Source organism: Aphidius gifuensis, linkage group LG1 (assembly GCF_014905175.1).
Source record: "Aphidius gifuensis isolate YNYX2018 linkage group LG1, ASM1490517v1, whole genome shotgun sequence".
NCBI classification, from domain to species: domain Eukaryota; kingdom Metazoa; phylum Arthropoda; class Insecta; order Hymenoptera; family Braconidae; genus Aphidius; species Aphidius gifuensis.
The window spans coordinates 18,031,367-18,103,455 of NC_057788.1; the positions used below are offsets into that span (position 1 = coordinate 18,031,367).

The 72,089-nt window shown below is 29.5% G+C and overlaps 3 protein-coding genes across 3 annotated transcripts; 2 read left to right on the forward strand and 1 right to left on the reverse strand.

The window, feature by feature from the left end:
- The first annotated feature begins 11,366 nt into the window (after positions 1 to 11,366).
- LOC122850357 (homeotic protein labial-like) lies at positions 11,367 to 47,267 on the forward strand. Its single transcript, XM_044149519.1, has 2 exons — positions 11,367 to 12,658; positions 45,536 to 47,267. The coding sequence occupies exons 1-2, from the start codon at positions 11,950 to 11,952 to the stop codon at positions 46,009 to 46,011; spliced, it is 1,185 nt and encodes a 394-aa protein (XP_044005454.1). The 5' UTR covers positions 11,367 to 11,949; the 3' UTR covers positions 46,012 to 47,267.
- LOC122850366 lies at positions 47,012 to 49,461 on the forward strand. Its single transcript, XM_044149527.1, has 3 exons — positions 47,012 to 47,267; positions 47,393 to 47,704; positions 48,174 to 49,461. The coding sequence occupies exons 1-3, from the start codon at positions 47,262 to 47,264 to the stop codon at positions 48,378 to 48,380; spliced, it is 525 nt and encodes a 174-aa protein (XP_044005462.1). The 5' UTR covers positions 47,012 to 47,261; the 3' UTR covers positions 48,381 to 49,461.
- An 11,292-nt stretch (positions 49,462 to 60,753) lies between these two features.
- Positions 60,754 to 61,821, reverse strand: LOC122860107 (death-associated inhibitor of apoptosis 1-like). The gene is made up of 2 exons (XM_044163764.1): positions 60,987 to 61,821; positions 60,754 to 60,872 (listed from the first exon to the last, which is right to left on the reverse strand). Exons 1-2 carry the CDS (start codon positions 61,819 to 61,821, stop codon positions 60,754 to 60,756), a joined length of 954 nt encoding a protein of 317 aa, XP_044019699.1.
- Positions 61,822 to 72,089: the final 10,268 nt, after the last annotated feature.

A 72,089-nucleotide genomic window follows, 5' to 3' on the forward strand; every position in this document is an offset into this window, starting at 1 on the left:
ACCATGTACCTGTCATTTCACTGTAACGATATCCTTCTCGCAAACATGTTCTATTGGCTATTGCACTCAACCTTCCTTGGATATTTTTTTATAGTCGTAGCTATAACTATCTATTCTTAACTCTACATACGATATTAAAAATGATCTGTCCAATAACTATTTTAAAATATATATAGTATTTAATATCTGCTAAGTAATATTTTCTAAACTCAACTAAATTAAACATCGAATAAAGAATATAACATATACATGTATAGTTATTTTATGAAATCTACGCTGAGAAAAATAGTTGCTGAAATATAGCAAATTTTTATTGAAAAATTTCAGGCTTGAAGTTAAAAAAAAAATATAAGATTATGTGAAAATTTTTTTGTTGTATAATTTGTGACTGATTTGATTTTTTTTAAAAGAAAAGTGAATTAATTTAAGCGAAATTTGGCTAAACGGAAAGCAAACTTATCGTTCAAATCAAGACTTATGTTGATCAAGTTGAATAGATTTAATTTAAAACCTAAGTCGTTTGATTAAAGGAAAAAAAAATAACAATAAACAGTAGGACAATATAATATGCGTTAGTTTATGCATGTATAATGTATATACTGTATATATTTATATATTTCTGGACATTTGTACTGGATCCACTGATGAAGTTTTCTCAGTGTAATAATTGAGCTTCACTTTCAACCAGGTTTTAAATACACATATTTTATTCGGGTGACACTTTATCAAAATGTTAGAAGTTTAAATTTTGATATACACATTACTTCAAATCATATATGCGAACAGTAAGCAAAGGTCTCTACTGTAAAACATTCAAAGTAATGAAGTTGACGGAGATAGACATACCAGAACGATCTGAGGTAAAATGTTAAAAACTGCACCGATAGTTATCGAAGTGAAGAGAAAAGTTCTATTAACTTTCAGTGTTATTGCTGACTATATTATATCAAGGATTGAAATAATTATTAACTAAAATAAAAAAGCTAAAAAAACTTAATATCGTTCAATGAGACCTGGGATCATAAACTTTACCATCATAATTACCATTTTAAGTGTATAGTGTATCTGTAACATACATGCCCGGAGAGAAACAAATAAAGCTGTAACGGAAAAAATAAAACTTGATAACAACCGATGAGACTTGTAGTCCCGCTAAAAATTCAGATTGAGGCTTATTTATGATTGTAATAATAATAATAATAATAATAATAATAATAATAATAATTCGTGCAAGGGAAAAAATATAGATGTCACACGGGAAAAAATCTGATTGATCATTTTCGAATAAATTTTCTTCAATTCAAGTTATTTCAAGAAAATAGAAATAGCTATCACAAAATATTCTTTGCATTTAGCTATTGTATGCACACGTATACACATCACATCCGGCAATGTTGTATTAGTTGATACCATAAGGGGCGGAGAAGTATGAAGGTAGGGGTTGCTCCGACAGTTGTCTCATCCATCATTTTGTACCCCGAGTCCCTCGATTGGTGCTTCAACTGATGCAAAGCACGAAAGAGCTGCCAGGGTAATCGAAAACCTCGTACAAACAACCAAAAAAGTATTTAAGACATAAAGCTTATATATTGTTCATGTTTTAAATCTAAATATGAACAAAATATTGTCTTGTTGGTTCAATAGTATTTTATCATGTTGGATGAAATTCATATATTCGCACAGAAAGACAAACGCTTATACTGAGGATTTACTGTGGATTTTCATTACAAATATATCCGTATCCTAGGTAGGAAGTGACGACGGGCACAAGCCTGGGACAAGCATGATTACCCGGCTCGCAGGCCTGTGTCTAGCCTGGGAATACAAACTAGCCTGGAATGTTCATGATGTATTTGCTGGTTTCGGACTAGTGTATCAGGCTTGATAAAGGCTTGTGTCTCAGGCTTAGGAATTTAATTAATTTAAATGACGGTCATTTTTTTTTTTGTGTCACGTCACAAAAAAAAATACCGTTTGTGACCGTCTTTTAAATCTTCAAAATAGTTGTAAAAAAGACTGAACAAAATATTTCGTCATTTTTTCGTCACATTTTCTCCGTCACAGTTGATATTTTTTTTTTAAATCTTCAGAATAGTTGTAAAAAAGACTGCCACAAAATATTTTGTCATTTTTTCGTCGCAAAATTTTCTTTTAAAAAAGCTAGATAAGAAAATTTCTTAGAGAAATGCATATTATTAAAAAATAGAAATTATTTTTTTTCTATCAAATCAAGTCAAAAATTAAATATATCAACTTATATTTTTTGTCAAATGTTTAACATTTAATATTGTTTTAATTTTTTTCATATTAAATGTAAGTTCATAAAATTGATATTTAATTCTTAAATGTTATTTAATAATTTAGTTGTTATAAATTTAATATTTTATGTTAAATGTTCAACACTAAATATTGTTTTTTTTAAATTATATTAATTATAAACTTATTCAATTGATATTTCATTTATTGTTTAATTGAATAAATTTATATTTGATATGAAAAAAAAAAAACAGTAATAAATGTTGAACTGAAGAAGATTGACTGAAGAATTTTTTGATGAGTTCGAATATAACGTAAACGTTCACTTTCAATTTTTGCATACATAATAACGACAAACTGATTTAACAATTGTTTATAACATAAAAAAAATTTTTTTGGATTATTACGTATCATGAGTCTTTGGTTATAAAAATCCATTACCTTTTTATTTGTAGTTAATCCAGTTTTTGTGTTTATTTGATTTAATTCAAAATGATTTCCATCCTCACCCTGCTAAAACACAAAATATTAAATTTAACAATTAAATCTCAATTTGATAAATTAGTTGATTAAATAATTTTTTATTATTTTTTGATAAAAAAAAAATTGTTAGATGGCATTCTAAGTAAAAATAATTAAAAGTAGTTTATATTTGTTTAAATCGAATTCGTTTGTTTACTTAAGAAAAACTGAAAACACATTTTTTTAGAACAGACATAACTTTTTTGAAAATTAACTAAGAGATTTTTTTTTGGTCTTAATGGATTCCCCGTCAAAATTAGCGATTGTTTATATAAAAAATATCGGAGTGAGTCGTTTATAAAATAAAAAGAACCACAAATAAATCTTTCAATGAGTTTCTTTGGCTTAACAACTTGTAGAAAATTTTCTAAAAAATTTTTTGATTATAATATGAGATTTTTTAGTTAACTATTTAAACAATTAATGAAGATTTAAACAATCAATACGGAAAAAGTCTTGAAAAAGAAGACTCACAGTTTCGAAATAAAACCAATCCTGATGGTTGCCAAAATCACTACTTTTTCAGCACTGTTTAAAAGTCCTGAAAAAGTATGAAAAATAAAACTATTGGATATTACTTGGAAAAAGTGCGGAATTTCAAGACTTTTTCGATACATTTCGATGTTCACACCGTATCCAGTCAAAACTTAAAATTTTTATCCCGGGATTAAAATTGGTGTGAAGATTGTCAATTCTACGGTGAAAAATTAATCAGTAAATATATATTTGTTTTTCCTATTTCCATAGTAGGAACTGATTCACTTTTGATATTGAACCAAATGTTCATTCTAATATTTTACTGCGAAAACGATATATACATTGTATGAGGAACATTAAGACGATAGAAACTATGATCATCGAATTTGTTTGAGTTAAATTAAATTCGAATTATTTAGGGCAAAAACCTCGTCGTTATTTACTAATTAATCAAAATTTGAAGCTCTTGCAGCAGTTCACGTTTGTTTAGGTATTGAATAAACATTTTGTTAACACTCAATTATTTCAGAAGCACGTATATACAAGCCCTGTCGCTTTGTTAAATAAGTTTTTTAATGAACATCGTAAGTAAATTTTCTACTCTCTGTAGAAGTGTTCGTTTTGGTATACATCAAGAACAATTTAAGGAGGTTATGCAGAAATCACTCTTTTTTTTTTAAATATAATGAGAATGTTCTGAAATTTTGTACACAATCTTTTCATTCTGAATACAACGGTATAATTATTTTCTTATGTTGATCGGTTAAAGTTTTTGTAATTAATTATTGAAAATAATATTTTAACATTGGCTCTTATGGAGATTTCAACCATTTTTTTCGGATAGAAAAAATGATGAAAAAGTCTTGAAAAAAATCACACATATACTAGAAACCGAGTTTTATTAATTGCGCGAAAAATTTTCATATGTTGATCGGTCAATTAATGAGAAATTAGTTATAAACTTTACAAAAATTAGATGTGGCAACGTATGGCATGTTCAAACACACACACATACCCGCAATCCCATATATTGTATACGGGGCACCGGCGCTTTTCACTTTATTTTTTTACAGTGTAGCCAGATTTCAGTTTTGTCTGTGACGTCAGAAGCGCCCCGCAACACCCGCAATGAATTTGTGCATAACCTCCTTAAGTGAAAACAATTAATAAATTGATACAATTATAATCAATTATATAGATTTTCAGATTTATATATGTTGTAATGATTAAAATTGGCTCAATGGTGGCAAATAAATTTTGACGAAAAAAAAAAAAACTATGAAATAAAAAAAAAAATAATCACATATTTAAATTTTTTTCTCAGAAACTATTCAAGGCCAAAGAAAAAGTTAAATATCCCATAATGAAGCTTCGTGAGGCCTTTCATTTAAGCCTAGTTTGATGCCTCCATCTTTATTATCCCGAAAGTTATAACGGATTTTAACAAATTTAAAAAAAGATCTGGTAACGTGTGTTATGGCTGGTGGCCCGCGTTACCCATTGAAAATTGAAAATTTTCAATACTCCGGCTAGAGCCATTGCGTGGCCGTGTTACGCGATTTTGTAAATAAAATTTTTTTCAATAAATTTATTAAAATGCTTACGTTCTATAATGGCTATTGCTGCTAGACATTAAATACTAAAAAATAAAGAAAATAGACAAATAACTTCCAAAATTATAAATTCATTTAAAACTTTTTTATTTAGTTTTCCAATCGTTAAAAAATATTTTATTAGTTTTAAAATGTTTGTTAATATATGTACAATAATACCATAAGAAAAAAAATAATAAATAAACTCTTGATAGAATTGTCGTAGGGTTTTCGTATATAGCTCAAAGAATGCGTCTTTTGAATACCATATATTTTTATACAAAATTTTTTTTTTTTGAATTATAGTTTTCGAGAAAAAAAAAAAAAAAAAACTGTTTTTTTCGATTTTTAGTTTTTTTTTTTTCACTAAAAAGTATAAATAATTAAAAAGTAATTTTGTAGGTAGGTAAAAGGTATTGGAAAGACGCTTCCTGGAAGCCTAACATGACCTTGCTACGATTATGCTATCCAGAGATATCATGTAATATCGTGTGAAAATCGAATAGCGAAAAAACTATAAATTCGATAACTCTCGATAGGATTATCGGAAAGACTTCATTTTAGGCTTAAAAAAAAGCGTCTTCAAAAACTCTAGAGCCGCGTTTAAGAACCACTCTCCTAGGCATTATTGTTTTTCGCGAAAATAATAAAAAATAAAACGTGAAATTTTTTTTTTTTTTTTTTTCTCAAAAACTATTTTGCCTGGAGGGATAGTTTTTCGATGCGGCTCTAGAGTTTTTGAAAACGCTTTTTTTGAGTCTAAGATGAAGTCTCTACGATGATCCTATCGAGAGTTATCGAATTTATAATTTTTGCAATATGACGTTTTTACACGATATCGTCTCAATAACATAATCCTAGGGAGGTTATGTTAGGCCTAAAAGAAGCGTATTTCCAATACCTTTCACCTACCTACAAAATTACTTTTTAATTATTTATACTTTTTAGTGAAAAAAAAAAAAAACTAAAAATCGAAAAAAACAGTTTTTTTTTTTTTTCTCGAAAACTATAACTAAAAAAGAAAAAATTTTGTAAAAAAATATATGGTATTCGAAAGACGCATTTTTTAAGCTATATACGAAAACTCTACGACAATTCTATCAAGAGTTATCGAGGTTCCTGTTTTTAAGAATTCCCTAAAATTGCCTTAAAACCGTCATTATTGCATCCATTCCTGCCCAAAAATATCTTTTATGAACTTATTCTTATACAGCTGAATCTCTGGAAGAAAAAACATCACATGATTGATAGTCTAACTTCATTAGTTTTCACTCTATAATTTTTTGAATGATGAAAAAAATCATCTAGTTTTAAGTTTTCTTAAGTTTTCTTAAAAAAAAAAAAATAATGAAGAAATGTTTTCTATCACGTGCGATAGTGTTCTCAGAGACGCATCCTTTGAGCCCTAAACGAACTCTCTAGGACAATTATTTTATAAGTTATAACGGTTTTTTTTTTTTTTGCCGATGATTTCAATACTGCGGCTGAGCCTTATGGCTCCTAGCCTCCGTAAAAATTAGATATTAAATAACTTGACCAAAAATTAGAATAAAGACTTCGTATTAGGCTCATATTTTGCGTCTCAAAAAACTTTATCGCCCACATTGTGAGTTTTTTCCTACATCTTCAATAGTTTTTGAAGAAAACAAAAAAACTTTAAAACAAATAAAAAAAATCAAATATTTAATTTCTTTTCTCAAAAACCATTTAAGGCCAAAAAATAACCCACATTTTCTACAACAGAGCTTTTTAAGAACTTTTAATTGAGCCTAATACAATGTTTCTATTTTCAGTATCCTGAGAGTTATATTATTTTTAATCAATTTTTCAACAATTCAGAAAAATTAGGCAATGAATAACTCAACGTAAAATTGAAATAGAGAATTCGATTTCACGACAAAAAAAATTTCGAAAAAAAAAATTGACAGAAAAAGTCACGACAAAACAAATTTTGACAAAAAAAATCACGATGAAAAAAATCACGATAAAAAAAATCACAACAAAAAGTAAAAAAAAAAAAATTTAGACAAAAAATATCTAGTGACTGAGTCAAAGATTTGAATCGTTGAATAAGATTGATACTAATTGTTTGTCTACAATTACAGCTGAGTAAAAAATCTAGCTAAGAAAAATAATGCAGATATTGATTGTTTGGCTACAATCACAGCTAAGTACAAAATCTAGCTTTATAAAAAATCTAGCTAAGTGCAACATCTAGCTAAGTAAAATGATGTAGATATTGATTGTTTGGCTATTATTAAGGTTAAGTAAAATATCTACTAGCTGAGTAAAAAATCTAACGGCTACACTGAGAAAAAAAATTGCTGTTATTGAAAAAAAATTTTCTTCATATTAGCAAATTTTTTCTTGGAACTTTTTTGTCTTAAGTTGAAAAAAAAAATAATTAATTTGAGAAAAAATGTCTTGTTTTGAGAAAATTTTTTTTTTCAATTCGAGACAAATTATTTTTTTTTTTAAAAATATAGAATTAATTTAAGAAAACTTGTGATAAACTTAAGGAAATTTTGTCTTTTGATTTGAGGAAAAATTTGCAAAAAAAAAATGACATATACCTCAATTTGAAAGACAAGTCATTCGATTTAAGGCAACAAGCGTTCAAGTTGAGAGAAAATTTGCTAAAATAAAATCAAAATTTGCTCTATTTATATCATTATTCACTCAACTTAAATGAGAAAAAAAAACAATAAACATGAAAATTTTTCTTTGAATAATGTTATTATTAATAAACCGTAAAATTTTTTAAAAAATCATAATTTCGTTATATCTGAGAAATTAAGAGACCCATGGCCCTAGCCGGAGTATTGAAAATTTTTAATTTCCAACAGGTAACGCGGGCCACACGGCCTCATAAACATCGCCGAATATAATTCAAACTTTATATAATATCAATAATTTATTCGAATAATTGATTACACCATAAATACTTATCACATCACCAGGACTTGAACACGGCCCGAGTGGATATTGAATCCAGCTTGGCCAGTTCCTGATCCGAATCGGATCCAGTATGGCTAAGGTAATCCGGATCCGGGTTTCCTGACCCTTTTCGGATCCGTTATGGCTAAGGCTAACCGGATCCGGCTTTCCTTACTCTTTCTTGATCCGAATCGGATCCAGATTGCCGGACTTTAATCGGACTTTATTTTTTTTTTCAAAGTTATCTCCGGGTTCAGTCAGGTTTGGCTAAGGCAAACCGGATCCGACTTTCCTTATAAGGCTAACCGGATCCGGCTTTCCTTACTCTTTCTTGATCCGAATCGGATCCAGATTGCCGGACTTTAATCGGACTTTATTTTTTTTTTCAAAGTTATCTCCGGGTTCAGTCAGGTTTGGCTAAGGCTAACCGGATCCGACTTTCCTTTATACTTAGCAGCTAAATGAAAATTTTTTGATGATACGATAAAATTTATTGCAGCACAACAAATTTTGGTAAACGATACAACAATTTTTTTTGTAGCACAACAAAAAGTGACAGGATAGGATTTCGCCTCTAGATCGCCTTAAGACTTTTTCTGCACCTCAAATTTTTATCCTGGCCCGAGATGAAATAATTGAGCATTTGAGAAATATTTTTAATTTTTTAGAGTGTTTGAAATTTGAATTATTTCCGGTGATATTTATGAGTATTTTGTAAATACTTTTCGATATTCTTTTGGTATTTTGAAAGGTATATATGAAGAGCTTGAAGATTGATTCTAAAACACGATTTTATCTAATTGGTATTTTTACTACTTGAGTATTATAAAAGTATTCTGGTTCTTTAATTTTATGACTTTTTATCAGAACCATTCATAGAAATCTATTTTTATTATTGAATTTATATTAATAATATTGCACACATAAAATACGTACATGTGTTAAAAATCTCGTTAAAAATAAAAAATTTTATTGATTCATATCTACACTCATATATATTTATGATAATATTGTATATAATACACCCATAAAATGTTGTCATTATGAACTTATTAATGAAAGTCGATTACTAAAAATAAAGCCTTCTTTGTAAAACAGCAATAAAATATAATAAAAATTGAGTCACGAAATGGTCTAGTCGATTTAGCACCCTGATGGAAATTGAAACATAAAAAAGATATCACTATATATAGGTTAAGTATAACAAGTATTTTCTCGAACATAATTTTTTGGAGAGATCACCGAATCATTAATGCTTTTTAATTGAACAACCAAAATTGATATTCAAAAAGTACTTCTAATAGCTCTTAGAATCACGATTCGATTTTGAAGTATCAAACACCTCAAATTTCATCAAAATACCTTGATTTTTCCACCTCGGGGGGTTCGAACAGTCTCAAACTTTTCAAATAATTATTACAGATGATTGAGACGGATTTGGAGGCTTCATTCTTTTAATGCTTGTTCTTTGATATGGAAAGGGTATAGAGGACACCACGCTGGGCTTTGACGTAGGATGAAGTATACCTGCATTGTCATTATTCTGGTCAACGCCACGTCTGAACCCTTTATTCTTGCGTCTTGATTCATGGGAGGTCAGTGTTCGTACACATTTTTTAAATACTTGCATATTCATTATTTGATATCAATACATATATTATTTACTTATGAGATATATACATTCGCATACTTAATTTGTAAGCAGACAAAATATTTCAAATTGAAATTCATATTTTATGAACGATTAGCGTAAATTTCATGAAAATACAGAATCAACCTCAAAAGGTAACGATATCTCATATAATTTTATGATGATGATAGACAATAATTGCGATATGATACGATACGATAATTGCGATAATCCAAATTTTTATTGTGACGAGAATTCGGTGCAATACAATAAGCTCACGATAATTACGGTGATATCGTCAAAAAAAATTTTTTTTTTTTGATCCAACTAAAAGAAAGAATAAAAATTCAATATTAAGGAAGTTTTCATTACATTTATATTTGAGTCAAGAATTAACAAAGTTAAACTAATAATTTAATTTCATATTTTTCATATTATTCAACAAATAATATAAATTTTTGATACAAATCTGAAAACTGAAATGAATTAGCGTGCTAGTTGTACGTTTTTTATTTATTCTGGAAGAGTTGATCATCGATGATCTATACGTTTTTAGTGTATAACTAGAGTTTGGACATAGAAAAAAATATTTCAGATTCAAAAGGCAAAATTATTAAGATTTGCTGGTTATTTACCGATAGAAATAATAACAATAATAATAATAATAAGTAACAAAATATTGAATTTAGACAAGCCTACACTAGTGTAATTAAAAATGTCAGTCTGAAATTTACTGTACATGTACAGGAAGCACTTGTATAAGCACATGTACTCTAACTCGTTTTCTTGTATATGGTACAAGAAAATCATTTCTACTACTGTAGAGTAATTTTCGAGTAAGATGCTAGGATTTTATTGCACGATACAGGAAAATCATTTCTACTATTAACTACTGTAGTATAATTTTCGAGTAAAAAGCTATAAATTCGATCATGCATGGGACTGGGTTTCGTGGTTTTCCAAAAAAATTTGTAGAGGGTTTAATTTTTATTGATCAAATTATTTTCAAATTTTACATAACCATTTTTGTGACTTACTAAATTAATGGAATTGACTCTAAGGGACTCGAACCTACATGCCTAAAACTGATTATATATAACTGAAAAAAATGTCTTTTAATGACATGGTAACTTTTTTTTTATATTTTATATTTCGTTTTATGCATATAAATATATATATATATCTGTCATGACCAAAATATCAATTTATTTACTTATTGTTATGATCTTGTATTTTTATGATATATCTTATCACTTATCAATAAAGATGGTATGATGGATATGAGAATTTATCGATAACGGCAAAATATCTCATCTATAGCAGAAACAATTGCTATACAAGATGCCAGTCATTCTTGTTAATTAGTTTGTTAATTCGATCACATATAATATTCTACCTATATATAAGGGCACCCTGAAAAGGTATGCCACATCCTAGGTACTCCGTACTTGATTGCAACACGAAGTCGACACAATGTTGATACAAGTAGTTATAATTTCTTCACAATTTGATCACAATGATTTCTTCTAAAATGATTGAAGCTTTCATTTTTAATTGCTGGTTTTATTTACATGAATATTGTTAATTGAGAAATTCGAACAAGCTGCAAGTGGGACTGCCCGACAGGTTCGAAATACAGTTTATTTGAAGATAAAAAAAATTTATGAAAAAAGTAGAAAATGAAAAGAAAAGAAAAGTCAAATAACAAAAAAAAAGTCGAAAACCGATCCATCAATTTTGGTAGATGCTTTGTAGGTGATCACTGAATAAGGATTGGTCATGTGCATCTGCTTTTGAGTAATTCAGGATAAATCTATTGGTCAAGACATAGGACTACGCCTGCAGGCGTGGTCCTGCGCGCGCTTACGAGTGGGGAAAAAAGATATACAGGGTAATAGACAAAGACAACTGATGTTGCCTGACACGAGAAAGGTTTCACCTGCGTTGATACCACAGTACGTTTTAGAATACCAAAACGGAACGTTCTATATCAATAATGATTGAATAAGCTGTCATGAAAGTTCAAGGAGACGTGCTAATTTTCGTAACGTGTTAAATTAGACCATTTGTTACCAATTTTTTGGATAAAGTGTGCTGTTATTTTTTAAAAATCTATCTAGTTTTTGAGATGGAGAATTCTTTTTATTATCGCAAGTTAATTCAAATTATTTAAACGTAAATTAGTTATTGGGATAATAGTGTAACAAACTGATCTGTATTTTCAAAAGCAAATATTTTTAATACTTTATTTTTTGAATTCTTAAGACACTTGTATATTGAAATAATTTGGAATTACTTTTATGGTGTTTTTATTTAAACTTTGAGTAAGCAAAATGTAGTCATTTAATAAATAATCAAAGAAACAAAATGAAATTGAATTTGCATGACATTTGCATATAGAACTTGCGTATAGAACTTGGTGTGCAAAAGTTAATCAATTGAGTGTTTTAAAATGTATATACACAATTTGTGTCAACAAAAAGATAATTTACAAAAAAAAAGCTTTGATGTATTTCAATTATTATTATTATAAGAATGTTGACTATGGACATAGGCATGCATGGTCGTTACAACAAGTCGGATTCTTATTATAATTATCAATCACCAAGTCACGCATCATCATCATTGCCAGTACAATCTTCCGATCTACAAAATCCATACTATCTTCAAACAGGAGTTGTAGTTCATACAGAACCAACGGCGAATGATTTATACTCGTCCGGAGCTGATTTAAATGGGCCAAATAATACCAATTATTATTCGACAACGGGAACTCTACATGACGACGGTACTATTATATCAATTGAAAATGGACTCAGTTACACGAATCTTGACTATACAAATTATGATAATGCAAGCTGTAATGATACAAATCAGTACACAGGTCAATATAACTATAGAAGTACTCAGTCACATATAAATATTGATCAAAGAACACCAGAACAACTTCATGATCCCGTGCTTTGTGATAACTATCAGATAGGACAAAATGATTACATTCATCAGATGCCATTGCAAGATGACATGAGATATAATCAAGTACGTACTAGTCGAAAACATGATCATCATTTGCGTTATAAAGACGATATTGATAGTAACTCATGTCATGATCGCATACCACAAACAAGTTTAATACCTCATGTAATTAATCAAAAACAAAATCAAGCTGTGGTACATGTGCAGCAAAGTCATGTACCTACCTACAAATGGATGCAAGTTAAGAGAAATGTACCTAAGCCTGCTGGTAAGTTATAATTCATAAATCATTCATATAATATATATAACTATACATATATAATGTTCATATGTTATACGTATACGTACGTATAACGTACGTTCTGGTCGGTTTCGATAAACTTCAAGAAAAATTCAAGTAAATAGTGCAGACAATGTAAAAAGCCGGTAGTGAACCTAAATTTACAACATGAACCCGAGATAAAAAAATCTCAGTCATCCAGAGTCATTCAAATCTTTAAATGCGCTTTATTAGTCTTCTGAAGTCCTCCAAATAAAATCACTATTTTTTCGACAATTTTCAACGCTTCCGTAGTTTTTCCAAAGGGTTGATTTGGAAGACTTCGGAAGCCCGCAGTCTGAAAAAACATTTATTTTAACAAAAATTAAAGAACTTGGAAAAATTTCAAACTGCCCGATATAAAGTTATTAAGTTTTCTATATCAATTTATAATTTATATCTATAAACTACAAAAACAAGTATATCTCACGAATATCATTCCTACACACACAATTGTGGCTATGTTTACTGAAAGTTTTCCCGTAACCTGTATTAATGTCCCCGCGAATTTCCTCGTATACGGTGCCAATAGCGTTACCGTTCATTTCATTACATAATTTTTTGAATTCATTAAAAAAAATTAAGTTCTTTTAATTTTAACAGACTTAGTATAACATTCTACTTTAAATATAACTAGACCAATTATAGCGCACTATTATAAATATAATGTTTTGTCAATGATGTAAGAAGGTTGTAGTAAGAAATTTTTTGATCTTGATCACTATACGTAAAAATTCACGATATCTCCCAATTTATAATTTACTTTTTGAGTATATAGTAGAAAAAAAAAAGAATACCAAATAAACTAATTATTAGTCTAGATCAATTCCTCGTCCATTTGAAACTAATTTTAATTTAATATATCCCGAGATGAAATTTTTCGCCTCTGAACTCTATCTAAGTCTCTGGCCAGTATTTAAATCCTCTCTTTCACTCTCTAGCAATATCTGAAGGATCTCTCACTATCTCTACGACAATTGTGAGAGACGAATCATCTCTGAACAAGAGATAAATACTTTAAAAAAAAGCGGCATCTCTGTTCCAGAGACGAATCATCTCTGAGCGAGAAATCCTAACTTTAAAAAAAAGAGCGTCTCTATCCCAGAGACGAATCGTCTCTGAACGAGAGATAGGTACTTTGAAAAAAAGCAGCATCTCTATTTCAGAGACGAATCATCTCTGAACGAGAGATCAAAATTCAAATAAACAAATTCACTCTATATTTACAATATATCTGCTGTGGTTGAGTGGGTAGTGTCTCAGGTTGTAATCAGTCGGTCCCGGGTTCGAGTCCAGGTCGGGTCAAAAATTTTCGCTTAAATATTATCGGTAGTAACATCACAACGTTAATATTAATTAAATTTACAGTACGCGTATAAAATTCCCTATATCGTCAGAGTTCGTTCTTAAAAAAATTTCAGTTGTAAATAATTTTTTTTTTTTTTTGCAGTTTTTTACGGGTTTCATAAAGATAAATAATTGCCATTGATTAGTAATAATAATTGATTTAATTAGTTATAATACGAAAATTTATAAATCAATACTATCAATACCAGCTAGATATAGCTTGTAGAGTCTCTGTACACTCTCTGACAGGGATACACATTAGAGAGTCTCTCTACACTCTCTGACCGAGAGATGAAATCTTTACTCTCTGAATTCTCTCTATGGAGGCACTCACAGAGACTATTTTCAGAGAGAAATAGATTTCTCTCTCGTTCAGAGGCTTGAAAATTTTATCTCAGGATAGAAAGTATTGGCAACTATTGGCAAATGTTGCTAAGGAAAGGATGTGACCAAATAAATTAATCAGTAATCTCAATAAATTCCTAAGCAATATTTTTTTGGTCACATTCTTTCCTTAGCAACATTTGCCATAATTATTTGACACAGTAATTCTAATTTAATATAAAAAATATTGCTGTAAAATTAATCTAGATTATAAATTAATTTTTCTGGTTACCTCCTTCCTTTAGCAACATTTGCCAATAGCTATTTAACTAATTAAATATGGCAAACGTTGATAGCCAAATAAATTGATTTGTTATCTAAATTATTTTTTCAGCAATGTTTTCCATAATCATATCAAATTTTTATGGCGCATATTTCTGAAGAATTAATGAAAATTGTTAATTTATTTATTACATACATACTTCTTACTATTTACTACACCTTCTTACATCATTGACAAAACATCACATATATATAAGCAAAAAATAAAATAACAACGGGTACACATAGCAACGGATAAACAAAATAAAAAATGAATTATTTAAACAAAAACAAATGAATTATTATAAACAGCCAATCAAATAGCTCGAAGAGAGGCTTCATTCTCCTTTTTATATAAGAAAAAAAAATATTCAAATATTTACAATATGGAATTGGTTTCAATAACAGAAATTGGAAGCTAAAAAAGTTCCCTCGTAGATTATTTTTTTTTTTTTGCTATATTTTTCGGCTCAAAATGAAAAAAAAAATAAAAACGATAAAGACTTTAGAAGTTTACGGTCTTATATAAAATTGGAAACTTCCTATGGAAGACCTTAGGCTGCAGACTCTTTCTATAGGAGTTTTAAGACTTCGTCATTTTTAAGACTGAGATATTTTTTCTCAAGTAGGTATACAGGATGTCTCGTAAGTCGCGCATGGTAGATAGACCACAAGATTGTATACATAAAATTTCAGATAGTAAATAGTCCGTAGGCTGATGGAAAAAAACCGTCACAGAACCGCATCGTACAAATACTTGTCAAATGATAGTTTTTGATACCCAGAACACGTTACACCTATTGATAATTAAAACAACTCAGAATTGATTGCTGTTTGTTTAATACTTTCAATTTTGTTATATTAAGTTAATTTTAAACTCTAAGCAAAATAATTGTAGCCCGGCCGAGATATTAATTTTTGAAAATTGAAAAAAACACGAAATATGAGGCACGCTAAAAATAATAATAATAATTCGTGTTTTTTTTCAATTTTCAGAAATTAATATCTCGGCCGGGCTACAATTAATTTGCTTGAGAATTTAAAATTAACTTAGTATATTAAAATTAGATGTATTAAACAAAAAAAAAATCAATTCTGAGTTGTTTTAATTATGGATTTTTTAGCTGTCCCGTGAAGGAGAAAACAACATGGCCAAGCATTGGGCCAAGCCTGGCAAAATGTTGCCAAGTCTTGGCTACCACTCTTGGTCAGTGCTTGCACCAGGCTTGGGGATTGACACCAATTTAAGCTTGGCTACCAATACTCGGCCAAGCATTGGCTGCCAATACTCGGCCAAGACTTCCAAAAGTTGAATAATTTTATAAAAAAAAAAAAAATTTTTAAGGTTGATTCCCAGTCGCATCACCGAACCAATATTTATGCCACGAAGGGCCCGTATATCAATAACGCTATTTTTTATTCCCGTGTCCTAAAATTTTTTGTGGCGCCACTGATGAAAAAACTAAGTTCTTTGGTAGTATGTGTGTGCGTGGCTACACACTAGCAAGCGAAGATTACATCGTACACTGAAACCATGCTTGTGTTCATGTCTGTGAGCTGCGCTTCTCGCGAAATTCTTGAATTTTAAAGTTATTTATTTTTAAAACGCAACAAACGAAATACTAAAAATTTATATCAAAAATTTGTCTTTTCTAGCACTACAAACTGATAGAAATTTAACGTTTTCTGTTGCGTTTTGAAAAAGTTATTAATAAAAATATGATGTACCGCCTATACCTTGCGTGTTAAAGTTGTCAACTTCGACAGTGAATATGTCAAAAAAACCACACAAAAAAAAATTGAAAAAAATTGACAATGTAGATAATTATTTCATTTAAACATAAGATAAAAAAAAAAAAAATCTGTTGCGATTCCATATTTCCAGAATCAACCTTAATTGTTTAAACAATTTAATTTTTTTATTTATATAATTAATAATTTATTTGACTGAAAAAACTACACCATAAATATTTGACATCACCAGGACTTAAACACGGTACCTTCGAATTGAAACTCCAGAGCCTTACTCACTTAACCATAGCAGCAATAATTAGAGATGAGGAAAATTTGTTCTACTTGAATTTACATTATAATCATGGCAATCCAAGAATCAACCGACACTCGGCCGATGTATAAATTTTATTTGTTTCATTAACCCCCGAATATATTTGAATAATTTATAAAAAAAAAATTTTTTTTCTTGAAATTTTCGTTATGTAAGAAAAAAATGAGTATAGCTGTTATACAGTATATAATTGAATAAAAATTTTTCAATATTAAATACATAACAGCGGCTCTTAATATATATTCACATATGTCGAAAGAATAAAAAATAATCAATTTTTGTGACCCAAAGAACAATGACACTCGGCCGACAAATGGCAAGTCAAGTTCACCAATCTTTAATGTGCCAACTCTTGGCTTAATTGTATATTCCCAGTCTTGGCCGCCCAATAATTAAGCAAGACTTGGCCGATGAATGGTCGATCAATGGCTGGCCAGCCCTTAATGAGCTAAGCCTTGGCTTAATCATCTGTTTCGAGTCTTGGCCACCCAATAATTTACCAAGACTTGGCCGATAAATGGCTTGATAAGAGCTGGCCACCTCTTCTTCAACCAATGGTCGGCCAAGCATTGGAATACAACCTTGGTAAGCAAATAACCAGCCATGAGTCAGCCAAGCCTTGGCCCATGGATGGCGCACGATTGGCTGCCAAGCATTGGCTGCCATTATTGGGACAAGACTTGGCCGTGTTGTGAGTCTTGGCAATTCAGCAATTCTTACCCGGGGTTTTACCTGTGGAGGGGTGACAAAAAAACTGCAGTTGAGCATGCTCGAAAATATGTGTATGTGTAACGTGTTCTGTATATCAAAAACTATCATTCAACAGGTATTTGTACGATGCGGTTCGTTGACGGTTTTTTTCTATCAGCCTACCGCCTAAAATGTTTTTAAATTTTGGGTCTACGACACTTTGTGCCTGAGTTATTAACGTTTTAAGTTAACCAATCAGAATTGAGCGTCGTGAATTATTGTTATTATGGCGTCTGAATCCACGTGCGTATTTATGCGCGATGGATTAAATTATTTGGTTTTTTTAATTAATTCAAAATTCGAACGTGAGATGTAGCCAAACCATAAATTCGCTGAATGAATGCGCAGCTGCGAACTTACACATACCACTCACACTAATCATGACAAAATAATCATTTTTAATTTAAACTTACATTTATATTTTTTAGCACATCAAGTGATTTATTTATTGATCACATTGATAGATAAATCACATAATGTGATCAAAAAAAATAAAAATGTGTTTTTGAATTGAAATTTCAATGCAGAGATTTTTTATTCTAATCTTTGGTAATGAAAATGAAAATAAATCAAAGCATCGTAACTTGAATTAATTTAGCCTTAATTATTTCGGCTGATACCGTTTCCCGGCCCGAGTACCCCACGGTGCCCCCCGTGGCGGCTTATTGCGGATTATGGCGATTATGACCATCCGTATTTTTGTTTTTTTTTTTAAATCGTTCCGTCTAGTTTTGCCAAGTTCGAAAGAAGGGACTAAGTAAAAAATCTAGCTAAGGAAAATAATGTAGATATTGATTGTTTGGCTACAATTACAGCTAAGTAAAAAATCTAGCTAAGTAAAAAATTTTGCTGGTAAAATAATGTATATATCTAAATTTTTTTTTTTTTAAGGGACTTATTTTTTTTTTTTTTTTTTTGTAAAATTTATTTTTTTTTCCAAGGCCATTATTTTGAACTTGGCAAAACTAGACGAAACTAGTCGAAAAATAAAAATGACAACGGACGTCATGGAGACCAGTACGGACGATAATCACGTCCCTCACCGCGGGGGCCGCAGCACTGAATTCGGATATTCCCGATGAAACTTCAGAGCCTTACTTACTTATAACCACAGCAGCAACAATAAGATGATGAAAGTATGTCCTATTTAAATATTCATTATAATCATGGCAATCTAAAATCCAACCGACAATTTGCCGATGAATTAATTTTGTGCATTTCATATACTCCGGAATGTATTTTCATAATTTATTTTAAAAAAATTATTTTTTTTTGGAATTTTCGTTATGTTAAAAAAATTGAGTACACACAGGAAAAAACGACAATAATTGTTGAGAAAACAGGAGAAAAATTGTTGTGCTGCACTGCAAAGTACTGGCCAAGTTGAAACTCTACAATATTTGTTCGGCAACGTAACAAATAAATGCTAAAAAATCTTGAATTGATACGCATACTTCTTAAAAATAATCTTTTTGTTCTCACTTCAAGAACAACAGTGCTGAATTTAAAAACAAGGCTTCTTGGAAATAATCCACAATGGTCTGGAATATAGACGCATACTTCTTGAAAAAAAATTTTTTTTGTTCTCACTTCAAGAACAACAGTTCTCAATTTGAGAACGAGAGTTATTGGAAATAATCAAGTTGTGTCTTAAATTGAGAACAAAAAGATTTCTATCAAGTTAAAATTAGATTCAATGCAAGTAAATTACTACTGATTTGAATAAAAAAAAAATTTTTTTTCCACCGAGCCACGAGCGCATGTACGTGACGGGACGAAAATTTCTGTTCTCATAAAGCATGACATTTAAGGAGAAATTAAGTCATATTCGAATTAAAAAACTAAAGTTTAATAATAAATACTCGTTTTATGATATATGTAAAAAAAAATAAGCAAAACATTTTTCTTTTGACGTGTTAACAAAATTGACCTTAATTTGAATATGAACAGAAAGTCGTTAGTTTTAAGATATCGTGGTTTGAGTCGGTCGAGGGTTCAAATCCCCTCATAGGTTATTAGTTTAGGGAATAAAAAAACATTGTTCAAAATGTACAGTTGCACTGTACTTCCATAATCAACAAAAGTAATGTTGAATAAAAAATTTTTCTTTTTATTTAAATCAATAGTAATTTACTTCTTTAATTCAATCTAATTTTGCCTTGATAGAAATCTTTTTGTTCTCAATTCAAGACACAACTTGATTTTTTCCAAGAACTCTTGTTCTAAAATTCAGAACTGTTGTTCTTGAAATGAGAACAAAAAGATTTTCTTTCAAGAAGTATGCGTCTATATTCCAGACCATTGTGGATTATTTCCAAGAAGCCTTGAAGTTTTTTGTCATTACAAGAATAATTTTTCTTTTTTCAAAACTCATTTAGTTTTATTTCAAATATGTCATGTTTCAAGAATTTTTTTTGTCTTTTAACAAGAAGTTTTCCATTCATAACAAGTACTTTTTTTCTTCTTTCAAAACTAAAAATTTCCTAGAACGGAAATTCTATTTTCAAGAAGTTTTGTTATCAACTATAGAACTTTTTTTTTATAGTGTAGGTATATATTAGTGTCGAGTAAGAGCATGATGAACAATAGTGTATCACATAACGACAAGAACTTCAGAGGCTTTCGCCAGAGTTTTGGAAGTTTTCAATTTTCAATCCGTTACTAACATCTTTTTTTTTTTTTTTATTCATTTCGATATTTTTGTTTTCTAACATTAATATCAATGATATAATTTAACGAATATAATAAAGAAAAACATTTTTAGTAACGAATTCGTTCTATTGAAAATTGAAAATTTTCAAAACTCCGGCGAAAGCCCGTGTGGTTTATCTCGATTATTCCAAATTCATTACAGTTTAATTTTTTTTACAATTTTAAATTATATGATTGATTTTATTTTATTTTTTTTTTTTTGCGCTGTCAAATTATGTACACAAATCAAAATACAGATAAAACAAATTTGAGGTTATACTTCATGTAGGTATTGATATCAATGATTCTATTAGATTTGTTTAAGAAATAAATCAATACAAATATTAAAAAAATAAATCGTTCAATTTACTTTTTTTTTAACTGAACAAATTTTTTTTTTCAAATTATTTTGTTTAATACTTTTATTTATAAAAATTTTTCCGTGGCAATTGTTTTTTTGTTTTTTAATAACGTGATAATTTAAATAACTATTTTATCGATCAAGCAAATTATCACCACAGCAAAGAAACTTTTACGCATGCGCGCATCATTTTTTTGTCAAAAAACAGTGTTAAAATTTAAATTATTAGTTGTTTATACTTTCAATAACTTCTGAACAAATAAACATAAAAAAAATTTGTAAAGCCCAAAAAATTCCTGATTAAATTTCTGAGAGCCACACTCTCTTCTAAAAAATCGTTAAAAGCAATCCTTCATGTCTATTTTTTTATTAGAACATACCAGACACTACTTATTATTATAAACAATTGTTGATAACTAATTAACGCAAGTTCGGAGCGTTTTTTATCAAGACAGTGTGGCTCTCGGTATTTAAAAGACCGACAATTTGAGACCAAATGGAAGTATATAAGTTAATTTTTTAAAAAGTTATGCGAGGTATAAAAAAACGTAAATTTTGTTTTTTTGTTAATTAACAAATTGCTAACAATAGCAAAAAAAAAAATACCTCTTTATTATATAGATTTTGCAATTTTAAATGTCTAGGCAAAAAATCGCATCCACGATTTGTTTTTAGTTTTCTTAATATTTCGATTTTAAAATTTTTGCAAAAACATTTTTTGTTGATAACTAATTTATTAACTATGAGAATATTTTTTTCTCTATTCTCGGTTGTAGTATTTCTTCTAGGATTTAATTTGGTTCTAATACGAACATCCTATCTATATGATTTCAGAAGATATGAACATTTTTCTAAATTCATATAGTGAAAACAATACTAGTAGGCTTCCGCCTACGTAAAATATAATTTTACCAAGTTACCTATGTCTAACATATCGTGAAAAAAAAAAAAAAAAAATCATTTGATTTAATTACCCTGGTAAGATTATGGATTCTTGAACTAAGGCAACCTGATCTGTTTTCGGGCTTGTATTCGGAGAAAAGTAGTGCAGAACTCAAGTTTAGTTCAGCGCCGGCATATTCGAATTATTCTGAATATAACACAGCCACAGTAATCATTGATTTTTTGATTGACGAAAAAATAGTAATTTTCAAACGACTTTCCATGGTTGTCCAATTTTTTTCAAACAAAAAATATTATTCTTAAGCCATTCGAAATATTGTACAATTTTTAAATTTTAATCTTTTGTCCAAAAAAAATAATTTTATAAGTAAACTTATCTACCACCCACTATAAATTCATTTCCAATGCATGAGAAGGGGTTTACTGAGGGTGAAAGACACGTGGATATGAGAGGGAAAAACAATTCTTTCAAACAAGTCAGACTACTGGTCACTATGTACACGAACATATACAAACAGCATAACATTAGCAATACTTGCGAGACTATGGGAAAAAAATAAAAATAAAATAGACCAGGTAGTTGCAGGAGAACTAAAACACGCAAATGATCCTCAGATCCCCTTGCTAGATATCGTCTCGGTCACTCACGCATCGCAAGGCACCCCCATCAAGTATCCTAAAGGTAACATTACGCTTTGTTTCATATATCTATATTCATATATTTATATTTTTATATATATATACATTTTATATATATATATATTTTTATTGAAAAATGAAATCCGCAAACTTCATTTATATTCATTGACTAGATATTTCAAAGACAAAACTATAGAAAAAACAATATCAATTATAGCAGTTCCTGGGATAAAATTTCAGAGTCTTTAGGAGTATTTTAAAAATAATAATGAGTCTGTATTTGAACCCTTTCTGTGTGCCACTAGTAGGACTCATAAATACTCTGATCGTCAGTGGTTGAGTAATTAAAAGAAAGACTTTGAAATACTGTTAAATACTCTAAATCCATAAATAAAGGGTCATAAAGGCTCAAAATCTTTATCCCTAGTTAACTTTATGTTAAAAATTATTTTGTTATACTTATATCGTCTGATGAGTCAATCTACAGTTTTGAAAATTAGAAAATAGAGATAAATCTGCTTTTTTTTCATTATACAATGAATATTTGAAATCTTATTATATTTTTTTTCGCAGTAAGAACTTCAAGAACAGTTTTTTTTCTGATAAATAATAAAAAAAAAACATACAATGAATTATAAAAAAAGCCTATTAATTGTAAACTGCTGTTGAGATGGACAATGTATGGAAACGAAATTGTTTTTTGAGACGACAAATAACTGATTGAATCAAAAGATTCTTTGGTGCGTATACTTATCATACGGCAATAAATGTTATCTTGAACAACTTGACTGATATTTCGTAAAAAAGTCAATTTGATAATAAATTGTTGACGCAATGGTCAAAGTAATTGCTTTTATAGGTTATATCAACATTTCGTTTGTAATTTGTAATTACACAGTCTTTCTTTCTTGTTATATTATTATATTGATTTTTAATGGTAGACGATATTTTTTTATACATTTAAAACCTATAACACTAAAACATGATTGTCATGTCATGATGATATTCGATAGTGAAGTTAATGTAAATACTGATTGCAGGAAAAATTGAACACCTCTGTTAACACGTAATATAATCTTGATTTAAATCATATTCGAACAATAGACGTCTACATATGTATATAGTTATTTGAAATAATAATTTATATTAATACGAAGGGTATATATTTGACTAAAAATAATTTTTAAGAATAAAACGAAGTAGGTAATATAATGTTTGGACTAGTTGTTGGTCAACCGAGATAAAATTATTTTCACTCTTTTTCAGGCGTAAGTTATAGTCTTGGTTGATATGGATAGATTTTTGCTAATTTTGAAATCGTATTTCAAAAGAAAGTGTATACAGATTTTGTCTAAAAAACGCTCGTCTGCACTAAGAAGATTCATTTCTGATTTTTAGAAATTAACTTATTGGTAAAAAATTCTTTAAAATATAAATAAAATTGTTTAATAAAACTAAACAGCTATTTGTTTGAATAAAAAAAAATCTTCGTTTTTTCTATTATTTTATTCAGGTAACTTTTTATTTTAAACGATACATCGAATGTAACAAGACACAAACTTCTATACTTGACTTTACCTGGTTTAATATATATAAATCCAATATTGAAATTGTGGAAATGACCTTGACTTTGTCGTCGATATCCCATACGTGTATAGGCTTGAAATTTCATTTCGGATTTCAAAAGACCAGGTGGGGTCAAGTATAAAATTTTGTCAATAGTTGAGACTTAATTATATGCATCAAAAATATATTTGATTCTTGATTTTTTTGGTACCATATCTTTTCGTATTTAAAAAATAAAACAGCTGCAAAATTAGTATTCTCACAATTGAGGGTCCGGATGCAATAACTCGCCGAGCGCTCGAAGTCAAGAAAACGCTATGTTTCTGTGGGTGAAAAATAGGAAAAAATAAAACTGAAAAATAAAAAAAAATAAAAATACAGTCGTCGATAGAATTAAAAAATACATATTTTTCTCCAAGTAAATTTTTTTTTATAATAATTAGTTAACGAGATAAAAAATATAAACAAAAATTTTTTTTTCGAAAAAAATACTTTTTTTCAATCATATAACTCAAGACAACTTCTTTAAAAATTAATAAATTAACTTGAAATTTTGACTGTAGCTTTATTATAAGTTAGCGATTGCAACAGTATCATCAAAAAATTTATTTATTAATATTGTTTAATTTTTATTATATGATTGTTTAATGTCGATGAAAAATTCAATTTGTCTAACTTTGAATTAAAAAAGAGTCGGAGAAATTTAATAATTGAGTAACTTGTCAGTGGCAATATTGTTGAGCAGTATATCAAAAAGTTTTACAGAAATTTTTAGATATTTTTATTAATTATTGACTGAGTTATTAATTTAACAACAAATAGCGCGCATACTGTTTGTATTTATATGGATATACAGGCGCGTTCGCGAGAGAGAGGGCTGACGATCATGCATATATAGCCCTAACGGCAGCTCGAAATTTGTTGTTAAATTAATAACTTAGTAAATAATTAATAAAAATACCTAAAAATTTGTACAAAACTTCTTGATATACTGCTCAACAATATTGCCACTGACAACCACTTATTAAATTTACTCCGGCGCATTCAAAGTTGACAAATGAATTTTTTGACTTTAAACAATCATATAATAAAAATTAAACAATATTAATAAATGAATTTTTGATGATACTGTTGCAATCGCTAACTAGCTACAGTCAAAATTTGTATTCATTATACAAAGTTGTCTTAATTATATTACGAAAAAGTATTTTATTTTTCGAAAAATTTTTGTTTATATTTTTATCTCGTTAACTATTATTATAAAAAAATTTATTTGAAGAAAATATGTATTCATTCTATCGACGACTGTTTATTTTCAATTTAATTTTCCTATTTTCACCCACAGCCGTTTTCTTGACTTTGACGCTTTCGGTATTGACATTCGAATACTCGACGCTCCTTTTTGTAATGATCCAGGCAAGTTCTGTTTTAAATGGGCATTTTAAAAAATTTTACCCGATTTTGACGAAAAAATTATTCTAAGGGTATTTTGACCTCCCGATTTCAATAAAAATATCAAAAAAATTCTATCCCCCCGGGAAAGGGTTAAAAAAAATTAATTAAAATTAAAATAATCAATTTCGCGATTCCTGTTAGAATTAGAAAAAAAAGTTTCAAGTAAAAGTTGTAGAGAATAATTTTTTAGGGGGGGTAAGTCAAATAAGTTTTTTTTTTTTAACCATCCGTTTTCGAGTAATTAATTTTTAAAGTTTTATATTTTTTGATTAACGCGTTTCCCCTCACGAGCCCCCACTCAAAACTCTCCTGTGCGACCGCGATAGATATATAAAAAAGTGAGATAGTTTTATTTCGACCCGACGCTATCCGACGCTTCTCGACTGTACCCGACTTGACGCACACACACACTCACAGCTGTTGTATTTACACGCACCGTGAAAGTATTAGTGACATAAACTTTTCAATTCGAATTCTCTCAATTCTCGCGTCGCCGACTCGGAATAACAACAAAAGCAATTGTTAATAAAAAAAGAATCTTAACAAATAGCCCCACCATTCAAAAATGCATCGATTTTGAAAATTTTTTTTTCGTCATATTATAAATTAAATAAACTATCGTATGCGCGTAATAAAATTGCTATTTCTATTTTCTCGCGGACCGTAATTATTTTTGGGGGAAAAGGGGTGGTTTTTTCGTGAAAATGCCCTACAACGAAATTAAAGTACTACAATTAAAGGAAATTTTCCCGTTTTTATTTTATTTTTCGGTCAACTATTTAAAGAGTTATTCGATATTTCACGGACAAAAATATTTTTTTTTGATGTGTAAACATCTTTAGGCGCGGGTTGGGTTAGAGTAAAAGGAAAAAACATAGAGTTTAGACGTCAGATCCGGTAACGGATCTGGGCAGGAATCCATTTTCTGTTTGCGTTTTTACGTGTTCTAAACATGGCTGCCGTAATTTTAAACATGGCCTCCATGATCCAAGCTTTGAATACTAGATACACTACACACACATTACACACAACTCATTTTTCAGTGATATTTTGGCAATATATATAATTTCGAGTGATTTAAACGCGCGTGAAATTAAACATTTTCGAGCGGGTGGATTAAATCACGGAGACGCCATATTTAGAATTATGGCAGCCATGTAAAACGCAAACTTTTCGTGTCTGTTCGCACCCTCAGTCTACATTGCGCCTTGCAGCGCCATGGTAATCGGTCGGTAACCGTTACCATCAGCCGTTCTGTAGTATAGATGATTTATTGCATATTTATATTTATTTTTTATTATTATATATTTATTTATTATTATATATATCTACTCGTAGATTAATATACAAGTATTTTATTTGTATTTATTAGTTATACTTGCATTTGTTAGGCGAAGTAAAGTTCATATTGTACATATATATACATGCATATGCAAGTATTTTTCATTTACAAGATTAATATACCTATTAATCCGCCAAGCTAAAAAAAAAGCCCAATAAAAATTTTTATATCTCGTATAGTTATCAAATTATCGATATTTTTTAAAATGTATCAATTTTTTTCTCAAAAAAGTCATATTTTTCAAATTAAACTAATTATTGATTGACGCGTATTGTTAAGCGAATATATATTATTTTTAAAATAATGAATATATCAAAGTTTTTTACTTGGTCGCTAGGTTTTTAGCTATATTTTTTACTTAGCTATTTTTTTTACTTAGTATATTTTTTATTAGCTATATTTATAGCCAAACACACAATATCTACATAATTTTAAAGTATTTTTCCTTAGCTATATTTTTTAAGCTATATATTTTTACTTAGCTATATTTTTTACTTAGCTATATTTTTCTTAGCTATTTTTTTACTTAGTATATTTTTACTTAGCTATATATTTATAGCCAAACACACAATATCTACATAATTTTACGCTATATTTTCAACTTAGCTATATTTTTAGCTTAGCTATATTTTTTACTTAGCTATATTTTTTACTTAGCTATATTTTTACTTAGCTTTATTTTTACTTAGCTCTATTATATTATCAATTATGAAAAAATTATCATTAACATTAGAAGATATCGATAATTCGAAAACTATTCCGCGATCAAAATTGTATTTGATTTTTTTCCTTGATGAGTTTAATCGACTTCCATTATTAAATGAATAAATAAAAATTGATATATCAAAATTTTAAAAATTTAATTGAAAACTATTCGAGATATTCATAATTTTCGTAGAAACACGAAGATGTTTACATAATGCGTCTAGATGGCTCACAAAAATTTTTTATTCTTTTCGCGACGCGTAATATTTTGGGGAAAAGGGGTGGTTTTTTCGTGAAAATGCCCTACAACGAAATTAATGTACTACAAATAAAGAAAATTCTCCCGTTTTTATTTTTTTTTTCCGTCCATTATTAAAAAAGTTATTCGTGATTTCTCCGGCGAAAATATTTTTTTTTCTATTCTTTTCGCGACGCGTAATTACTTTTGGTGGAAAAAGGGGGGTTATTTCGCGAAAATGCTATATATCGAAATTGATGTACTACAATTAAAGAAAATTTTCCCGTTTTTATTTTATTTTTCGGTCAATTATTGAAAGAGTTATTCGATATTTCTCCGACAAAAATATTTTATTTTCAATTCTTTTCGCGACGCGTAATTATTTTTGGGGGAAAATGGGTGGTTTTTTCGTGAAAATGCCCTACAACGAAATCAATGTACTACAAATAAAGAAAATTTTTCCGTTTTTATTTTTTTTTTTGGTCAACTATTTAAAGAGTTATTCGATATTTCTCCGATAAAAATATTTTATTTTCAATTCTTTTCGCTTTATTTGTATCAGTGTTGAGTAGGTAAGATACCTTGGTATCTTACATGTGTAAGATACCATGTAAGATACTGTATCTTACATTATTGGTTTCATACATCGAGGTATCTTACACTGCGGTCCCAGCGCCTCTTATGACTTTTTAGTGGAACCTTCATGCCACAATTTTTTTTTTTATTCGATAAATACATGTCATTTATTTATTAAATAAATAAAAATCCCAAGAACAAGCAGTAGCTAAGGAAAAGATGGAGCTAAGGAATATTATTGATATTTATAGTTTGAATATTATTATTATTATTATTATTATTATTATTATTATTATTAACACCGTTATTATTATTATCAATATCATTGATTTTCTCTTCATTGATGATTCTTAATATTATTGAGATTATTCTTATTATTATAATGACTCATAGTATGTATAGTAACAGTAATAATTTCGATAATATTTTTAATCATATCAATAATAGCTGTATGAAATAATAATTTTATCAATATTCATCCATAAAAAAATATTACTATTATAATTATTGATATTATTATCATCCTAAAATGGAAACAAAAAATGGAACCTTCGATTCATTTAATTGGTTTTTGAAAGAATATTTCATTTGTTTTCATTGAATTTGTTAATTTATTTATGTTGTTTACCCGTTACTAATTGACATTTTTTATTTTCTGTAGGATTAAAAAAAATGAAAATTAATAAAGTCAATGAATATATAAAAGTGTGCATTAATAAATAACTGTTGTTCAAAATATTTATTAATATTCAGTGATTAGTAAAAATGTCACATACGTTCACCTGTAATAACAAATTTGAATATTGTTCAGTACCATCTGCAGGTTCGATTCCTTCAAACATTGTTTGTTTGTAGATATTATTTAAATAATATTGATAAATATAATTTAAAAATGAAATTCATAAGATAAAGAAATTATGAGAAATTTTTTTTTTTTTATTGATTTATAATTGCATAAATCTATAAATAAACATTATTAATAATAAACATAAAACAAAATACACAAAATGAGCCCCTATTGATCTTGTTATTATTAATAGATAATGTTATCGGAATTGTTATTGTTAATATCCAGAGCCGGGAAGTTCGTCTGTTATTTTAGTTTGCCGTAAGCACCATGGCAACATGGTGAAATATCGTTAAAAAAAAGCCGATTCGAACTTCGTACATGGAAAAAATGGCCTCAAAAAATGGCCTTATTTTTTTTTGGCCTCTTAAAAATGGCTCTTTAAAATGGCCTTATGTTTTTGGCCTCTTGAAAATGGCCTCATATTTTTGGTATGAGAAATTATTTATTTAAATACATTCATTTTAGTTTAAAAAACTAACCATTTTTAAGAGGCCAGAAACATAAGGCCATTTAAAAAGGAAAAAAATATAAGGCCATTTTCAAGAGGCCAAAAATATGAGGCCATTTTAAAGGGCCATTTTTAAGAGGCCAAAAAAAATAAGGCCATTTTTTCCATGTACGAGGTTCAGATCGTCTTTTTTTTTAACTACCGTGGTAGCACCGGTACTCGGACGGTAGAGGCGTAATTTAAACTATTTAAACTCTAAAAAATATATTAAAAAAAAAAAAAAAAAATCATTATTATTTTTAAATTCTTTATAATAATACCCTTCATTAAAAAAAAAAAAACTCGTATCAATTATAAATTCAGTGAAAATTTAATTAATTAAAAAATTTTTCAATTTCCCCAGTATCCGGACATCTAAAATATATGAGAACCAGTTGTTGCACAAGTTAGCCACGTTAGGGTACCAGTTTCTAGACAGGCAAAAAAATATCAACGTCAAACAAATTTAGGTTATGTTTGATAATGCTGTCAGTTTTACTAGTTGTTATTAGTGTCCGGATACTGGTTCCAGATAAAATTTGATGAAATAAAAGGACCCCAGTCGTCGGACTTTATTATTTATATTTATAAAATTTTTATCAAAAATTTTTTCTTATCTAATCGGAAAATTCAAACATTTTTACGGAAATTGGTATCAAACACAAAAATTAATTATATTTTATAGACGCATAAATTGATGGTTTAAATAGTAGTAATCACTCGACGACGACTACTCACAGTGCCCTCTGAAGCTGTTTGAGTGTCACATAATTTTATTCTACTTTTAATATTTATTTAAAAATATTTCTATTATTTATAAAAAAAAAACCGTCTGTTTAAATTAAAGAATATGAGACCTAGAAATATTTTAAAAAATTGTTTGAATTTTAAAATAAAAACTATCGGCATAATTACTGAATGACAGCCAAGTGTCCGACTATTAGGGGGTGTCCGAGTACTGGTGCCACCACGGTATATTTCACCATTTTGCCATGGTGCTTACGGCAAACTGAAATAACAGACGAACTTCCCGGCTCTGTCTATTAATAATATCATATTCATATCATTCTTTATATTAGTAACATATTATTAATCCTTATCAATATTATTGTTTTCATTATTAATTAGATTATTATTATTATTAAAATTATTACAAATTTAAAGATTAATAAATCTGTGAGAAAAAAAATAGCAGAATCAATAAAGAAAATTGATGTTCTTAAAGATTCCGATTCTTGATTTAAAAAAAAAATTAAATTAAAAAAACCAAACGAAATTGTACTTGATTTTTGTTTTTTACTGGATCATGGAGAGAAACTCAGTATTTGTATTCCTTTCTTTCTGACTTATACACTTGTGAGTCTATCTATTTTTTCAAGAAGTATGCGTCTCGATTCAAGATCTTTTTAGCATTTATTTCAAGAAGTTTTTACAAGAAGTCATTACAAGAATGATTTGTCTTTTTTCAAAACTAATTTAGTTTCATTTCAAATCTAAATCAGTCATGTTTCAAGAATTTTTTTGTCTTTTAACAAGAAGTTTTCCATTCACCCAGGTAGAAAAATATGTGTCGCGCCCGACTTAATAAAGTCGGAGGAAAGTCGGGATTTCAGTCGGGCCAACGTCGGATATTCTGTTAAATTCCCTTAAAGTAAAAAATTTAGAATATCGATTGCATTATCCAAAAGAAACTAAATTGTTGATAGATAGACTATTTATGTTTGTAATTTGTTTCTAATCATTCTAATCATGAAGATTTTTCAATAGATTACGCATAATTTTTTGTTTTACTCGAATTAACATTAAAATGACAGCTTGAGGTTATAGTCGAGATTTTAGACGACATTTATGAGAAAACGGTTCTCATCCAATTACTGTATATCAAAAATACTAGCGACGAGTAATTTTAAATATGCAACTTTAACAATCATGTTCATGTTTGGATCGGTTTGGATTGAAAACAACAAGTTTAATAAATAAAAAAATCGTCTTGAATATTGTATTAGAATATGATTACCGACTGTTTTAACATCGGTATATTGTATTGTTGACTCAGGTATATTACTATTTTGATTATTATCATTATCATGTAGGAAATAAGGTAGCTAACCATAATGCTTTTCCTTGAACATTTTTATTCATTTAATAAATAAAGTACATGTGAATTTATTTAACAAAAATAGAAAAGTCCAAGGAGAAGCAGTAGCTAAGGAAAAGATGTAGCTAAGGAATTAATGTGACTAAGGTATTATTTCCTTGAAACATAATTTTTTGGCAACATCAATTCCTTAGCCACATTAATTCCTGAGCTACGGCTTTTCCTTGGACATTTGTATTTAAAAAAAAAAAAATTACATGTATTTTATTTTTAAAATAAATAAAAAATGTCCAAGAAGAAGCAGTGGCTAAGGAAAAGATGTAGCTAAGGAATTAATGTGACTCAGGAATTATTTCCTTAAAACATAATTCTTTGGCAACCTCAATTCCTTAGTTACATCTTTTCCTTAGCTACTGTTTTTTCTTGGACATTTGTATTTTAAAAAAATAAATTTACATGTATTTTATTTTTAAAATAAATAAAAATGTAAAAAGCTAACTAAAAAGATGTACTAAGGATTAATGTGACTAGAGGTATGTTTCAAGGAAATAATTTTTTAGCAACATTAATTCCTTAGCTACATCTTTCCCTTAGCTACTGGTTTTCCTTGGACTATTATTTTTTAAAAATAAAATAACATGTATTTTATCTATTTAATAAATAAAACCCCAAAGAAAAGCAGTAGCTAAGAAAAAAATGTAGCTAAGGAATGAATGTGACTGGGATTAATGTTGCCAAAATTATGTTTTAAGGAAATAATTCCTTCACATTAATTCCTGCTACATCTTTTCCAACTACTGCTTTTCTTGGACATTTTTATTTATTTTAAAATAAAATACATGTAAATTTATTTTTTAAAATACAAATGTCCAAGAAAAGCAGTAGCTAGAAAAAGATGTAACTAAGGACTTAATGTTGCTAAAGAATTATTTTTGAAAATAATTCCTTAGTCACATTAATTCATAACTACATCTTTTCCTTAGCTACTGTTTTCCTTGGACATTTTCTATTTTTTTTATAAATAAAATAAAATTATTTTTTAAAATACAAATGTCCAAGGAAAAGCAGTAATAGAAAGATGTAGCTAAGGAATTAAGGTTGACTAAAATTATTTTTAAAAATATTCTTTCAACCTCAATTCCTCAACATCTTTTCTTTGCTCATCTTTTTATGGACATTTTATTTATTTATAAATAAAATACATGTAAATTTATTTTTAAAATACAAATTTCAACAAAAAAGCAGTAGCTAAGAAAGATATAACTAGGAATTGAGGTTGCCAAAAATATTTTAAATATTCATAATCACATTAACTCTATAACTACATCTTTTCATAACTACTTTTCCTTGGACATTTTATTTATTTTATAAATAAAATACATGTAAATTATTTTTAAATACAAATGTCAAGAAAAAGCATTGGTTAGAAAAGAAAAGATGTAGCTAAGGAATTGAGGTTGTAAAGAATTATGTTTTAAGATAATTCCTTAGTCACATTAATCCTTAATACATCTTTTCATAATATTTTCCTGATCATTTTTTATTTATTTTATAAATAAAATACATGCAAATTTATTTTTAAAAATACAAATGTCCAACAAAAAGATGTAGCTAAGGAATTAATGTGACTCAGGAATTATTTCCTTGAAATATTATTTTTTGGCAACATTAATTCCTTAGCCACATTAATTCCTTAGTTACATCTTTTCCTTAGCTATGCTTTTCCTTGGACATTTTTTATTTATTTTATAAATAAAATACATGTAAATTTATTTTTTTAAAATAGAAATTTCCAAGAAAAAGCAGTAGCTAAGGAAAATATGTAACTAAGGAATTGAGGTTGCCAAAGAATTATGTTTTAAGGAAATAATTCCTTAGTCACATTACTTCCTTAGCTACATCTTTTCCTCAGCTACTGTTTTTCCTTGATCATTTTTTATTTATTTTATAAATAAAATACATGTAAATTTATTTTTTAAAAATACAATTGTCCAAGAAAAAGCAGTAGCTGAGGAAAAGATGTAGCTAAGGAATTAATGTGGCTAAGGAATTATAACCTTGAAACATAATTCCTGAGTCACATTAATTCCTTAGCTACATCTTTTCCTTAGCTACAGCTTTTCCTTGGACATTTTTTATTTATTTTATAAATAAAATACATGTAAATTTATTTTTTTAAAATACAAATGTCCAAGAAAAAGCAGTAGCTAAGGAAAAGATGTAACTAAGGAATTGAGGTTGCCAAAGAATTATGTTTTAAGGAAATAATTCCTTAGTCACATTAATTCCTTAGCTACATCTTTTCCTTAGCTACTGCTTTTCCTTGGACATTTTTTATTTATTTTATAAATAAAATACAGGTAAATTTATTTTTTAAAAATACAAATGTCCAAGGAAAAGCAGTAGCTAAGGAAAAGATGTAGCTAAGGAATTGAGGTTGCCAAAGAATTATGTTTCAAGGAAATAGTTCCTTAATCACATTAATTCCTGAGCTACATCTTTTCCTTGGTCATTTTTTATTTATTTTATAAATAAAATACATGTAAATTCAATTTTTAAGAATACAAATGTTCCAAGAAAAATAGTAGCTAAGAAAGAATGAAGAGGAATGAGGTTGCCAAAAATTATATTTTAAGCGGCATTATTTCCTTAAAAACAATTTTGGCAACCTCAATTCCTTAGCTACATCTTTTTCTATACTGCTTTTTTCCATATTTTATTTTATTAAATAAATTTATGTACCTATTTATTAAATGAATAAAAATGTTCAAGGAAAAGCAGTATGGTTAGCTACCTTATTTCCTACATGATAATGATAATAATCATAATGATAATATACCTGAGCAACAATACATATTAGATGTTAAAACAATTGGTAATTATATTTTAATACAATATTCAAGACGATTTTTTTATTTATTAAACTTGTTGTTTGTAATCCAAACCGTTCCAAAATATGAACATGATGTTAAAGTTATATATTAAAAATTATTGTCGCTAGCCTGCCGGTACAACAGCAGGCTTAAATTTTCGATATACAGTAATTTGATGAGAACCGTTTTCTCGCAAATGTCGCCTAAAATCTCGACTATAACCTAAGCTGTCATTTTAATGTTAATTCGAGTAAAACAAAAAAAATTATGCTTAATCTATTGAAAAATATTTATGATTAGAATGATTAAAACAAATTACAAACATAAATAATAGTCTATCTATCAACAATTTAGTTTCGGAAAATGCAATCGATATTCTAAATTTTTACTTTAAGGAATTTAACAGAAGGTCTCTGACGTCGCAATTGAAATCCTGACTTCCTCCATTACTGTCGACACCTCAGTCATTTTATTAGCGGGCTTCGACAGTTTTCTACCATGCGCATAACAAGAACTTTTTTTCTTCTTTCAAAACTAAATCAATAAATCACATAATGTGATCAAAAAATATAATCTTTTCTAAATTAAAAATAACATTTGTTTTTTTGATTACATTATGTGATTTATTTATTAATCACATTGATAGAATAATCACATAATGTGATCAAAAAAATAAATGTGATTTTAAATTAAAAATGATTATTTTGTCATGATTAAAGTGGAGCGTGCTGTGTGTTAAGCGTAAGCTGTACATTTATCCAGCGAATTTATGATTTTAGCTCTTATCTGGCGTCGATATTTGAATTATAAATAAACAAAACAGTTTAACCATAAAATGTAACACACACGTGGATTCAGACGCCATAATGATAATAATTATCGGCGCTCCGATTCTGATTAATAACTCCAAACGTTAATAACTCAGCACAAAAGCGTCGTAATTTAAAAATTTAAAAACATGTACTACACTGAGAGAAAATTTAACTAAAAATTAAAAACCTATGTTGAATAGAAAATTACTATACTGTTTGTAATTTTTATGTTTTATTTCTGGATTGGCCAGCGAGAGATGATATTCTACAAAAATTATGTAAAAATGTCACACATGTCAAAAACTGTTATGTTACTTCAAGTCTCTGTACATCGTTATCTATTGCAGATAGACATGGGGTTGAGGAGTTAATTATTGAGAATTTAATTCTAAACAATTTATAAAGAATTACTTTTTTGATTAATGTCTTAAATATAAATGAGTTATGAGCAATTAAAATATGCCATACATGTTTTGTGAGAAACGATAAAAATATTATAAGTTCGAATAAAAATACTGAACAATTTAATAAATATTCTAATATATATATTAAATTTATCATGTACACATATAAAAGTTAGCATAGACTTAAATATTTTTACTATATCGCTTTGAAAAATTCTGGTTGTGGGGCAAAAATAATACAAAGATATTGACTGATTGTCAAATGATTGAATTGTCATAATTCTGCATTTCTGTTCTTTATCTATGTTTGAAGCTGTAAAGGGTTAAGCGAGGTTTATTGTTGTAAATTTATTTCGAACAATTTATCAAGAACAATTTTTCTATTTATCATTAGTTTTCGAGTTTTGAGCGCAAAACAGAAGAAAAATGTTGCCGGAATTGATTGCTCTCCGTGAATCTAGCACAAACTGCCGAATCTTAGCAATGTAAAGTCCAACTTTTTAAATAAAATTTATAATGTAAAAATAGTAAATTCTAAAACCGTAGTGTAAATTCTTAATTCATGGAATTTATTTGTGAGTTTCAGTAATTTAGTCATTTTTTAAAGACAAATTACAAACAAAATTATGTATTTTTATGGCTTAGTGTTGTATATAGTCAATGCCAAATTTTTTGATAACTTTATTGTAAAAATTATTTATCAATATACGAATAATTCTTACAAATAATCGGAGGAACGCAGTTTTTACTATTCGCTTTGTAATTTTTTCTTATACGTTTGTAATTTTTAGTTAAAATTTCTCTCAGTGTATTTAAAATTTCACGTACACTGTAAAAAATTTTTAGCTGCAGCAACGAGCTAGATAGCTCGTCCTTCCTATCCACGGCTAACTAACCTTTGGATAGTTAGCAGAGGATTGTTATTTTAGCAATCCAAATTTGACAGGTTACTATTCTTGTGAAAACAGCGCGCCTACTCATTACATTAGCTATACTTTGGATAGCTGTGGTAGCTATCCAAAGCCTGACAAGCCGGTATCGCTGTAGTAGCTATTTAGGATTGCGTATATGCATAACTATAAGTATATACACATACGAAGTAAAAACAATATAATAATATACATTTACTAATTTTTGAAATTATTATCTGATTAAGGTTGAAAGTAAATACGAATTCCCTCTACTCGATTTTGCTAATTTTTTTTTTAATCGCTAGCTAGAACATTTCTCTATTTTATAGAATTTTTTTCAAATTTTTCGACCGTGAAATAAACTTGACCGATTTAAGACGGCCGTAAACGGAAAAACCCACGTTTTGATCTGTATCTAAAAACCCCTCTACTCGAAATTACTAAATTTGATTTAGATTTGTAGTTTTTTTAATTACGAAAATTTAAAAAAAAAATCATCAATTTCGACCGTGTTTTTTAGAAGATATTTAATGGCAAACGATTAATTAACTCCGAAATTTACTTCACTTTAATGCTACAGTCGTAGTTGTGTGTGTCCGTGTAGGCCGGGTACACTCATACTACTACAGATGTAAGGATAGTAACGAACACAGATTTTAGGCATAGAGGGCACCAATTTATTTTAAAAAAGCATGGGCTGGGGCGAGCCTCTTTGGCACAAAAAAGTTATTCGACGATGGGACTTACATTCAACCTTAAATTTCTACTAAATTTAATGCACCAAATAAACGCCAACTTGAATAGAAAATCTTATGCTAAATTTTTGATAACTATATGGATTATTTTAGTCATTGCTAATAATAATTTGGTGCATCAGTTAATAAAGAGAGGTTATAAACACAACAGCTGTTGACATTGAGATTGTTTCGAACCTGACGAGCTGGTTAGCCACGCTAGCTATCCAGCCGGCTGGAATAACTAACCGATTGTCTTTTTAATATAGTGGGCCTGATTATTGAATCAACTATCTATTTTCTTGTATTAACTATCCTTTTTTAACTATTCAATGCCTCGTGGCTGCAGCTAAAAATTTTTTTCCGTGTACAGTCTCGTGGTATACCTACCATGCGCGACTTACGAGACATCCTGTATATATTTATATATTCTTTTTTTGAATCCACAACAGATCTTACCGTCTATTAGGAAATGGAAATAAAAAATAGCGTTATTGATATACGGAGCTCTTCGTGGCATAAATATTAGTTCGGTAATGGGACTGGGAATCAACCTTAATAAATATATACTTTGTTTTATACGTATTTTCATATGTATATATTTTACATATATGCCCTTTGTTCTAAAGCAAAACAATCATTAAAACATATGCCATAAATTGTTGAAATTAAAGAGTACTAAATAATAACAATAAAAATGAAAATTGTTTTTTATAAATTTACGTATATGTAATGTATATTATTTCAGATATATTACTTGAAATACATGATAGAAAATAGCAAAAACATCTTTTATTCAATTTGTTGTATATATATTTAGATGTTTTTTTACTATTTCAACGAGTTATATATTCGAACAATATTACGATCCCTCTTTTTCCTTATATAAAATAAATGACTTATGGTCGAAAGTAAAGATTAGCTTAATTGAAAGCCTGAATAATTATCTATTTCAATGAATTATTTCAAATTTTCATGCTTGGGTTTTTTTAGATAATTGATGTCAAAGTTGACAACTTTAACACACGAGGATAGGGATGGGACACAAATTTACGCTTGTAGCTAAAAAAATTTCTCATAAAAATTGCTATTTTTTTTTATCACTTTGTAGTACTTTTTAATACGGACTTTTTAAGCCCACATAAATCCTTTTTCTCCATGGATTTTGATAGATATTCAAGTTTTAATTATTAAATTTTCTATCATTAGCGGTCGTTCTCTTCCTTTTATTCGTCGTGCTGTCTCATGTTTTTTGGCTATCGTATTATGCGTGTGCCTATCCAGATGGAATAGTAAACATATTTTTGACAGAGGGGCAATGAAAATATTTTTTATAACCGTATGTAGATGCGCACCCTCTCGGGCCCAAACTTTGTTCGACGATGGGATTTACTTTCGACCTTAAGGTCTTCTTGCAAATGTATCTTTAAGGTTGATTTGTATTGAGAGCTATAGTGGATAACTTTAAACGTGAACATATAGATATCTCCATAGGGATGGCTATTCGAGAAAAATTGAAGATAACTATAATCCCGAGGGTCTAACAAAGTGACCACTGTCCGAGATGAAATTTTGTCTCTGAAAACAGCCTCTGAAAACTCTGCAGCCTCTAAACACTGTCTTTAAAGTGGCCAAATTAGAGGTAGTTCAGAGGCTGCCTCTCGATCAGAGACAATAGCCTCTGAAAAATTCTAAAATATTATCTGCGTGATACAGAGATGATTGCCTCTGCAATCGAGTCTCTATTTTAGATTCAATCCTGGCCAGTGGTCACTTCGTTAGATTATATAAAAAGGATAACTATTATTATAGTTAAGCATTATGCTTGGTCTATAACTGACTATTAAATATTATTATAAATTAAAAAATAAAAAAAAAACTTAATTTTTTAGACTTGATTTGATTAATACTATAAATGTCGGCAAGACTGATTCGATGAATTGGAAGAAAGAATTACACAGAAAACGAAACCTAATTTAATTACCTCTAGTCAGACGCGAACCCTCAACCTTTTGATTTCTAAACGAGGGCCTTAACAAACTCAGATATTTCAACTTTAGGTGCCACGGCTGTTTAATTTGTATTTAGCTTATATAGTTCTTCTCTCTCATTCGTCTCTGAGAGGCTCTGTGATTTTAAAAGTTAAAGTTGTTGCTACCTTGCCCGAGAAAATTGCCTCTATACGAGTCTCTGTAATTTTTAAACTTTGAAAAAAAGTTATTTATTTTCAAAGTTAAAAATCGTAGAGACTTTCAGAGATAGGTTAGAGATTTTTCAGAGATTGCAGAGACATCTCTCTCTGTTTTAGAGTCTTGCACAAATTGATTGTCTCTGAAAAAATTTTTTGTAGTGGCTACAGAGATTAAGCAGAGGCCATTTCAGAGTTCGCAGAATCAGAGAGAGGCTAGTTGGAGACAGTTATAGGCTTGAAGAGACTTAGAGTCTGTTTTCTGAGACAAAATTTCATCTTGGGCAAATATAGCATAGTTTTGAAGAAATATGAAAATTCTATGTCCTGAGAGCCAAATCAAGTACGAATAATGTATTATATTTTTTCATGTGCTGAAAAGTTATGGATTTCAATAATCAGTTTAATATTTCTATTGAAGTTTTGATTTTCAATTAATAAAGTGGTTTCCTTTATTTGAAATGATCAGATTACAGTTTTTTTTTTTTTTAATCGATATTCAATATTGACCGTCACAGTAAATGACTCGAACTCTTGAAAAATATGTTTCACCTTGAACTAACATCCTTTACTGGGCATGCCCGAACGTTATGATGATAGTAATACAATACTTTTATTCTCTCATTACACTATTCATCTTTTACCTCGATGTTATATAATTGAACTGGCTTTTAGCCTTTTAACTATATTTGACTTGCATAATGCAACGATATAGATATCGTTAAAGCGCCTGTTTGGTGATGTTTGATATTATGGATGAGCAGATGATGTCAAGTAATCCGGAAAAAATTTTCATCTTTCTCATAAATGCCATCGGAGTTTTTTCGTTGTATATACAATGACATTCACATTGCAAACAGTTTTCTTCAAAATATTAAAGAGAAATTTTACGGTCTTTGCCTATTATCTTTCTCAGTATAATTTTTCGAAAAAATATAACTGTATTTGAAAATAAAAAAATAGAATTATCTTGTCAAAATACTCGGTGTCAGTTGATTCTCGAGCTGTCCTCACTTGTACTGGGAGAAACCCCATCTTGGTTAGAACCGTAAATTTCTGTATTTTAGAAAAACTGTGTCAATAAATTATTACTTGATGTTATATGTATGTTTAAATACGCTATATAAGTTTATTGAAATATACTTCAAAACCTTTTATAATATAATGTCAATGTTTTCAATCGATAGTTAGTTGCCAATAAAAAGTATAAACTAAAAGATGTATTTGAAAAAATGAATTCTATGTTCCAGAGAAACGAAGATTTTATCAAGTGCCTAACAAGTTGTAATGATGATTATCTTTGGATGTCTGAAAAAAACTTTTAAATTCTCAAAATTGTCTTTATTATATCCCGAGTTAAAATTGTTGAGGTCTGCTGAGGTCTGCGCGTCCTGCTCCGTCCGAGAATAAGACCAATCGTTCTTTTTTTTTTTTTTATTTCTTTTTCTTAAAGGACGATCGTCTTTTTTTGAAGAGCGATCGTCCTTATAATTTTTTTGTCGTTTTTTACCCCAGATCTTCTGAGTTCTTGTGAGTCCTTCTCAACCAGGACGATCGTTCTTCGCGTATATTTAATGCAGAACGATTGTCTTTCCGAGTCCTTTCTTTTGATCAAATTTTTTAAAGAACTTTTTTTTCGAAAAAAAAGGAAAAAAAATTAGATCGGCTCGTGTTTAATAAATACTAATTATTACATTAATTAATACATTATAATACTAATTATTACATAATTAATACATTATAATAAATATTGATTGATGTTGCCAAATAAATAAATTCGTGGTGTAGATTATTTTCACAGCATTATTTTCTATTAAAAAAAAATTACTTTGTCAAATGGCTGTGCAAATAATCAACACTGCGAATTTATATTTATTTGGCAACATTATTTGCTTAGAAAAATTTGCCAATACAAACAAAACATAAATTTACAATTGATGTCCCTGGACGTCTCAATTTTAGATGAGCTGTTTATTTTTTTATCATAGCTTTAATAATCAAAAGAAGTGAAATATAAAAAATAGTTAGTAGTATGTTGAATAATTTGCTGGATAAAAAAAAAAAAAAAAAAAAAACCTAGGCGCTTTTTCACGATAACGCTTGCGATACATGTTAATAATATTATAATAAAAAGCGCCTAATTTTTTTTTATTTTTTTTTTTTTTTATCCAGCAAATTATTCAACTTTATACTTTAAAATTTTGCTATTTTTTTTTATATTTCACTTCTTTTGATTAATAAAGCTATGATAAAAAAATAAACAGCTCATTTAGAATTGAGGCTTCCAGGGACATCAATTGAAAATTTATGTTTCGTTTGTATTTCACTCATTTTGTTTAACTAATAATAATTTATGAAAATTCGTGAGAGAGAATATAAAGAATTATATTCGTACAATTCAGGTGCGTGAACCTGGCCTGCATAAGTCCTAGAAAAATTATCTAGAATACTCATCAGAAGCGTCTTGATTTGTACCACTTTGTAATAATTTGTACTAATTTGTATCACTAAGCAAGGAATTAATATCTTAAAAATAACAAAAAAAAATTATTTATTCAAAAATGTTAATTAACAATTGAATATCTGCTTTAATTATTGAGGTACAAATTCTGCTCTCCCTGGTGGAAATATTACTCCAGCATTACTCCGGCATTTCTCCGTTTTTGGCCTATTTCCGGAGAAATTACTCCAGCATGAGGTTGATGGCGGAGAAATTATTCCGGCAAAAAAATCGTGGCAGATTCATTTTTCCGACATTAATCTCATGCCGGAGTAATGGCGGAGAAATATTTCTTTCAAGGCTTGACGGTACAAGTTAGTTCACTTTTGCCCTTTAAAATAAAAAATAAATTATTTTAAAATATTGAATTTTAGAGGCACCATGCAATTGTTAATAAAAATGTTTGATTACCAATTGCATGGCGCCTTTAAAAATCAATATTTTTCAATAATTTTTACTTTATTTTAAAGAGCAGAACGTGGGCTAATTTTGTACCCTCAATAATAATAACAAAGTATTGTAAATTGAAATTTTGGAGTAACATGTTTTTTTATTATTATTATTGAGGTACAAATTAGCTTAACGTCTGCTCTTTAAAACGAAAATAAAATTATTTGAAAATATTGATTTTTAAAGGCACCATGCAATTGTTGAATAAAAATTTTCATTAACGATCGCATGGTGCCTCAAAAATATTTTTAAATAATTTATTTTTTATTTTAAAGAGTAGAACGTGAGCTAGAACGGAATGTGTACCTCAATAATTAAAGCAGATATTCAATTGTTAATTAACGTTTTGGAGTAAATATTTTTTTTTTGTTGTTATTTTTGAGGTACAAATTCAGGACTTTAGTACAAATTATCCTGCGTCTGTAGCAATTTTTTTCCCCCTGAGTCATCTAGAAAAAAAATCGGTTTTAACCCTTTCTCCACTTTTTAATTTTAAGGTACAAATCAAAACAATTGCGGTGCAAAATGGTACAAATTAAGACGCTTCTAATGAGTATATTCTAGATAATTTTTCTAGGAGTTATGCAGGCCAGGTTCACGCACCTGTATAATTCTTCTACATATTTTCATTTAACCGTGAATGATGAAATAATAACGATATTAATTATATATAAGAAATAACAAATCTTCTTGCATATATAAATAAATCGAAAATTGAAACATGTATATATATATACTTATATGTAGCTAAGGGAGAATTAAAAAAAAAAAAGAACAAGCACACACACGGACAAGAAAAAAATCGATAACTATGCATACATGCACATATCCGTATGTACGACATGAAACGTCTCAAGAGTGGGGGCAACGAGGACATTTAGCTGAGAAATTTATTTTTTAATAAGTTTTTGTTTTTGGCTTTTACTGATGTTGATATCTTTTTTATTAGTTATTCGAAAAAATCAAAAGTAGGCTTATTAGAAAGAGGGTCATCGATATATATAATAAAACTATTTTTATTTTTTTTTTTCGGCCAATAGTTAGACTGCAAATTGATAAATTAGAAATTATGACGTCACAGAGCACAAACTTAAAATACTTATACCTGGTAGAGAGTTCGCGTTCATTGGATTAAATTGTAATTTTTTTTTTTTTTTTGTAATTAGTGTCGCCGCGATAGACGAGAGAACTCGAGACGAGACGAGACGAGACACCAATGTCGATATGCGAGAGAGAAGTCGAGAAATAAATATTTTAGTTCATGTTTTTATCTTTTTTAATTTTTATATATTTTCAATCTACTTATAATACATTTTTGACCCATTTTATATTACTTGTTTTCAATAAATTTTTTCTTGGTTCAGTGATTATACTTTAGACGCTTTCATAATTTTTTTAAAATCTATTATAATAAATTTTCGATTTTTTTTCATCAATATTGATTATAATATTATTTATATTGCTTCTTGTTTTGTGTATAGTTCAATAGATAACATATATCTATTCTCCATATTATATTTGTTTTTCGCAGAAAAATTACCGGAATAACCAAATAATATCTAAGCATAAATAATTCGTATCAAAATTTCAAAAAAAAATTATAATAAAATCAAAGTAATGAATCTATTATTTATATTGTAAATAAAACTACTAAAAATAAATTATTGACCGAGAAAAGTCGAGACGAGACGAGAGATAGCTGACGAGAGACGAGACGAGAGGAGAGACGATCTTTTAAAGTCGAGACGAGACGAGAGGCAGCTCTCTATTTGTAATATTCAAACATTGACCGGACTCGAACCCCTGGACCCTAAAACGCTAGAATTCTACCTATCACTAAACACGTGCTTTAACCGACTTAACCACGAACGCAACTGACGGAAAAAGATTTTTTTTCCTCTTGTATTGACTCTTGATGAATTAAATAGCTATTGGCAAATTTTTTTAAGGAAAAAATGTTGCCAAAAAAATAAATCAGCATTATTTTCTATCAAAAAAAAATTACCCTGTCAAATAGCTGTGAAAATAATCAACACGGCGGATTTATTTATTTGGCAACATTATTTGTTTAGAAAAATTTGGCAATAGCTATTTAAATTTAATTATTTATGGCGAATGTTTCTAAGAATTCTTATCAACATTATCTTAAGATAATGTTGCCAAATAAATAAATCGACGGTGTAGATTATTTTTACAGCATTATTTTCTATTAAAAAAAAATTACTCTGTCAAATAGCTGTAAAAATAATCTACACTGCAAATTTATTTATTACCAACATTATTTCCTTAGAAACATTTGCCATAATTAATTATTTAGCTGTTGTCAAATTTTTCTAAGGAAAAGATGTTGTAAAATAAATAAATTCGCAGTGTTGATTATTTTTACAGCTATTTGACAGAGTTATTTTTTTAATAAAATATAATGCTGTAAAAATAATCTACACCACGAATTTATTTATTTGGCAACATTATTTTCTTAGAAACATTTGCAAATAGCTAAATAATCAATCATGGCAATCATCTTTGTATCACGCAGATAATATTTTAGAATTTTTCAGCGGCTCTGATTGAGAGGCAGCCTCTGAACTACTTCTAATTTGGCCACTTTAGAGACAGTGTTTAGAGGCTGCAGAGTTTTCAGAGGCTGTTTTCAGAGACAAAATTTCATCTCGGGTACCTGAGACGAAATTATTTAGTATTTTAGTAATATTTTGACTCTTTTCGAGTGTATTTCTTTAGTAGGGATACTTTCTTGTGATATTTGTCGATATCTCAAGGAAAAAATGTCTTGTGAAGAAAGATTTCCTCATCGAATAACTTTTTGACCATTTTCAATTTTACCGAAGCTCACCCAAAACCGGAACCGAAACGAAGCTTGACGAAACCGGGATGGAACCAGCAATTTTTAAGTTTAGACGAAACTTAGTTACTATATTTTATTCAAACCAATTATTTACCAAAAATTTCAATTTTATCTGTACCTCAATTGAGCGCTAGGATGCGCTTCTCTATGCTCGAAAAAAGAATGTCTAAGGGGAATAGATAATTTCAAAATAAACCTTTTAAAATTTTTTTAAAAGAAGAAAAAAAACGAGCCTTCATGTCACCCGTTATTTATCGATGTCCCTAAGGAGATTGAAGATGGTTCATTTAATTTAATTGGAAAAGTGAACGAAACCTCTCACTGAACACGAAAAACTAATTAATGAGATTGTTATTATGATTTTTGTTTCCAGTTCAGAAATTACCGCAAAACACCAGTGATTGTAGAGATGTATCAATGTCATCCTTGTCATTGTCTTACGCATCATCATCATCATCAACAGGATCCTTGAATTGTCTAACAACTGGAAATATGTCGATGGCTAATTTCAACAATACTGGGCGTACTAATTTCACAAATAAACAATTAACAGAATTGGAAAAAGAATTCCATTTCAATAAGTACCTGACTCGTGCTCGGCGCATTGAAATTGCCTCAGCTCTACAACTCAATGAAACTCAAGTTAAAATATGGTTTCAAAATCGTCGTATGAAGCAGAAAAAACGTATGAAAGAAGGTCTCGTATCGAGTGATAATAGTAATGCATCTAGTTCTATAACTGGCGCAAGAAGTAACAGCAATTCACCAACATCTGTTATTGATCATTCTGTCTTGTTTGGTAATTTTAGTAGTGAAAATAGTCGTGATTCACCTTCAGCTAAAGAATAAAACTCTTGACTGATATTTATAAAAATTTTTTTCAAGTATATTAGATTCAGGTATATTTTTTGTTGCTGTATATGAATGAGTCATTATTTTGTCTTTTTTTTTGTAAATATTACATACTCCGAAGAGTGACTCATTTGTATTTAATTGGAATACTGCTAAAGATTTTACACTAAAATATTATACAGATTTTAGAATTAAAAAAAAAAACCGAAGTCAAAAAATTCAAAAATAAATTAGTTTTATTCATCGAAAAATCGAAATCATGGTTGCGAGTGAACTGATTAATTTTTATCTATAAAATAAGTTTCTTGCGATTGTATATTATATATATTTAGAAATTAAGTACGCATCTGGAGAAGATTAGATAAAAATGCGATACCAAAAAATGATTTTTTAATTGTATACAGTTTTGTTTTGGTCATCTCTATGACTTCATACCAAAAGTTACCACGTAGTACCTCGCGAAAAATTATAACTCGAATAATCCTACTAACTAAAAATATACAAAATGGAAAATTTAATATATAGGTATACGTATATTAGACGTACAAAATCAAAATTAATTGATTTCCCAGCATCAAGTATATGATAAAAATAAATTTGTTTGTATTGACTAAGCATTTTTTATTTCCACAATTAATTTAAATTAATTATTCAGTATTGAGATAAATAAATTATAATAAATATGAATAATTAATTCAAATTTTATTAGTTAATTCGATAAAATAATGGTGATAGAATGATACCTTCAACTTTTTAAATATCCAAATAGCTTTTTCTAGCAGTGGATAAATGATATTTAAGGTAGGTAAAGATAAGATGATATTTTTATGTTGAGATTTTATACATCGAAAATTTTAAAAACGATATAAATATTTCACAGCGTATTAAGTTGTATAGTTTTGAAATAGAACGACAGATGAAAGTTGCTAAAAATAAACATAGCTCCTGATATTTTTATTCTGGCGGCTATAAGGTAGTTTGGAATTTACATTTCAGTTCAGTTGGTCTTCTCAGAATGGAAATAACTCGTGATAATAAGAAAATATTATTCTAACGTAATTTGAAAGTCGATTTATATTCAGAGTATTTTATATATTGTTGGTCAAAAGATACGTTTATCGTGTTCACAAACGCCAAAGAATTAAGTATAAAAACTGGTAAATTGTGTTTGAACTCAGATAACAGTTTGTTAGAAAATTTTTCAAAAGTATAAAATAGTATAGAAGAACAAGGAAAATAAAGCTAAAATGCCGGTAAATATGAGTCGATTGATTTCTACTGGTTTTCCATAACAGTTGAGATACACTTCCAAATTCGGCAGATATACTACTAAATGTTTTTATATTAAATTAAAAAAAAAGACATTTTTTATCTTCAGAAAAGAAATAGTAAACAAGTCAACAACAAAAAGCAACTAGAAGCAACTGAGGAAAAAAAAATGGCCGATGGAAATAATTTGATCGAATTTTCCAATGATAATAATGATCCAGTCAAACTTCGTTGTCTAGTTCAGGAATTACAAAATTCTTTACAACAAGTTCAATTAAAACTCAATGAACGGGACCGTCTTGTTGTAAATCAAGAGAAACGAATTATTGCTTTGTCAGATCAAGTTTTATCGTTGAAAGAAGTTATTACACTAACGAAAAATATGCTCGAGATTCGAAATACGGAAGTCAAACATCTTCAGGTAACTTGAAATTTTTTATGATGAATAGAAAATAATACTTTAGGTATATTATTTTTACTTTTGAAAAGTGTAGAAGTTGATTAAAAGTAAGAATAACACGATTAATTCAACGTTGTATAAAGTAAAGCATTTTAAAAAAAAAATTTGGATATCGCTTTGACATGGTAAATGAATAATGATAACACTGCTATAAATAAAATATCCAGTGCAATAAATCGTAATGTCTCGAAAATGTGAATACGTCTTGTCAACGGCTTTTTTTGACGGCGGAAAATACCGGAACGGATACGTTACATAACATATAACATGATATCCATTTGACAGCAATTTGTTTATCTGAATTTTTAGTCATTCAATCAATAATTTTTATGGGTATCCATAATTTTGAATAATTATTCATGTGTTTGTATTATTGATTAATTCATTGTTTTTCATCAATGATGGTTATAACAAAGCTAAATTTTTCTAGGATGACATTAACGGCATGGAAACAAAAATGTCAGGAGAACGTTCGAGACACAACGACATGATGAAAAAAATGGATGCTGCTGTCACACTTAATGCAACACTGAAAAACGAGTATGAAACTCAACTACATCTATTTCAAGAATTACGCGGAAAGTACGAAGAGAAAATTGACTTACTTTTGACAGAAAATAAAAATACACATGACTAAAATAGAATATATAAAAATAAAAAATTTATGTAAAAAAAACTCGTTGAAGTACTTTTTCTGTGGTCTCAACAGTTTGTCCTATAAGTTTTATTTCAACAAACGACCTTAAATAAGTAAAAAGTGTTAGAAGTGCTTCCCGTCCTGGAAAGAAATACATTTTCTTTAGTAATTAAAAGTCCTGGTGTACAGGCAGCTGACTACCGTATTCGGGAACATTTTTTTTCTAATTTTTGACTTGGAATAGTACTTTGTGATACAAGTGCATAAAATAGGACTTAGTCAAACGCGGTGAGTGATACCCGAGACAGAGTGGAAACATAAGCAAAAGGCGCCTCGAGGCGGAGGCGGAGGCGAGAATAAAAAAAAGAAAAAAAGCGAAAAGAAAATCAAAATGATAAAAAAAAAAAAAAATAATAATTTAATGAAGTAAATTTTTTTTCAACCTAAAAAAAAATGACAACAAACAAAATCAATTTTGTTCATTGGATCAAAATTTAATCTCATATTATTATAATAGCACCAAAATATTTTTTTATTTATTTATTTTATAGTCATCAAAATCATCAAACAATTAAATCTACAACAACTTTTTTTAATTTTTTTTTGTATATCATTTCCACTTGTGTTTGTGTCATCACTACTATATTCACTACTTTCTTCAATTATATGATTCATTTTAATTAATACAGCTATATTTTATTATCAGTATCAATTTTTTTTTTATAAACAACATCAACAAGTTGCAACAGGTCCAAGCATGTTATGTCAAATATTACGTAAACTGATACACACACACTAACACACACACAAAATGCAGTCAGATGAAATAGAATAGTTGAAGTTGTATCACATCAGATGGAGCAACCTCATAATTCTAATTACTTTACAAGAAAAACTAACTCTAGTGATTAAAAATACCTAGGAAAGCAACTTAGTAGCCTAAATAAAACAACTTAGCAGCCTAAATAAAGCAACTTAGTAGCCTGGGGACATTATGAGTGCGTGTTAGCCGAAAGATGGGGTAAAGTATCACTTTGTGAACGCAAACGCGTGGAATAAAGTAGGGTAAAATATGCCTCAGTGAAGAAAAGCAATTTTAACGATCTTCAATTATTTAAGATCGTTTGTTCAATAACATTCTAGTACCAACTATTGGGCTAACAAGACATTCCATCAGGAGGCACGGTAGTGCCTCGCGTCAAGTATGAGAAAAAAAAAAAAGTGGGGGAAACGAGATTAACTACCGTGCCTATATATTATCGGCATAGAGCTGACCCTAACCCTCCAATTCCTTGAGAATTTATTTTAAAATATGATTGATTGAAGAAAAATATTTTGTCTTCTGATCATCCTATTAAATCAATCTCGAACTTTTTAATAAAGAAAAAACAGATTTTTTAGATGTATATTTTTTTTTTAAACTTCAAAATCAATTTCAGATATTGCGTTTTTCTAAATATTTCCTTAAAAACTCAGGGCACTCTGACGAACATAGAAACCGAAATTCAATCAAAGCAATATGGCTTCCAAGTCCAGAGCAATTTGACAACATTATAAAATAAAATTGAGCAAGAATAGTAGAATGGTGTGAAAGAACCTTTATATCAGTACAGTATTCAATATCGCATCGATGATGCGCGCGTCATATGTTGTTGGGATTATTACCGTTTCAGAAATTGCGTTTTTCTTGAAATTTCTTTCAAAAGTTAGGGCATTCTGACAGACATTATACACTGAGAAAAAAACCTTCTAAAAGACAGAACTTTTGTTCTTGCAAAAAAAGTTCTTGGATTATGGAAAAATTTTCTTATATTAAATAGAAAACTTCTTAATTCGAGAACGAAAAATTTCTTGAATTATGGAAATATTGTCTTGAATTATAACAAATACGTCGTGAATTATAAAAAAAAAATTCTCAAATAATAACAAAAATTTCTTGAATCATGGCAAAATCTTCTAATTTTTAGAAGTCAGGTTCTTGGATTATAACGAATACTTCTTGAATTGAAAAAAAAAATTTTCAAATATTTTTTTATTTTATTTTATGTAACTAGGGTGCGGTCACCGCTGCGCCCGCATAGGCAATTAGACCTCCCGTTCATTTTGCCGTCCCCTCATTTCCCTTAAGCCACCAATACCCCCGATCTTGCAGCAAACTCCGCGATCGCACCCATTGGTAGCTTCATGATCTCTCCGGGTTCACAAAAGTGCTTCCCAAAGCATTGAAATCTAAGCTCGACCAGTCCAATGCAATAGCATAGCACATATGACTCGCTGTTTCTTCCACTTCTTCGTCGCACTTACGACAAGTGTCATCCCGTACTACACTCAGAGAAGGATATGTTAACAGTTATCATATCCTGTTTAATGTTAACATATGCCATGTTAAAATGGGTGGTGGCTGATAAGTTTACATCAAAGATATATATATTAACATTAAACATACGTATCTTAATAGTTAATATGCGTATGTTAACTATTAAGATATCTGTAATTGACACAATTTGAAGGTTAGGCTGATAGTTGAAGACATTTACGTATGTAAATATGAAAACTTAATGTAAAATTAAGAATGAATTTACAAAAAAACTAAATTTAAATAAATTTATGACAACACGAGTACATATTATATTATATTACAATTAGAATAGTATCACAATATAATGTCAAAAAAAAAAGATTACAAGAAGTAGACTGGCGCATCAAAATATTTGGCCGCGTAAAGATACGTATGTTAACTATAAACATACGTATGTTAACAGTTAAGATATCTATGTTTATTGTTAATATATATATCTTAACATTAAACTTTTGTATGTTTAATGTAAACATATTGGTATGTTAACTGTTAACATATCCTTCTCTGAGTGTAGTCGGTACAATATTTTTTTTTTTTCAAATTTTATATACTCTTGTTTTAAATACGAATTGCGCATATACTGTTTGAATTTATATATAGATATATACAAACGCGCGAACATAGGCGTTCGCGAGAGAGGAAGCTGACGATCACGCATATATAGCCTTAACGGCAGCTCGCAATTTGTTGTTAAATTAATAACTCAGTAAGTAATTAATAAAATATCTAAAAATTTGTACAAAACTTCTTGATATACTGCTCAACAATATTGCCCCTAAAAAGTTACTTAATTTTTAAATTTCTTCGACTCTTTAGTGTTCCGTAGGACACTTATGTTTTTACTTTTCGTGTGACTTTTTGTTATTGCGCGATAAAAATAAAAGTTATGAATCGAATTGGCTTCTACGATGCTCATTATGTTCTATTTTTTTTCCCAAAAGCAATCATCATATTTATTTTCAATTTTTGGGCCTCATCAGATGTGATAGTGCCATTTTTCGACAGAGCCCAACTTCAAATATTGACGGATCGATTCCGGTAATGATTCAATCGACGACGCTTCATCTGTAGACTCTACGATATTTTTTTAAAATTTTTCGGTCGTTTGTTTTTTTTTTTTATTAAACAAAATGTAGTGTCAGATTTTGTTTTTCCAAGATATTTTGTGAACCGCTAAACCGAATTAGTTGATGTTAAATGAAATTTATGTTTTTTTTTTTTTCTCAAAAGCAATCATCATATTCATTTTCAATTTTTGGGCCTTATTAGGTTTAATATTCCCATTTTCCGATAGGGCCCTATTTTAAATATTGACAGATCGATTCCGGCAATGTTTATTTTACAATAAAATGAAAAAACAAATCGAACAACAAGAAAAAAAATATAAAATCCTACGGAACACTTAGGGTGCACCTTGGGGGACTTGACTATATTTTTTTTTTTCATTTAAAGTTAGACAAATTAAATTTTTCCTCGACATTAAACAATCATATAACTAAAATGGAACTATATAAATAAATAAGTTTTTTGATTATACTGTTGCAATCGGTAGCTCATAATGAAGCTGTAGTCATAATTTCAAGTCGATTTATTAATTTTCAAAGAAGTTGTCTCGAGTTAAATAAATAAAAAGAAGTATTTTTAAAAAAAAAAAAAAAAATTCGTTTTTATTTTTTATCTCGTAAACTGATTATCATAAATATTCATAATCCAAGAACTTTTTTTGCAAGAACAATAGTTCTATTATTTTACCGGTAATTCTTGTTGCAGCTTCTACCAGTAATCAGTAGTAATGTTATTATCGTAAAATTTAAAATGCACATCGTAAAAAAAATTATAAAAAATAATATGTTAATCCATATTTCCGAAAACGCCCCTCACTACGTACTATAGTAACATAGTGAAACTAATTATTTTTTTTTTTACAGTGTACGATAATCATTATATATGTATTGATATTCAAACAATGAATTATATTTAAATTATTTTTTTTATTCATGATTATAATTATATGCATCTTCGATGTTCTACTGTGTGTATGATAAAAATTGTCTTAGAATGAAAAAAATACTAAGTGAGACCGTGTTATCTTGGTGAAAATAATTTCTCCGATTCGGAAAAAGTCAGTGGAAGGAAAAAAAAAATTTCTCCGAGAAAGCTCTAAACACATTGCAAGTAATAAATAGATATTTCCATTTATTTTAAACAGCAATATTATAATTATATTATATTATTATTAATTTATTCCAGGAATATTGGTAGAAAATTTCGTCTAAAGTTTTTTATTGAAATTTATATAATAAAAATGACAAATTAAACTATTTTCAGAAATATTCCAGATAATTTTGGATAAACAATTCTACAAATTCTTTTTGACACTAATTTTGTAAAAGACGCCATACCTCACCACTTGTAGTGCGTAAAGAAATATTTTTACGCACGGACATTATAATTTCTTAGCTATATCTTTTCCTTAGTTACTACTTTTCGTAGGACATTTTTATTTTTATAAAATAGATTTACATGTATTTTATTCACAAAATGAATGAAAATCTCAAGAAAAAGCAGTAGCTAAGAAAAAGATGTAGCTAAGGAATTAATGTTGCCAAAAAAATTATGTTTTAAGGACAATTATTTCCTTAAAACATAATTCTTTGGCAACATTAATTTCTTAGCTACATCTTTTCCTTACCTACTGATTTTCCTTGGACAGTTTTATTTTTTAAAAATAAAATTACATGTATTTTGTTTATATTAAATAAATAAAAATGTCCAAGAAAAAGTTGTAGCTAAAGAATTAATGTTGCCGAAAAAATTACTTTTAACCAACATTATTTCCTCAAAACATAATTCTTTGGCAACATTAACTTCTTAGCTACATTTTTTCTTTAGCTACTGCTTTTCCTTGGCTATTTTTATTTTTTGCAAGCAACGGAACTAAGGTCCGTTACGACAACTTACAAGGTCCGCTGTGACACGTCACCAATATAGATTTATAATAGAGACTTTACACTCGTACCTTTATCTATGGTGGCCGGACTCTAAAAGATTTTATAAATTAATAATTTATTTTACAATCCCCAGGTAGAAATTCAGCCTCGAATCGGCATCGATCAAGGCTAATTTCCGAGCTATACGCTCGGAACGATGTCAACTGCGAGCTCTATTTGATGTCGAAATGTTACGCTATTCGACGTCGAAACGAGACTAAAACGAGGCTAAAACGTGGTAAAAAAAGAAAAAGTTTAAAAAAACCTCAAATTGTTATTATTTTTTTGTTTTATCATAGTTTTATCATAAATAAAGACAAAACTGATAATTATTATCAATAAAACAACAGAACTATTAATTTTTAAGGTATTTTGCTATTCAGTCTCGGCGTAACCGCTTTTGAGTTTTGAGCCTCGATTTGACGTCGAAACGAGACTAAAACGCGGTAAAAAAAAAAAAAAAGACAAAAAAACCTTAAAATTGTTATTCTTTTATTAATTTATGATAGTTTTATTATAAATAAAGACAATACTAATGATTATTATGAATTAAATAACAAAATAGATAAATTTTAAAGTATTTTCCTATTCTGACTCGGCTCAACCGCTTTAGTAGAAGGTGGCTCTTCTGGGCGAATTCCAGGAATTTGGTTCCCCCTCCTTTCCCCCTAGTATGTGTTATGCTGGGTTGCATGGGCCTCTAGTACAGGGTCCGTGTAGGGTAAAAATAAAATAGCATAGGTGCGAGTGAGAGGTATGTGTGTGAGAGAGAGGTATGTGTGTGAGGGGGTGTGTAGTATAGGATGAATGAGATTGTAAGGACGCGTAGTAAAAATGCATGGGTGACGTCTGGAGTAAGGAATAACATAAGGACTCGGATAGAAAAACGTCTTATGGAGAAAGCAATGCGTGGGAGTGAGAGGTTTTTATAGTTACATAGTTGGGTCAGTTTCAGACATGGTGTATAGAACTTTTCTTAAAATCTTTTTTGGTTGAAAACAAAACTTAAATATAAAATAAAATATATAATACTATTCTTAACCTATGGAAATAAATTTCAAGACTTTTTTTTTTTTTTTTTAAATATAAATTAAATTTTTATTTTCTCAAATTTTTATTTTTTACAATTTTTATTTTAAACATCAGTTTCATCCACACCGTGTATGCTTCCAGGAAAATCTATTTCAGGCTCACGAGGTGTACGTAAATGTTCTGGTATAGCAACAGCCTCTTCATAATTTCTTTGTTTAACAAATTCATATCTATTGTTCATCCACTTTTTTATTCGACGCGCAACTTGGAGGGCGCATCCTGTTTCTTTCTGTAACCCATGGTGAATACAGGTTGTTGACGGTGGTAATTGTTTGATAAATTCAGGCCAAAATTTCTCTTTATCAACATCTCTGATTGCCGTGCATAGTACTTTCTCGAGATATTCACAGGATTCATTGCCAGAACTCAAAATAATTCTGCTTTTTGATGCGAGGGTCCTTAAAACTTTGATGACTTGTGCTTCCTCAGACTCACCATCGAACCAATTTATTTTTAGTTTACGGGTACGCTTCAGGTTTTCATAACGGCCATACGCTGAGAGTGTCGTAAAGTCGCAAGGTGGCGTTAAAAGCCAATGACCAGCTATTTTTTCATTTATACCAAACACAGCAATTTCTTTTGGTGAAAAAGTAAAATCTTTTTCTACAAAACCAAGAACAACAATAGCGATATCCATGACGACCAAATAAAGACTGAAGTAGTTTTTCGAAAACACAGATAAATCCAAAATTCTTATTATTATTATTATTATAATAGAGGTGGGGGGCAAAATATATACAAGTCAAATTATTTTCAAATACAAGGAATTAATTATTATTATTTTTTCTTTATTTATTTATATTTCAAATACAATCATTTATTATTATTATTATTATTTATTTATTTATTTATTTTTTTAAATATAATCATTTATTATTATTTATTTATTTATTTTTTTTTAAAAAATACAAGGAATTTATTATTTTTTTTTTTTATTTATTATTATTTTTATTTTTTTTTTAAGAATACACAGTCATTTATCATTATTATTATTTTTTTTTTTTAAATACAAATCATTCATTCATTTTTTATTGAGTGGCGTTGACCATATGGTCTACATAATGGGAAGGTGTTGGTCCACGATACTCCACAGGATTTAAACTGTTTGGTGCAGTGGCAGGATAAATAAAGTCGTATAACTGATGAAAATTCTTGACTAAAATATCATTATACAATAAAGGCAAACATGGATCCATAAAACCCGGTTCAAGTTTTGTATTGTCTTCAGTGGATTTCTGTAATTCCGCAAATAAATGGTTCCCAACAGTCATCTGTAAATAATGTTGAAGAGTTTCTTTATGAATACGTACACCTCCAAAGTTTTTTCGTAGATATTCTATAATGCCATCCGAGTAAATATCTGCAGGATAATGAGTCAATATTTTTTGACAAGCTGCTACCCATGTTCCGAGAGAGGATAATGTCCTCAAAGTTTTTTTCATAAATAATAAACGGACATTCCCTTGTTCAAGAAGAATACCTCGCTCACGTTTATGGTCTGTGGCTGGAAAACTTATAGTTAAATCTCCAAGATGTACTGGTTGAGTGTATATGAGTTTGAAGTCCGGTCTCGAATCGTCACCATCATAATAATATGAGAATGATCTACACATTTTCGTCAACGGTATCCATTGCGTCTCGTTATCAATCTAATACAAACAGTGCGTAAAATAAATGAATTTTAATTACATAATAATAAACTCAAGGCACAAAGTAATTTTTCAACAATTACTTTTTCTTCTAAACAACTCGTATAAATCTACTAAAAGTATTTATCTTTGTTTTTTTTTTTTCGGAATAACATTGCGTTTTGACAAGTCAAAACATATTTTTTTAAATCATGAAAAAAAAAAAACAAAATAATATTTTAATAATGAAAAAAAAATTATAATATGAAAAAAAAAATTATAATTAATAATGCAAAACAAAAATCAAAACTGGAAATTATCTAAATTTTAACCATTATGCTGGTTTTTTAAAAATCAAAAAAAAGAAAATCAAATAAAATTATACTATTATAATCATAAAAAAAAAATCAGTTTGAACTAATCGAAATCTTCATCTTCAAATTCTATATGTTCAACTTAGCCTCTATCTCTTCTCTTCTGCATTCGTTTGCTTGATTTTATCAAAATTGTGTACTTTTAGCTACATGAATGTTTGCACACTACAATTGGACAAAAAGTAAGCATTGATGAAAACCAGCACTAGAAATGTGATGTTGATTTTTTTTTGATTGCTTGTTGTATTGAACTGCAGATGATGCAAGTATTTTTGGTGATGATGTTGATGGATTTATACCAGGATTAATATTGATGTGTTGAACTCGTGACAAAGTTGATGCTTTTGATGTACTTGCACCAGTATTTATATTCATTTGACGTTCAACCAAAGGTCTTACAATTTTTGGTTTCTTTTCTGGTTCATTATTAAATACAAAATTCGACATGTTGTTGAAAATTTTTCTTTTGTTACTACGTGAATCAACAAGATATCCTTCAGCAACTTCATCAGATTTTCAGCCACCAAAACGTTTTATTTCTGTCATATTGGCACCTGTATCAGCCAAAATAGTTGCCCCAGTTCTTCTAAAACAGTGTCCTGTAAATTTATTAGCAGAAGGCAACTTTAAAAATTCAGCAATTCTTTTAGGTGCACCACCAATTTTATTAATACCAATACGTTGTTTAGTACATCTTTCTTTTTGATAATTTAAAAAAAAATTGTTTGTTGGTGCATCATCTGGACGAAGAGAATAGTATTTTTTAAACAAATTGTACATGTCACCAGTAATTAGAAATGCTCTTTCTTTATAGTTTTTAGTTTTGGCAATGTTGATAAGTACTCCACTTCCATTATCTTGTATTTGCAAAACCATCATGAATTATAGTCTTCGACATCCACCAAAACACCAACAATTAAAATGATCTACAACAATAAAATATATTATTAAGCTTCAATTATTTTGTACAATTCTAATTCATTTGATGGTAAAAATTTAATTTATATAATAAATAATATATTTATTAATTTTAATATTGACTTACTTTGTCTGCTAAATGTTGACGTCATCTGCTTTTCACAAAAATTATTCATATTTTCAGCCATCAAAATCTCAGATTTTTGGTTTATATCCTTTTGATATCTTTTAACAAATGCTTTAAGTTTATTTAATTTCTTATGTCAACATTATGGTATTGTTGTAGTGTACTTTTTATCATTGACCAACGAGTCCATGCTGTTGATGATTTAATATTTGTGTCCACAACTAAATGATTGAAATATACCATCAATACATCTTCATATTTGAATTTATTTTTCTTGACTTCATCCATGCAATAAACTCATTATATTTTTGAATATATAATTCTTTTGATTTCTCTGGTAACAAATTTTTGCTGAAATAAGCTTGTTGACAGATGTCATCTGGTATATCATTTCATTGAATGTTTGATTGTCATCTTGATCACTTCTCTCTCTGATTACTGGATTGGGTATAATTTTAAATTTATTGTACACTCATATTAAATATCAACGCTTTTTTTTTTTTTTTATTAAGTATTAAATATTTTATATATAAGACATTCCTAAACAACACAACATAGCATCAAGGCAAGAAATAACATAAACACACAGACTTACGTGAATAGCACTAGTTTATACTATTCATAATATTATTAGTAATTATTGAAAATGTCATACTTTTGGGGCCCTGTATTATCGATATTTTGGCCACACATTATTTTGGAAATTCACACATTGTTTCAGTTTAAAAATGTGTGTATTTCTTCAATCGACGCACACTTTGATCCCTACTATACCAGAACCGCCATCTTTATGAACTGAAAACGATGCAGATTGAGGGTACTTTTCTTAATAGTGTGATGAAAACTTTTTTTCGAAAGCTTTTATACTTTTTTAAAAATAAGAGTGGGAGAGCTTACAGATTTTAGTAGATGTCGGTGTTGGTTGGTCTGTCTGAGGATCCAACATCATTTTCAACTTTTATGTCGTTGAATTTTTTAATTTTTTTTCTTATTGTGTAAAAACAATTCAATGTTGGTTTTTTTAAAATATGGTACAAAAGAACAAGTCCTAATAATATTTGACCCAGTAAAATTTTTAGGTGAGTATCGTGAATTTTTTCTTTTTCAGTCACAGTAAATTTCACAGCATTTAATGTCTTTACAATTTCTTTGAGACTTAGAGGACTTGAGTTGACAATCATTTTTTCAATCGCTGTTTTATTAGTTTCATTTATACCTTCAACTAAATTTAAAAAATCATATCCACCAATATAGGGATGGAGGACTTTATCATTATTTTGGGATATGCCAGGAACCCCGACTAATGTCACAGAGTCGATACGGGCTCTACATCCACTATTGACAGTTATTATACCTGTATAATTTAGTTTGCGGGTTTTCACGTCATCACCACAAATAACTCGTAACTCAGTATTTTCAACCATGCTATATAACCATTTTTTATTATATAATTGAATAAAATTTGGTTGAGGATTTTCATAAAATTGAATATCACAATCTAACATATTATCTTGTTTGTTTGTCATTAATAAATTAATTTCACATGAATTTATATTTCTTGTATCTTGTAAAGAAAAAGAGTGAGTACAAAAGGATGTTGGTACGACTGGTGAAAATTGACATGCCTGGATATTAACGTTGGTACTGTATTCACTTTTATCTTGGGCTATAAGAATCAAAGAACTTTTAGGTTTAATGTATGCCGCAATATGTGATTGGAAAGTATGTTGTTTTATCGGTGCTGGATGGATTTCATATATTGAATAAATTTTTGGTGATAGTAGAGGTATCATAATACTCAGTAAAATTCGTCTCTCATGGTAGGTAATAGATATTTTTGCAATTTTCCGCAGACCATCAATACCCGCTTCATTTATTGATAATGGTAGTACATACTGATTATTATTATTTTGTAAAAGACGCAAAGAATCTTCAATTTTCTTACTAGACATTATTCGAGGGTGGATTAATCCGAGTCTAGCAAAATAGTCGATTTGAATTACGAGTTCTAAGGAATTAATATATTCATCATAACTCAGCTCTATATTCTGAAGCCAGGTACGACCGAGGTTTACCATAGTTTCAAAGTGAACTTTCCATAAAAGTGTATCCTTGCTTTTCCATCCAACACTAAATTCTTCCATTTGTGCACGAAAATAATTGATAAGTCCGTCATTGTTTTTTAATCGAGTCTGCACTGTATGTAGCTCTGTTTGTAATAGATGGGTTGTATTATTTAAAACAGAAATTGTTTTTTTATTATCACGTTTTAATTTATTGATTTCTTCGTTAATCATCTTGGCATCGTCTTTATTCAGAATCCCAAATAAAGAGCTTGATATTGCACCCACGATAGGGTAGATCGGTTCATTACGTTTTGTTTTTATAACGTCTTTATGAAATAATGAATTAATTTGTTCTGTATACATTGCGATTTTTTTTCGTTGTTGTTCCAAAAAAAGAAGGCGTCGTGATACAAAGTCACAATTATTTTCTACAATTTTATCTGCTTCATACTTTTGACATATTTTATGTAGACCAGCCAATCCTGGGTCTTCTTTAGTATAATTACCAAAAGTAACGCAAAGGTAAAATATTCGGTAAAAAATTGAGAAGATCGTCAACATCCATATACGTAGTAAGTTGTAGACTATTACTCGTTAGACGCACGTTTTCGATATGATCATAATACAAACCCGGTGTTTGTATTCTCGATTCAATTATCTTCACAACTACAGAAAAAATCAAAAATGCTGTAAACGCCATGGTATTGACTGAATCACGGCTTGTGATTGACTAAGTCGATTAATTTACAACATGGGTATATGAATAGGTAATATAATTTATAAAACAGGTTATATTTGTTTAAAAAATTATTTTTATTTTTATGAAATAATTGGTCGTACAACTGTTTCAATATCTGCTCTACATATAACACATTTTTTTGTATCAGTTGAACAATTCCCACAAGAAACAAAATGTCTACATGGTAAAAATAATATACCTAAATTTTTTTCGAAACAAATTTTACATTTGAATTCAATATCTTCATCTATACTGTGGTAATCCGTAGGTATATTTCTCGGAATGACTATTGAGTTCGATTCGATTGTCAAACTTTCTGCTTCTTTCTCATCGTCTGATGGTTGATCATCGGTTTGAGGTATTTTAAAATGATCAATAAATTCTTGTCCTTTGATAACACGTACAAAATAACATTCTTTAAAATAACGTGCATGTTCTTCCCATGGATCTTCATTTGGGAGCCAATCTTTTATACCATTATCACAGTGATAACACTGAACGTAGTCACCAATACCAGTGTAGAAAAATCCGGCCTCAGCTAGCTTTTCTTTTGTCTGGCTCATGTGCCTAGGCCAATATCCATATGATTTCAGGCGTACGTCATAAGTCAAGTATTGTCGAACCTTGGCAGTTTTAACATCAATCTCAGGCTGTGGATCAGGGTACGGTGGTGGTGCATAATCAAAAAGACTTAAAAATTCTCGATGTTCAAGTCTTGATACCGCAGCTGAATAATATGAATAACGGAATGACGGTGAAATTACAGGAGAAATATTTTTCCGATAAGGGTAGTAAGTAGGTACAGCCACGGTGTCAGGGTGGATGCCCACAGGGACATTTCCACATGGTATTCGGCGTACAAATCTACAGCTTGGTTTGTTTCGATGATGTTCAAGCCAAGGATTATCACCCAAAGTCCAATCGTTAATTTTAACTCCACATTCAAAACAACATACAAAGTTACCAACTCCGGTATAATAGAATCCAGCAGAAGCTAATTCAAAAATATCTAAAAGATGAGCTAACGGCCATGTTTCAAAACTTTCACGGCGATTGGATTCTACACGATACATCAATCTGTCACCACGTTCAAAGCAAGTGCGTTTTTCGATGTGTTCTGCCATCACCATGCTTGTTGATGAAGCCATTTTTTAAAACTAAACATCTATTTTAGAATTCTCTTTATATATATTTTTTAAAAATTAAGGAGAGGGAATGATTCAAACAAAAAACAATTTTATTTATTTTACTTTATTTATTTCTTTATTCAACGAAATTTACAATAAGAATGTTGTACAGTTGCACCACTACCTCGGAGAAAATGGAAACGCTTATTTTTTTTTTGAATCAGTTTTTTATACATTGTCATTATAGTACTGTCGTTGAGTTTAGTATCGTCTCCAAACAGCCGTTGGAAACTCGAAAGATTTCCGCCATTGGAAAACCAATGTAGAGCAACAATGCAATAGCAACCACACACATTAGACGAAAAATCTTGAAGCTTTTTATTATTATACTCGTAACAGACAGTGTTTCTTCTAAGGACATAGCTGAAGCGAGGATCGGTAAGTCTTTGTCCAAAACTATCGAAGTATATTCCATAGCCAAAATGATCGATAAATAATGCGACCCAATGAGATCCTGGCTGGTTATGATTGTCTGTATTTGCAATTATTGCACACGGCTTTGGCCAGACAAAAGGAAGTTTGTCTACAGGATAAATTCCACCAACAGAGATATACGGTAAAGCTCTAGCTAGCTGCTGAGTATCCATGAGATGAATCACGCTATCCTGCGCTGCTTAGACTAATATATATTTTTATTTTCACTCTTCTTTATATTTAATTACTATAATCCATTATAACTTGACGGCTGGAGTCTGATTCGATAATATTATCATATTCGGCATAAACAAGACAATTAACGACTTGCGCCAAAACTTCACTGAAGCGTACTTCAATACGCAGGCTACCACTCTTAATTAAGTTCCAATGACCAGCACTATGTGCGGAAAGATCTGGTGTTAAGTCAAAAGCAAATAACGTATAACATTTTCTATCTCTATCTATTTGCATGCCATGGTCTCCAAAATGAATACCAGTACCAGAAAAAAGTGTGTGGCATCAAATATATTATTGGAAAATGTAGGCTGCAACGGTTGTCCAGGTATTTGTTTACCATCGACGTAGAGACATAGAAAATTTATATTAAAGTGTTGGAAGTAGAATGGATTATAGAGCCTATTACCATTGAAGCCCCGGTTATCAACAAATCCAATAACAACTCGCTTAGGTAAAGTACCAATAATAATATTGTCGAGACAATTTCCAAGGATTCCTGCGGTGAGTAAAAAACTCTTGACCTCCACTCTAGTAAGGGGATATTTAGCTGTCGTTTTCGCTAAGGCTTTTGCATGAGCAATCATAATATGAGGATTTAGCTTGACTCGGCGTACAATCAATGACGCTTCTAATATTTGTATTTTATAATCCTTGTCGTTTGAGGTATCCATTAAACAAAATTCTTGTTTTGACCGTGTGAGATTAATTTTCATTTCAATCCCGTTCAATAAAAATTTTTCCTGGTTAAATACATCAACATGTAAATGCCCAATCATCTCAAATTGTTTTCCGGCATTTGTATGAACACATCTGGCAACTAAGCCTTCATTTTTTGCATCTGCAGCAACAACACTATTTGTATTCATACGTCCAGGAGTGTCAGGATACCATAACGCTAGTTGAAGATGACTATTGCATCATATCCATAATTAAGAATTGTTTCAATGTATGCTCTGTAAGGATATGTGCTATTTGAAGCTGATACTAATTTTTGATTGAATAATACATCAACTTTTTGAAAGAGACTGTGGAGTGTTAAATTAACTGGCCCTACAGCGTCAGTTGCCGGTGCTACTGCCCCATTTTTATCCACAATCTTAGCACGAATTTTTAACAGTGTATGTGGTAAGTCTATATATTCCTCACTTGTTCCAGGTACATGAAATTCGATTTGCGAATCATCACTCATTGAACTAATAGGATTGTAATAAGCCCATGTAGAATCTTCGATCGTTGTTTGTGTTGGAGGTATTGTAAATAAGTCAAGCTCCGACTTTGTACACTCACACGAATTATTATGTAAAAAAGACATGGTTATTTAAGAAAAAATATCGTACACGTTACGTTTATTTTTCTTTTTTATTGATCTTTTTCTTTTATTATTTTTCTTTATATTTTTCCTCTTTTTTTTACCACCACCTTTCTGGACTCTAGAACGAGATTTTTGCTTCTTGACGCGTGGACGACCACTACCTTTCTGATTACGTTTTTTCTTCATCACACCCTTTTGTTTATTAATACCAGAGCCTTTTTGAATATTTTTTCGACGCCGCTTTTTCTTATGACTACTGCTACCACCCCCACGGTTATTCCACAATGTTTCTAAATTATCTACTGCTTTACGTTTGAGTCGGTGACCAGATTCTTTTAATCGTGTCTCTAATGATTTTTTAAAATCAGATTTATGGGTTAGTACATCATCCAATACACTAACTCCAGCCTGCCACAACTCTTCACCAACAGGTTTAGCTACTCTTTGTAATATAGGATATACTGTTCTATACAATCCCTTGAGAAAACCTCCAACACCGTTTCCTCGCTGATTATAAGTAATGTATTGACGTTGATGAGTTGTTACACCACCACCGACTTGATTGTCATAATACTTTAAATACATTGACATAATTAATCAATTTTTTGAAAATGAACCGTCATGGTCAAAGGGTCATCCCCAAATAAGACTATGTGGTCATTAGAATCTTTTATAATACATGATATTGTTTGAAAAGTCTGTTGAATTACTGGTAAATAATAAGGCTGGAAATTCACATTATAATTCCCACCATACTTATATTCATTACTATCAAAAGGTACAATTCTTAAAATTTGTTTATTTTTATCACTTATAATATATGGTGAACAAATATCACAATAAACATACAATAAGTTTGGCAATGCTCTCAACAAACTGGCTGGTTTTTCACTAAGACGTATAACAATTTTTTTGGAAAATAATAATCCACACTCTATGTAATTAAAGCCTAGAATATCTGACAATTTTTTTGTTAGTGTTATTGAATGTGAAGCACAGGTTTCACCACAAATTTTTTTTATACTGGTAAAGCGTGTTTGGGAATTAAATTTGAATTCAAAATGTTGATTCAGTATTTTATCTCCATTCAAGGCATTAATTATTGCCTCAGTATTTTGATAAACGCCATGAGGTAAAAATATCGTAATACCCCCAGACTGTGTTACATCAACACCTATACAACCTTCTTGAGGGTAGACATGTAAAAAACCGATAGGTATATTTATATCACAGAGACCAACAACCCACTCGCCCTCCAAATTGATTTCACGTGGTAGTTGTATACTAAATTCTGATGCATTATTATTAGGATAAAATTCAGTACTTTTGTTACTAACAAGTGTGAGGTAAAAATTTCTGTCATTATTCATTGTAGATTACTTGCAGGAATCCAGCTATCAAATTTCGATGGCCAATCCAGCCAGTGTACAAAATATTCTTTTCGCTTGCCTTTACCACGTGTTTTTAGAATTTTTTCGATTTTAAATACACTTTCTTCAATGTTTTTGTTGACTGGAGACAATTCAACCTCATAAAACATACCATCAATAACTTCACCAGCTAAATCGGCTAACTCATAAATCGGTTTGCCTTGACGTGATGTAGCTTTCGTTATTTTAAATATTTCCTGAGACCATGAAGGGGTATATCCTTTCTGGAATTCACCTTTCGCTGTACTGATGCGCACACGGTCATTTACTTTATATTTAAATCGATCAACTATTTTTTCATCATCATAACGACTTTCTATATTTTTTCTAACGATTTCTAAATTATTTATCGTCACTGCAGCTGGTGTCATTTTAATCGATGTATGAATAGAATTATTGTACCCATCGACAATTTGTTGTAATATATCTATATATTTATGTGTTCTTTTATGTGTAAAATAACGCCAAATACGTTCTTTTATTGTACGTATTACGCGTTCTACAATTGATGCTTTTATGTCAGGATTTCTTGCCACTCGAAAATAAATATTAGCATCGCTTAACATCTTTTGGATAATTTTGTTTTTAAACTCACTTCCAGAATCGGTCTGTAAAAAAACAGGCATACGGCCATTGCTCTTTTTAAATATACGTTCAAATCCTGAACATACTTCAGGACCGGTTTTATTTTTTAATGGTTCAATCCATAAAAATTTACTAAATACATCAATAACAACAAGTAAAAAAGTTATACCATCATTTTCTGATTTTATACTTTCTAAATCTGCTAAATCAGCTTCCCAAACAGAATCGATGCCTGATACATTATAATGTAAACGCGGAAATTTACGTTTGACAGGTTTGTGTAATGTATACGCGTCTTGTGAATTTAAATACTCTTTTATTTTATCGCTTAAATCTGGATATTTTGCTACAATATTACGTGCACCAGTATAAGCAACAGGATTTGATAAATCATAATAAATATTTGCAATGGGTGTATTATTTTTTATATTTTTCTCATTAGTATTTATGAGGTCTTTTTTGACTTTTTCTTTTCGGGGCTTAGTCTTTGCCATGATACTTCAGGTTCACCACTAGTAGTTGGTTGCTCACCATCCGGAAATTGCGGCTCAAGTCTTTTACTAACTCTGTGATTTGGGCGGTCGGCTAATGGTGTTGAAAACAATATTGTCTCTTCATCATCTTCATCTTCTGAAATGATAGGGGACTTCCAGAAATTGTCATTACCTACAAAATTACGTGGAGTATTTATATCAAGGAGAAACTTTGCAAATTCTTCTTGACCAACAGCATTATGACTTTTACGATAACGTAAAGCATCATTTAATAAATCAACAATATTTGTATTGGGTATTTTATTGTTGTTCACACTTATGTGACCAGATTTATCCCATTTAAAACGCTTGTCTATATCCGCAGTGTTAATATGATCAATTATTGCCTTAGCTTTTTGCTGATATCGCGGAGGAACACTTTTTATTATATTCTCGACAGGGTACGATGAATCCTCTGTACTATCATCGATATCTTTATATGTTAATTTTGTATGTGGTCTGTCACCATCACTATTAAAAAATAAAAATCGCCTAAATAACTCACGATATTCACTCTATTTTTCTGCATCATTTTTAGAAGAATGCAAAATTTTTGTAAGTTCTTTATCAAGACGTGATGTTGGATCCCCAGGTGTTTGGATACTTGTTAATGCATGATTTTCATTTTCAAGCGACTTGAGTTTATTTATAGAATCGTGAGGTACGAGGGCCATCTTACGTGTATGCTCCATATTTTCACGCCAAATTTTTAAATAAAAGATTTATTATAGGCGTAATCAATAAGGCTAAAATACCAACACAATGCTTTATGATAATTTTCTTTTTAGATGCCCAACTTATTTTTGAAATTAATTGTCTCAAAATTTTCTTATATTTTTTTAGCTTCCTTTTTTCCTTATCTTTTATTGGTAAAACCCCTTTCAAATAATTCAAAATGATTTCACAAATACAATGAATAAATTTAGAATCACTGTGTTGAAGTATTGCTCGACGCTGTTTTGGATTAGCATGAACAAGTGATGTTAATAATATTGTATTTTTCCGATCAAATGGTATTCTCAAAGGCACCCGCTTTGGTGTGTTATCAGACATTATAGATGTACTGGTAAATTTAAAGATGGATCACTATTATTTATATCACGTACTTGTTTTGGGACATACACATAATTTACAGGGTCACTAGGAAAAATATATGTCCTAATACGAATGTTTTCAGGTGTTGACTAATTCAAATCAATTAATAAGTGACCATGTGGCGCTGATATAGCATCTAAATAAGCTTCTTGAATAAATTTTGTATTCAATGGGGATATTTGTCTAGCAAGATGAGAAATTTGAGCTTTGTCACGAGGATTTTTGAAAACAACAATATAACTTGTATTCAAAGAAATTTCCCTATAAAATTTTTCCCCATGGAATAAATTTTGTGATAATAATAATACACTTAAATTACGGTGATGTGAACCCTTGGTAAATATATCTAATACAGATGAACCACTACTACTTTCACGCATTAAATCATCTATTATGATTAACTTTTTTTTTTTAATATCATTAAAATCTTTCATGTCTGGTAACCCTTCTTGAAATTCAACATTTTTATATTCAGTATACACAGGTTGCCATTCGGCGTAATATAGAATAATACGGTCAAATTCAGTATCACATAATCCCGATAATTCTTTTGAGAAACGTTTAGTCCAAACACTTTTACCAGCCCCTGACGGTCCTGAAATAATAATTTTAAATGGATGTGTCATTTGCCAAGCCATGATGATAACTGAAAAAAATTTGGTGTGGGTGTATATTTAATAAAAACATTAAACAATTTATTTTTATTCAAGATTTATTCATATAACATATTTAGCACGTTTATTTACAGTATTATTACATGTATTCAGTCGTTAAGTCCCTAGGTCTTTTTTTACTGGTATTATACAGGCTAGTATTATACTCAGTAGTTAAGCCCCCATGTCTTTTTTTACCGCTATTATACATAGTATTATAACCATACGGTGATGTATTATTCATGTTAGCCGTAAATTTCCGTTTCGGCCCGGTAACACGTACAATTTTCGATTCTGATATTGTATGTACATCATGTTCTTTAGTTCTACGTATTGAGTCACAAGTTACAATAATTTTGTCGTTTTCACCATCAGTTAAAGTCTTAATACTATCATAATTGACTAATTTTTGAGCATTAACGTCAAGGCGTTAATTTACATACTTTACTTATTGTACCATCAGTTTTTTCAGCAATATAACTATAAAATTTAGGGCCCCCAGAAATAAAAGTTTTTATGTAACCACCATCAAGCTCATCAGTGAGATCACCTAAATAATTACCTAATGGCAGTTTATCATTTTCATTCTCAGAAATAAAAACTATAGAGTCAGTATCAACATACAATACTCGTGACTGAACTTTATCAAGATATTTGTATAATTCTAAGCGCGCATGCGCAGTCGTGAATGCGCCTAGAACTGGATTAGTTGAGCTATCAGTTCTATCACAACTTTCAACATATTTCCAACTGACAAATAGTGTATCATCATCGATAATAGTTATGCAAGAAACTTTAATATTGGCATTTTCAATAATTTTATTAAAATCTTCAATATTTTGAATAATACTGTACATATCCGAAATATTATCCATAGCTAGTCTACCCCAAAGCGAATTCAAGTTATTTTTACTAACTTGACGTAAACCAGGATTTTTTTCAATTTTCGTAGGCTCTAAATCAATTCCCTCTATTTTACTATAATTATCTATGTATGCTTGTTTTGATGCGACATCAACGCACTCTACAGGACAACCGCTAGCTTCTTGTTTTATTTTCAAAAATTTATTTATGTAACCTGTAAATAGACCACCAGTTCTAGTTTTTGGGTCATATTGAGTTGTTTTATCCCAATGCCATATTTCTTTTATTTGTAAAATTTTATACCCTTTCTCAACTGCTACTTTCAACTCCTCAGATACCCGAGTACCTATAAGTGCGCGTTCTGATTCATTATGAGCACAATTTTCTTGATTTAAAGTTAATGTACATGCGTTACAAAGTGGAAAAAATAATTTTTTATGACATCTCATCGGCAATACTGGTATGTATAAATCGGGGGGTGGCAAAACTCGACATTTAATCAATCCTATCACATTACTTATGTTATTATCTGGACAAAGCTTACGTATATCATCCAGAACAAAAACTTTAGGGTGGCCTAGCGGGTAAATATTTTTCTTCAATACCGAAGGATAAAGTGATGTGACGTCCACGTAGTATATCTTTTCAGAACCAGTAACAGTATGTGAGACACAAAAATTTTCAGTTCGCCCACCAAATAAAGCATCACGAGGCAATATTGCTTCTTTATAAAAATTATTATCAATTGTTTTCAAAAAATTCTTCAAATCTACGTTGTTTTGACACATTTTTTTAAAATCACATTCCCAAATAATAATCAATTCATAACCTTCTTTTTTCAAATATGCATTTATGTACTCAGTATTCTCGCGCCTCTTTCTAAGCGTTGTATTGTCCCCTAAATCTGCATCCACATCTTTAATCAATTCAAAACAATCACAACCATGATAGTAACAACCTAAAAAAGAGTATATGGTTTTGCCATCTTCTGAAATGCCATCGACCAGAAAGGGACCTACTCTACGCTCACGCCCTCTACCAGCATGAATTATTTCGATTCCTTGAGAATGTTCAAGCCATAGTAGCCATTGTATAGCTATGGTAGATTGCATGTCTCCTAACCTATATCCATTCTTGGGGATCAGTGCTACCTCATTCTCTTTTAAATAAATTCTACGATAAATTAATAAACTAGTCGATGCAGCAGTTAAAGCTTCGGTGAATGGGCAAACATTCCCTACTTGCATCATTAATTTTCTATATGTAATACACGCCTTCTTAAGTAATTCTACATCAGATTTACAATACATCGCTATTTCTCGTTTAAAATCAAATGGTGGGCCCTGAAGTCGTTCATTATACCATTTATCAAATTCTTGTTGTTTTTCAATAGTCAGCGCGCACACCAAAGTCTTCTTTAGGCGGTAAAGGACCAATATAATTTTGATTTTTTGGTTTATTGAAGAAAAAAGGAAAAAAAACCCTTAGTCAATTCTTTGATTCCAAAAGCTTTCGGTAGCGCACTTAATGGCATGAAAAAATAATTCAGCGAGTCTATAAATTTGACGTTATCGAAAGATATTAATGTAAGTCTAGTTTCTTTAACAATTGTTTAAATATTTGTTATAGGCACTCTTTTAATTGGTTTACGTAAGACAAATTGAGCATCATAGCCACCGCCATTATGAGCTATACAAATTAATTTTGAGTATCTTGATTTTGACTTTAAAACTAAATCAACAAATTTTTCCATGGCATCATCACCCTGATGTGTAAATTCGTGCGTCTCACTACAATGACAATTTTCTGTACCGTCTGACTCGGAACAAATTTCACACACTATTTGCGCACAAAAATAATTGACGATATGCATTTTTAATTGTTTATTATTTTTATATGATCTCAGCTCAGACCGTGTTTCAAAATCAAAAAATAAAAATCCGTTAACTGTTTTTTCTTTACGAGCACTCTGCTTTATCGGCCGAGGCTTCATATAACACAGATGGTTTGGTTGTTTGTGGTCTTGACAGGGCGTACAATAATAATAACCACACAAATGTTCACTGTCACGGACGTAGACTTTACGACAAACATTACATTTTTTAATTCGATTACAAACGGAAAAATTTTTTGAATATGAGTCTGGTTGTAAATGTTTTTCATAACACTGTTCACTATAAAATACTCGATTACATATCAAACATTTTTTAAAATGATCATCATTACTGTTATTGATTTTACATGCCGGGAAATTTAAGCACTTGTCACATTTTGTCCAACATTGTTTATGATATTCGTTTTTTGTGAAGCCGATACGACACCAATCACACTAGAATTTTATATTTGTAGCCATAAATACATGCATATATTTTATAGGTGCAAAATGTTTGTCATCAGGATAATACACAATATTCAAAATTTTCATATGTTCACGTGAAACTCCGCGATTGAGTCAAGTTTTTTTCCCATCAAAAAAAATTGTATGACTATCATTAATATTGAAATTCCAGATAACTAATGCAGCAGATTCAGTAACTAAATAATTTTGAAATAAAATTATTTCATTGATCCCACACCCACCAGGTGGCACACTAATGTTAGCTTTTTGACAAAGTTCAAGACCCAGCTTTTTACCAGCAACTATAGTTCTTTTTTTTTTCCTTATTGATAAACACGTTACAATAGAACGTGGCAAACATAAATAGAGATTATCGTGGTTCAGTTCCAGAGCCTTTTGTACTACTTGGTGCGGGACACTACCACCAGTTGTTGATTTCAATACAACCAAGTCAGTAGTAAATAGATCGTTAGCATGTACAGGATCGTTACTTTGACAAATGCTACTTACAATCTCCCATAACCGTTCAAATGTAAAATTATTGGTGTGTGTCAAGTGAGTATGCGCCTCAGAGTTCATAGGAGGGGTTTTGAAACTGAGAATAACTAAATCACGCGCATTATTTGAATAATTTCTGATCAGCTTGTATACTTCTGCAAATGCTTCTTCAATCCATGTTTCAACTACAGTATTTTCCGGTATTTCTTTCACTTTGAAATTTATCAAATGTTTATTTAAATTATATTTTGCCACAAATGTCTGTGT

Coding starts and splice junctions, on each gene's coding strand:
- LOC122850357 (XM_044149519.1), top strand. CDS start 11,950: ATGTTGACTATGGACATAGGCATGCATGGTCGTTACAACAAGTCGGAT. Junction 12,659..45,535: donor AAATGTACCTAAGCCTGCTG/GTAAGTTATAAT, acceptor TTTTGTTTCCAG/TTCAGAAATTACCGCAAAAC.
- LOC122860107 (XM_044163764.1), bottom strand. CDS start 61,821: ATGGCTTCATCAACAAGCATGGTGATGGCAGAACACATCGAAAAACGC. Junction 60,873..60,986: donor CGATGAGAAAGAAGCAGAAA/GTTTGACAATCG, acceptor AAAAAAATTTAG/GTATATTATTTTTACCATGT.
- LOC122850366 (XM_044149527.1), top strand. Junction 47,705..48,173: donor CGGAAGTCAAACATCTTCAG/GTAACTTGAAAT, acceptor AAATTTTTCTAG/GATGACATTAACGGCATGGA.